General features: G+C 42.0%; 3 protein-coding genes across 4 annotated transcripts; 2 read left to right on the top strand and 1 right to left on the bottom strand.

Annotated features, from left to right (window-relative positions):
- The first annotated feature begins 1373 nt into the window (after positions 1–1373).
- Positions 1374–4752, top strand: LOC122309075 (D-3-phosphoglycerate dehydrogenase 1, chloroplastic-like). Its single transcript, XM_043122433.1, has 5 exons — positions 1374–2123; positions 2617–2993; positions 3093–3203; positions 3285–3380; positions 3796–4752. The coding sequence occupies exons 1-5, from the start codon at positions 1586–1588 to the stop codon at positions 4465–4467; spliced, it is 1794 nt and encodes a 597-aa protein (XP_042978367.1). The 5' UTR covers positions 1374–1585; the 3' UTR covers positions 4468–4752.
- Positions 4753–4911: 159 nt separating this feature from the next.
- On the bottom strand, positions 4912–12154 carry LOC122309076 (sodium/proton antiporter 2). Its single transcript, XM_043122434.1, has 10 exons — positions 11617–12154; positions 11026–11202; positions 10768–10896; positions 9803–9979; positions 9053–9159; positions 7401–7521; positions 6361–6422; positions 5949–6251; positions 5557–5851; positions 4912–5463 (listed from the first exon to the last, which is right to left on the bottom strand). Exons 1-10 carry the CDS (start codon positions 11896–11898, stop codon positions 5344–5346), a joined length of 1773 nt encoding a protein of 590 aa, XP_042978368.1. The 5' UTR covers positions 11899–12154; the 3' UTR covers positions 4912–5343.
- Positions 12155–13061: 907 nt separating this feature from the next.
- On the top strand, positions 13062–45597 carry LOC122309073 (stress enhanced protein 1, chloroplastic). 2 transcript variants are annotated; one of them, XM_043122431.1, is made up of 5 exons: positions 13062–13224; positions 13300–13410; positions 43352–43527; positions 45302–45417; positions 45504–45597. In XM_043122431.1, exons 1-4 carry the CDS (start codon positions 13176–13178, stop codon positions 45404–45406), a joined length of 441 nt encoding a protein of 146 aa, XP_042978365.1. In that variant the 5' UTR covers positions 13062–13175; the 3' UTR covers positions 45407–45417; positions 45504–45597. The 2 variants fall into 2 exon arrangements, with proteins under 2 accessions (XP_042978365.1, XP_042978364.1); XM_043122430.1 differs by having other exon boundaries at positions 45302–45597.
- Positions 45598–51854: the final 6257 nt, after the last annotated feature.

The following is a 51854-nucleotide window of genomic DNA, read 5'->3' as shown; positions in this document are numbered from 1 at the left end:
ATTTTTTTTTAAATTCTTTAAATATTTTTAAAAATATTTCACTATTTCTTAAAAAATACTTCATTAAGTTATTAAAAAATTAAAAAAAATAAATAAACAAAAAATCTTACCCACTCTCATAGACCATAGTGTTCTACGTAGGACTGACATTTTCCTTAAATAAAACAACTCCCAAAAAAGATGCGTTACCTAAAGTACCTACAATTGATTTAAGGCCCGATAGTCGATAGATAGAGTAAAGCAGAAAGAAAGGGAAATAACTATACTTTTCATCTATTCTTTTCGTTATTATAATATTTTTAAATTTTTATATAGAATATAATAAAAAATTTATTTTTTTAAAATATAAAACAATAATAATAATATTAAAAATATATTATTTTAAACTATTAGCTTTATCTAAAGGACGACTACCTCATTTTACATCATTATCCAAAGCCACGTAAGAAGGGTGCAAATCAATGAGTTACAAATGATTCTGTATCCTCTAAACCCGTAATCAGCACCTCCCTACGTTTCAAGGCACATAGTCTCCCAATCTCCCAACCTACAAAGATTTAGGTGGATAGAGAAAAAATTGAATTGACTCATAAGCTAAGCTAACTAGCTCAACTAACCAAATTTATTTATGACAACAACTATGTCCCTATTAGATTAAGTTTGTCTTAAATTTTTGTTTGAATTTTAAGACCATATTTATTATTAATTATGTAACTTTTTTCTATATTATGATCAATAAATATTATAATTTCTATTTTATATATTTATTTTTTCTCTAATTCAACTTTTCATATTTATTTTTTGAAAAATCCTAAATGTACTCAATAAAAAATTTACTTATCTATATATCATTGATTGATATATTAAAAATTATAAAATTTAAATTTTAAAAAAATAACAATATAATAAATAAAGTTATATGTAAAAATATAAATAGATATCGCGTCATGTCTCTGTTGGTGGCTTACCGTACCTATATCTGTAGAAAAATGGTAAAAAAGAAAAGAAAAGAAGAATTATGTTATTATGCTCACAAATAAGAAAATTCTATACGCTTACTTATCATCTCATTTTTATTTTATTAAATATAATATGAAATATTTATTATTATTAAATAATTATTTATTATTATTTAATAATAATAATAATCAATATATCATATTTTATTTAATAAAATAAAAATAAAATGAAAATATAGTATATGATATTACTGATTACTCTCATAAATATATACCATTCTCGTCCCTTTATGACTAAGTATGAGTGGTTTATTGAAAGGAATAGAACGAGTAATTATAACCTGGGAGATTTTTTAAAAAGAGGATATACCAAACCCGATCCCCACTCTCACCATCAGGAGCGCGTGTAAGAACTTCCATCTGGTACGTCTCCCTCGCTCTCTCCAGCATAAAACCCTGCCACTTGGGATCTCTTCGGGCTATAAACCACATTCACTGTACACTACCAAATCCATTCTCCTTTATCGGAACCCAGTGGATCTCCCCCGCTCCCACCCCACCCCACCCCCCGCGCAACTTTACCGACCTCGTTTACACTCCACGCCTTTACTTACACACCACCTTTCATGGCAACGTCCGCACCCCGAACCCTCCGGAGCCCATTTCTCATGACTCCGTCTCTTAATTCTAGGCTACCGCTTCCCTCGGCGTTTTCCATTGCGCTCCGTAAGAACGGTCGAGCAGTCAAGCCGCTAGTCGTGGTGGTATCTGCGGCGGCTCTGGATGCCAAGCCAACCGTACTTGTGGCGGAGAAACTGGGTGAGGCCGGGATTGAGTTGCTAAAGGAGTTTGCCAACGTGGATTGCGCCTATAACCTGAGCGCTGAAGAGCTGTGCACCAAGATCTCGCTATGCGACGCGCTGATCGTGAGGAGCGGGACCAAGGTCAGCCGCGAGGTGTTCGAATCCTCGGCCGGGCGGCTCAAGGTCGTCGGAAGGGCCGGCGTGGGCATCGACAACGTGGATCTGTCTGCGGCGACGGAGCACGGATGCTTGGTCGTCAACGCGCCCACCGCCAACACCATCGCCGCCGCCGAGCATGGTATCGCTCTCTTGACCTCCATGGCCAGGAACGTTGCTCAAGCCGATGCTTCTATTAAATCTGGTTAGTGAATATTACTTCTTCCTTTTTTACGTGGATATTTGAAATGAATTTCTCCGGGGCATTTCATCGAATGGTTGCTTTGGTGCAAAGTAGATGGGCTCGGGTTCCATTTTGAAGTGGCAATAGTGTTTGAATTGCATTTCTTCAAGTGCTTTTGCTTTGAAAAGCAGTTAAAATACTTTGGAAATGCCTTTCTTATGCAGATCTGCTTTCTTGCCTTTTACATTGTGGACTTTACGGGTTATTGATACATGGGTTTCCAAATTTAAGTGTTTTGGTCACCTTTTGTTTTTCACTTTGATAACATGGACAAAAAAGATGATTTTTAAGTAAAAGGAAGGGATTTCGCTAGTCTTTGGGGTTCGCAAACTTGCGATTGTTACTGGCTCCTCCCTGGCTCTATGGGTGTATGATATGTTTACTTGTTAAGTCAATTTGCTTTTACAAGCATCAAGACCTCTTAGTTTACAGTTTACACAATTTTCTATTTCAGGAAAGTGGCAGCGGAATAAATATGTTGGAGTCTCACTCGTTGGAAAATCGCTCGCAGTGATGGGGTTTGGAAAGGTAGGATCAGAAGTTGCACGGCGTGCGAAGGGGCTTGGTATGCATGTGATCGCACATGACCCATATGCCCCAGCAGACCGTGCCCGTGCAATAGGTGTGGACCTTGTGAGCTTTGATGAAGCCATAGCAACTGCAGATTTCATTTCTTTGCACATGCCTCTTACTCCGGCTACATCAAAGATTCTCAATGATGGAACTTTTGCAAAGATGAAGAAAGGAGTTCGGATTGTCAATGTTGCTCGTGGGGGAGTTATTGATGAAGAAGCTCTAGTGAGGGCACTAGATGCTGGAATTGTTGCTCAGGTTCTTACATTCTCATGCTCGAAGTAAAAAAACGTCTTTCTGCTGAGTTTCTGCTGAGAGAGGCCAATAACATGCTCTCTCTTTTTTTTTTTTTAACAGGCGGCACTTGATGTTTTCACACAGGAGCCACCACCAAAAGACAGCAAATTGGTTCAGCATGAGAGAGTTACTGCGACTCCTCATCTTGGTGCCAGTACAATGGAAGCTCAGGTGTGCTGAATGAACAGCACTTTTTTGTATGCTCAACTTTTTCTCCAACCAAGTTTTCTAATATTTGGATTTGATATGCAGGAAGGGGTGGCCATTGAAATAGCCGAAGCTGTTGTGGGAGCCCTCAAGGGTGAGCTTGCTGCTACTGCAGTCAATGCGCCAATGGTTCCTTCTGAGGTAATCTTTTTGCCATCTTTCTTTGCTTTCATTGACCAGATCCAGTATATTATTTAAATCTCACTTTTGTATTTAATGTGGCCCTCCTTCCCCCATTTATTTTGTTTTATTAAAAAATATCTAGGAAACGTCTCTGTTTTGGACGTGCAAATTAGCTGTATACCAAAATATGTGGACGTTTTAACTTTTGAAAGTGGTTCCATTTCACTCAACATTTCTGGTTCTTCATTAAATGCTTTAAGTTGTTTATTTAACCATGGCTCATGTCAAAATATAGTTCCAGATCGGTAATTTCTGTAATATAGTTACATACTGATCTAGAATTTTGATTCATTACTTGCGATGCATTCAACTAGATTTAATTAAATAAATTACTTAAAAAGTCTGCCAATTTGTCATTCATTTTTAAATGCAGGTGTTAACAGAGCTGAAACCATATGTTGAACTTGCTGAGAAACTTGGTAGGCTTGCTGTCCAATTGGTAGCTGGTGGAAGTGGTATGAAGACCGTTAAAGTGACATATGCTTCTGCTAGGGCTCCTGATGATCTTGACACGAGGCTTCTTCGTGCCATGATCACAAAGGGTCTCATTGAGCCCATATCCAGTGTCTTTGTGAATTTGGTTAATGCTGATTTCACTGCTAAGCAGAGAGGTCTGAGGATCACTGAAGAGAGAATTAGTCTAGATGGTTCGCCTGAGAGTCCACTCGATTTCATTCAAGTCCAGGTTGCCAATGTGGAATCCAGGTTTGCCAGTGCCATATCTGAGGCCGGGGAGATTAAGGTTGAGGGAAGGGTGAAGGATGGTATTCCTCATCTGACAAAGGTAGGATCTTTCGAAGTTGATGTTACTCTAGAAGGTAGTATCATACTCTGCAGGCAGGTTGATCAGCCTGGTATGATTGGAAAGGTTGGGAGCATTCTGGGTGAAGAGAATGTGAATGTTAGCTTTATGAGTGTCGGAAGGATTGCCCCCAGAAAGCAAGCTGTGATGGCAATTGGGGTGGATGATCAACCTAGCAAAGAAGCTTTGAAGAAAATTGGTGATGTTCCGGCCATTGAAGAGTTTGTTTTTCTCAAGTTGTAGCGTGGATGTGGCATCTTTACTTCATCTTTCTACCCTTAAGACCCCCTTTTCCCCATCGATGGGTATCATAGCCACGGCCTACGCCGAGTTTTTTTTTTTTTTGGGGTGTAGTGTAGCTCGCAGGGAAGAGAAGAGAATAACCTTACTATGCGATGAAAATTTTGTATTTTATAGAGTTGCTATTTCCCTTCATGCAAGTTTCTGTTTCAATCTGCCGAACTGTGATTGTATTACGTGGTCATCCAATAGCAATCCAATAAGACGGTGTACGAATAATTTGTGATATCACTTTCTTTCATCGGGGTTTCCAAATACCGGAGGGCATGAGAGAATTTAGGAAAGTTGGCCCAATATCAAACTCCACCACGTTGAGGATGCAAGGACGGCTCGCTCAGAATCACAAAGGTTAGCATTTTCAAATCAATGTAATTCACAACGCTCTGATTTACGGCAATCTATAATTTTGATTATGTTTTTCTTTACTGCTTAAAAAATGGATCTTACTGTGAATGGTCAAGACGCCATAACCAAGCTGTCCACTGCAAATGTTTCCTCGCCAAAGAATGTCTGCGGTCAAAGGAAATTTAAAAAAAGAAAAAAGAAAAAAGAAAACATGGACTTCATCCCTTAACATTCCAACCTGGAAAGAAAAACTTATTCCATTTCCCAGTGAAGTAATCAGAAAGTGAATTTTGCGGGCATGAGATCTAAATAATCTCAACTTATCAGATGTCACCCTCTTTTCCAACCTTTCTTCATTCGCCTTCCAAATTATCGAACTTCATCGATCGCCATTACGCGAGATTAGTGTGTACTGCCGTTTTCTTTACTGCCTAGCTTGAAGCCAGGGAGACATCCTAGCCAAAGCTCTATGATTTAAGAACCGGAGAGGAAAGGAACCTCCGCTAGAGTCGTAGGTAGGGAGATGGGGAGGTTATGTACCGCTAGGTAAGCGGCAATTCCAGCAGCGTAACCAGCAAAAGCAAAACCACTCACCTGCACAAAGGAGGATGGCTTCTTTTTAATTGAAAGAAAAAATAAATTCTAATTAAAAAAAAAAAAGAAGGTCATTAAAAAGCAAGCCCATACCTTCCGCAGGTACCAGAAGAAGTCCACCTTTTCCATCCCCATAAATGCAACTCCAGCTGCTGAGCCAATAACTAGCATGGATCCACCAGTGCCGGCACAATATGCAATCAACTGCCAAAACTCAGAATCTTGGGGATAAGAGGTGAGATCATACATTCCCATTGTTGCTGCAACCAGTGGAACATTGTCTATAATTGCTGATACGACTCCTATTGTACTGGCAATCAATTCAGCATTAGGAATATGAGCATCAAGGAAATTTGCCAGTTCCCGAAGAATCCCTGCAGCCTCAAGGCTAGAAATGCAAAATCAAATTTGTCACGTTGAAAGAGACAATAAAAAACCAGTACATGAAACTTAGACAGTAGTTCAAACGGTGTTACTGTACTCACCTGCTTACAGACAAAAGGATTCCAAGGAAGAAAAGTGCTCCTTGAGTGTCAATCCGTGATAAAGCTTGTGGTACTTTCAACTTCTGCCTTTCAGATTCACCATAGTGGATAGCATCAGTCAGAATCCAAAGAACTCCAAGTCCAAGTAGCATACCCATATAGGGAGGCAGACCAGTTAGGGCCTTGAACACCGGAACAAAAATCAAAGCTCCAATACCTACTGAGAAAATAAGCTGTCCTCGAGGAGCCATCTGTTCAGATGCCAACAGGTTCGGAGAATCCTGTCCCTTGCCATTAACTTCACTGGATGGAAGAAGAGAAACTCATAATTTCATCTGTAATCAAACAATTCAAATCTAACCTTTCAGAAATCAAATCCCCTGGCCTTGCTTTGACAATGCAAGAATAGTACCTGGTCAGGGACATAAGTGCTAGAGGGACAGCTAGAGAAACTGCTGCAGGTACAAACAATCCCTGTAAGAAAAGACAATGCTATTATGGCAACTCTTCAATTGGTCAGAACAGAGCTTTAGTTGTGAACCATAAGCCGTATAAGCTTTTCTTATCACAAACAAAAAGCATCTTCTCCTTACAGAAAAAGACAGAAAAACTGAAAATGGTTCACAATTACATCAGTCTCATATCTTTGGCTTCTCATCTTCCTAAAAAGGCCTTGGGCAAATATAGGATGGACTCCATGAGTCTACATGAACCGATTGCTTTCTTTGGTGTAGTTTTCTGTATAGTTATAAAATTTTAGTTTGTACATGTAGGATATACTTTTCTTACTACATTTTAAAGCTTAGTTTTGGGTTTTCTGTACCCCCAAGCTTTCTTTTATAACCAAGGTTTTCTTCCACCTTAAGTGAGGGGTATCAATAAAATTAGGGGTACTTTCCCTCTTCTTAAAAAAATTGGCATGATCAAAGCTCAACTTTAAGATTAAGCATAAAATCATCATCAATAAACTAATCTTTATACAAATAGTAGAGTTCCATATTTGCAAGAGAAATTTCAACTCCAAGAGTCAACGTACCATACTTAAAGTCCACAAACAAGACATATCCAGGTCGTTCAACCAAACACAAATACATGCCTCTTTATCAGGTCATAAAATTAGAAGTTCTATTATCTATTATGTTTTAGAGACATTAAGGGAAGGCAACTTTCTAATCCAAATGTTTTCTCTGGACATGTTGGACCACCCAATACCACTTTATCCATTTGCATAAACTGGGTAGGCAAAAGATGCTAAAAGAAGCATTGCATATATAACAAGCCAGTACAATGAATAATTTGGTGAGATTAAATCACACAGATCATGTATAAGTCTTCAAAAAACAGATATATAAACAATGCAAAATAAGAATTTAAGCATATTCTTATTATAAAAAAATGAATATAAGCATATTCTCTTTATGGGAGCAGTCTTTTAGGATGATGTCAAAGCACCTTCATCGTTGGCAGAGTGGATATTTGACCATGTATCCACAACATAGTAGTGGTAACATCACCAATGGGAGTCCATGCACCACCTGCATTTGCTGCTATCACTACAACAGCTCCTAGAAGCCTGTCAATAAACGTCCATATAAGAAAATGAATATTAACCAATACAAATTAGACAAACAGAGAGAGAGAGAGAGAGAGAGAGAGAGAGAGAGAGAGAGAGAGAGAGAGAGAGAGAGAGAGAGATTAGCAAGGACTTGACTGTTAGTTTTCTGGTAGACATAAGATAGCAAATGAGCATCCACATTTATTTTTTGGCGGGGAGGAGAGGGCTGTAAGGTATCAAATTTCAATGTAACAGGGACCTCCTTAAAGCCTTTAAGGCCACTCTATTTGAACACTGTAACAGATAGAGGTGTCTGAAAAACAGAAAAGTATCCTACAATGATATCATTATCTGCACTTCACATTGTCCCCTTAAAGATTCTTAGTAAAGATGAGGTTCATGACTATCATGTATGAAGGCATTAACTTCTCTAAAGTGCGCTTTCACGGCATGCTTGGGTAATAAGATGAGATGAGAATTTTGTAAATAACAATGAAATGGTTTGTGAATAGTAATGAAATGATTTGAGTTAAGATATTTTATTGGGTTTTGAGAAAGGAGAGAAAAAATTGAATAAAAATATTATAAAGTTCAAAAAATTTTTGGAATATTATTTTTGTTTTAAAATTTGAAAAAATAGTATTGTCTTTTGTGTTTTGTTTGGAAGTTTGAGAAAGTTGTAATGATTAGATGAAAATATTGAAGATTTGAAATTGAAAAGTGTTTTTTGTTTGAGTGATGTTTAGAAAGAAATTATGAGAAGTTTTGAGATGAGATGAGATGTTCTCAACTCAACTCACTTCCCAAACACAGCCTTATTGTCCTTGAAACCTGAGAGAAATTGAAAATTATACACATTTCAAAATATTTATAAGATAGTGGTTCAGATATGACAGAATAGCACACAAGTATCCTATAATGATATCATTAATCTGATAGATTATTGGTAAAGATGAGGTTCATGACTGTTATGTATGAAGGCGTTAACTTCTCTGATGTGTGCTTCTTATTGTCCTTGCTTCCTGAGATAAATCAAAAGCTGATATACATTTCTGAATTATTTACTTTCAATGGCCTTCTGAACAGTCATGGTCATTTTAAGATTGTGATTCAGATATGGCTAGCACACGTTTGGATGTGTAGTGACCATATCAAGAACTAGATCTTTATCTTTCATGCCAACAGTGACAGTGGACTTTGCAATTTTCGCATGCTTCAAGATCACCATGTTCTGCTTCAGTAAGTATGATAGCCTTGTAAAATGCCCATAAATAAATCAGACTGTCTTATTATCTTAAGATGTTTAAGTAATTAGTTACATAAGATGGTATCAAAGCCAACTATCTTGGGGTCGGCATCAAAAACTCTCTGGTCTCTCTGCTATTAAAAGTGAGATACAAGAACAATAAAATTGATCCTTGGATAGATACTGGATTGAAGAGATCCACTATTAATGTAAAATAAAAAATGCATTCCCAAGAATACATTTCAAGCAACCATAAATGTCAACTCTGGGGGATATATAAATAATTTAAACAGAAAAACATACTTGCGGAATTCTGATGGAGGTACTAGTTTCCGCAATAATGACACCATGACAATGGTAGATGTCAGGTTGTCTAGGATCGAACTAAGGAAAAAAGTCACAAAACCAACCTGCAATTTTCAGTACTATGGGTCAAATGCCATTAATTGATAAGAAACTGTAATTAGAAAGATAAGGATGATACAGCAGACTCATTCTCTGAAATATTTAGAATCAAATATCTCACTTTAAGATTCTCTGCGGTTAAAAACATAGCTAGAATGAGACAAATAAAACTAATTTCTAAAGAAACTTAAAGACTTCTGGGATCTCTGACTAAAGAGGGATGGCACATCACTATTACAATAGATGATTGACTGAATAATTTCTGTAGAATGTTTTTTTTTTTTTTTTAAGTAATTTCTGTAGAATGTTAAACCGTTATAACCTTGCCCAAAAATTTCTCTTTATGAAAACTAGTCCAAGTCCCATAGATTAAAAGAAACTGGAGTTTGGCTACGGTGGGCAGATAACTCCAACGTTGTTACCCTTATTTCCTTCCTCTTTGTAGTCTTCAAAGGTTTTGTTGATACCCATAAATAGAAGACTAATACCATGACTAGCTATAACCTTGGGCCAAAGGCAAAAGCTATTAATATAAATTCCAGTAATAAATATGTTATAATAAAACTCCCACATAAGTCAATATGGACACAATAATAATAATAATAATAATAATAATAATAATAATAATAATAATAAAGGAAAACTCACCACCCAGAGGAGAGTCCGTGGCTTTCGAGTGGTTATATTGTCAGTTACCAGCTTAAAACCTTGATGAGCATCAACTATTTCTACAATTGTCATTGCACCAAACAAGAAAAACACTATTTCACTGACTTCTGCAGATGCATGTGTTAACTCCGAAACAGCTATCTCGGTCGAAGGAGCCTAAACAAATAAAATACCCAAAGATGACGATACAAAGTAACTAAGATTGATAAAAAAAAAAAAAACTAACCAAAGAAATCTGTAGGGCAATATTAGATGATTAAAAATTGACAAGGAAGAACAGTTATGTTATTGCAGTTGAGTGCAGAAATAAGTACTTCTTATCCTAACCTCTATTCCTAAAAAGAAAAGGCCAGTTTAAACTCTCAAAAGAACAACACTTTCGACATCTTGTTACATCCAAATTATAGCTATAGGAAAAATAAGAATCATTTCAGCACCCTTCACATCTAAAGCTAAAGAATGACAATGTTTTTCAACGGCTCGATCTCATTTCACCCCATCTAAAGCTAAATGTAAACAATGTTTTTCTACAGTTTGATTTGATTTGAAACCATAAGCAGCCATGTTTTTTGTGAAAGTTTGGTATATGAATGTCAGTCCAAAGCAACTTTGATTTATCAATCCCAATATCAAATAGGCAGCAAACTCATCAATGATGACACCCAATAAACTATCTTGGGCACTATAATTTCTGCTGAAAACCTGGAACCCAAAAAAGGAAAAATGCCCACAAACATCATTTTGTTCTAAAACTTTCTTTACAATGCCCAAAATATTTGCAGAACATAGAATGTGATGCAAACTAAAGTCAAGCCCATACTAATGCCTATCAGGATATCAAAAACCTTATCGCCAGAAAAATTTTGATCACAGTAGAAGGAATGTCATGGTTAGTGGCCAGATAATTCGGTATTGGCAATTACAAGTAATGGAAAGAATATTACCCCAATGCTTCGCACTACCCATAAGCTCACGGCCATCAGTAATCCTACTCCACTTTTATTGAAGGCCAGAGATTCTTCAAAAATGATGCCTGCATACCCGATTCCAAATAACAGTGCCATGGCAACATCCTAAATCACAACATTTAATCAAATTAATCAAGGTTATAACTCAAGATAAATCAGTCCCCTTTTTCTTCAAAGGCATGTAATTATCATGGGAAACCCACCAAGAAACAAGGGAATAAGACAGAAATGGACCTGATTGGCAGCAACCCATGATTGATTAATCGCCACTGCCCCTGTCGTAATTGCTGCTATTATGGCAAGAGCTTTAAGAAAATCGGTCTTGGGCTGGTAAGCGGCTACAAAATCACGTGAACTGGTTTCATCTAGTGAACACAAAGGATCACATGATCCAGATTTTGGTGTCAGCTCCTGGTGACATGCTAAAGGGTCAGTCTTTAAGCGGAAGTATTAGCAGAAACGATAAGCTCCGCATTAATGATAACAACATTGAAACACAGTAAATTGAGATCTTTGCATATAATCAGGATACCCTTTTTTTTTTCTTTTCCAAGATTTTCATTACGGGCAATAGCGATAATGGTTTATTTTGGAAGCAAGATATCAACCTTTAACAAAACGAAACCTCATGGCGATGACGAAATTAAGTTCCCAGATTGAAAAAAAAAAATGCAGATACTACTAGCATTGAATTTAATCCTACAATCCCCGGTATTGACCAAAACTATTCACCAAAGTCCGTCATCGAAATTCATAATCTAGAAAAGTCATTACATGGATACTATAAAAGAGTAGTTTTTGGGAGCAAGGATGAGTAAGAATGACCTCTAGCTGATTCTCAGAGTTTGGTTGAGCACGCTGCTGCTGAGACGGAAAAGAAGATGATGATGATGATGTCGACCCCCTGGCCTTATCTTCAGCTCTAGCAAGAACACGATTGCGAAGCGATCTCGAACCCCTGATTTTACACAAAGACAAGTCAAAGCAAAGGATTAAGGGTTGCGTCTGAAGGAGAGGGGTGGGAACTGGAAGAGATGAAGAGCGAAGTAAGCTCTTCTTGAAATGGTGGTTTTTGTACAAGTGAGACAAACCCGAGAGGGAGGCCATTGGAGCTTCCGGTTTCAAGGTGAGGTACTCAGTTGGAGGAGGAGGAGGGGTCTTTCGGGCCTTTTGGCTCAGGGAACCGATTATTGATTCGTTGAAACAAGTTCCATGGGAGCGGAATGGGATTGGTAGTGTGCAGGGTAGACGAATGTGGAAGGAGTGGAAATGGGAGTGGAAGCAGCCCTTAACATTGCTTCGCTGGTAGAGTTTGTGAGATGGTCTAGTAACTCTAGTTAGCTGTTGGAAACCGGTTCTCGTATAGAATTTGTGCTCTGCTAACAAATGTTTGAATATAAAAACTAAAAAGTATTTTCTCAAAAGAAATTATTTTCCGATAACTTCTTACATCTACTGTTAAAAGTATATTTCAAAGTAAAAATTTTGTTTAGTTTTAAGAAATCTATTTTAAGAAATTAATAAATACAATATTTACATGAAAAAATATGTTTTTTAATAATAAATTTTATATTTTTCAAAAAATATGCATAAGTCATATATTTTAAGACCGTATTTAATATTATTTTTTATTAAAATTTAAACAAATTATGATACTATTGAAAATGCAAATGAAATAAAGCATTTTGAAGTATTTTTTTTATTTTTAATTATTTTATTTATTTATAAAAAATCTGAACTTTTGCTACTTATCATCTTACACCTCATATTTTTTTTTCATTTCTATTAAATTAATTGAATTATTTCACTCATTATTTCTACACCATATATTTATTAAGAGAAAAAGAATTAAAAATTAAAAAATTATATATGATATGTGATATAAGAATGATGATTAGAATTTTTGTATAAATCCAAATAAAATGTTTTGACTGTTAAGTTTCTTTTGAAAATTTTGGATCGAGGTAGACAAATTTTTGGGCGTCCTATTAGGTCAAATTTTTTAAATATTTAAAAAAATATATAAATGTACTAATAATTATTTATTTAATTATTAAGTAAAAAATTAAAAAAATAACATATATATATATATACTATCAAAATGAGAAGATAAAAAGATAAGTTAGCATTTTTCTAAAAATAAATAACATCATGACGTGTCTAATAAAAATAAAAATTCCGATTAATAAGTACAAAAATACTAAGGAACGATGGAAAAACACATTGGTAATTTGGCTTATTTGGCAGTAGCTTTATCCATATCGCGCGTACCAATACCAACCATCTCATGTTGGTATGGTACAGGTACACGTGTCACATTAGCCTTTCCCATTCCGAGTGGCCTTCTTCACAAAGTTCCAGTGCTCACTTCGATTGCAGCTCCAATGGCCTTAGCAGCTCCAACATCCGCCTCTCTCTCCCTTTCCTTCCTCGGTATCTCTCTCTTTCTACCCCTTCGAGGTTTAGGATTCCCATTTAGTGGGTAATGTTTTTATCTATCTGTGGCAGATTTTCGTGCTTTTAGGTCAGCCACGGCCAAAGCCCCTGCTGCAACTCCACGTCTTCGTCTTCGTAAATGTTCATCAACTAGATCTTCCTTCGCCACCGGCTCTCCTCTCTGTAAGCATCCTAATGCTTTTTTTTTTTTTTTTGACTTCCTCCATTTTTATTTTATTTTATTTTATTTTATTTTTTTAATTTTATTTTATTAAGATATGCCTATTAGTTAGAACCCAAAACTGCTTGTGAAAAAAATTAAAATAACTAGGTCGTTAGGCAAGCACCCGCGGGCCTCAAGTCCTCTTCTATGAAGGTATCCTTGGTAGTTGGTGGGAGGCCAATTAGAAAAGGCCTTTTAACGAAAGAAATTGCTGTATATACAATCTTCTTCTATGGGCTGAAACCTTTTATATATATATATATAAGTAAATTAAACTAATGAAATACTACCATGTATCAGTTCTGTATATGCGGGCTGTTGTTGGTACAATCTGTTCAAAAGAACAAAATTGCAAGCTCATTTGTTACTTCTCATCATGCAGAATCCCGTAATTGTACTCCCAATATCTTTGCTTACCCAGGCTAATGGCTGCCACGCTGTTAGCAACATGTGCATTGATTCAGTCACTCCATTAGTCCTCCTGTTTATGAGCCCATGAGCTTTGGTCTTGAATGTTTACTTGACAAGACCTTTCCAGATGTGATTTTGTTTGCTCCGTAAAGAAAAGAAATGTAATAGCAGATTATTGTAAACTCACCTCAACTAAGGCAGAGTGTTCGTGTACATTATATATATATTGACATTAAATGTACAAGGAAAGTATCATCAACAGATTACATTATACAAGGTAAGAAGACTAAGCTATGTATGGAAAGAAGACAACATTGAGAGCAAGTGCATGAATCACGGTGTCAGTCTGGAGGAGAATCTGTATTTTCCTTATTATCCCCCCTCAAGTTGAGCGGGAGGGAGCGGACGCGCAACTGGGCACGAAGAGCTTGGAATCTGGTGGTAGGCAGGGGCTTAGTCAGGACATCTGCAACTTGAGCTTCACTCGGCAAAAACAGAACAGATAAGGCACGACGTTTGACTTGCTCACGCATGAAATGATAATTGATCTCCACATGTTTAGTACGTGCATGAAGAACCGGATTCACTGATAAGTACGTAGCCCCAAGGTTGTCACACCAAAGATGCGGACAGGTAGGAGAGAAAATACCCAGTTCTTGCAATAGAGATTTTACCCACAAGAGTACTGAGGTTGCATTGGCGATAGATTTATACTCTGCCTTCGGTACTAGATCAAGCCACCGTGGGCTGTTTCTTTGAACTCCACGAGACCAAGGACTGAGCCAAAAATACACAATAGCCACCCGTTGATTTTCTGTCATTGGGACTGCCTGCCCAATCAACATTGGAATACACAGATAACACCAAATTTTTGTTTGGACGAAGTAGAAGCCCAAAGTCTGCAGTATCTTGCAAGTAACGCAAGATGCATTTTACGGCTGTCAAATGCTTATCAGTGGGCTTGTGCATAAATTGGCACACCTTGTTGACCGAGAACGCAATGTCTGGACGAGTAAGAGATAAGTATTGAAGTCACCAAACACATTGCGATAAAGGCTCGGATCCGAGAAACTAGCACCATCGTACAAAGAAAGTTAAGTACTTGAGGCCATAGGAAAGGGCATGGTTTTGGCATTGGAGATTTTGGTGCATTGAAGGAGGTCATGAATGTACCCTTTTTGACTAAGGAGTAGACCATTTGCTGTGGGGACAGCTTCAACACTGAGAAAAAAATGTAGCTCACCAAGATCTTTGACTGCAAACGCCACATTGAGGGACTTGATGAGTGAATGTACAGCTGAGAAGGATGAACTTGTGATGAGTATATCATCGACATACACAAGGACCAGAAGCCAAATGCCATTGGAGTGGAAAATAAATAATGAAGTGTCGGACTTGGAATTATGAAAACCCAAGTCAAGAAGTTTGGCACTCAAGGGAGCATACCACGCACGGGGAGCCTGCTTTAATCCATAAAGAGCCTTGGTAAGACGACATACATGATGAGGATGAGCTTTATCCACATAGCAAGTGGGTTGAGTCATGAACACTTCCTTGTCCGAAAAACCATGTAAGAAGGCATTGGAGATGTCAATCTGTCGGATTGGCCATTGCTGGGATATGGCATAAGTTAAGACTACTCGGATAATAGTGGGTTTAATCACCAAACTAAAAGTATCACCATAGTCTATACCAGGTTGTTGGTGGTACCCCTTGGCAACGAGGCGCGCTTTGTGACGAACTGGCTTACCCGTGGAGTCCCTATTCACACAATACACCCATTTATTCCCGACGATATTCATGCCTTTGTGAAAGGGGACTAGTTCCCATGTTGCATTCCTCAAAAGAGTAGAAATTCTGCATCCATAGCCCTCTTCCAAGTTTCATATTTGATAGCCCGTGAGTAGCAACCAGGGTCATCAGGGACAAGATTAATATTTGCCATAAGAGCCTGCGGTTTGGGATAAGGAATGGTTCCATCCAAAAAAATTTTTGGCTTAAAAATCTGGTTTTTGCCCTAGTACACATGGGATGAACATGTGCATGCGAAGCTGCTATTGCGGGAGGGGTGAGGGAGAGCAGGATTTTCGGTTGAGTGACTTACAGATGGACTGATAGTGGACTGAGTAGGAGAGGATGTGGAAGGTGGGTCTGTGTCATGATGAGGGAGAGAATTAATTATAGGATGGGAAGTAACAAGAGAGGGAGTTGCAGAAGGAGTGGAAAACTCGGAATTGGGGGAGAAGATGAGGAGGAGGAATGGACAGTCACACATGGGTGCGACACATTAGGAGTTGATTGAGAAGAGTTGGTGACCAGAAGTTACGCCGAAATGTGTGGGTCACCATGTGCAGAATTTTGATGAGTAATTATGGGAAATGGGTTACTTATGGGAGGTGACCGAATTAGTAGAAGGGATGGAGCGGTGGGAGTTTGGCACGACATGGGGGAAGAATTTTGGAATGTGGCTGAAGTATGGGACGTGGCCGACTCATGAACAGCTGGAAAACTTGCAAAAGGGAAGTGACTCAATGTGCCTGTGTTTACGTTTGACAGTCCCATTTTGTTGGGAACTTGGGAGGTATAAGGACAAATGATTGGATGGGTGATTCCTTGGCGGTCAAAGAAAGTATGGAGGGACCTAAATTCTCCACCCCAATCAGTTTGGACACATTTGATTTTCTGATTTAATAAGCGTTCAACATGTTTTTGGAAGGAAATAAAAACAGGATACACCGACGATTTTGTAGGAATTGGAAAAAGCCATGTAAAACGACTAAAGTGATCCACAAAAGAGACATAGTATTTATTTCCTTTTTCCAACATTACAGAAGATGGTCCCCATACATCAGAAAAAATTAAATCTAAGTGGCCAAGAGAAACATGATTAGATTTAAAAAAAGGAAGACAATGACTCTTGGCCTGTTGGCAAGAGTCACAAATGACTGGAGTTTTATTAGACGAGACTGAAAGAGATGCCTGGGAAGCTAGATGCTTGATAGTCTTGAAGGAGGTGTGATGACCCGCTTTTGAGTGTATTTTCGCTGAAATAATTGTTTTTATTTTAATTAATATATTAGTTATTTATTTTAATTTATTTGCGTTTTAAAATTGTTTTTAATTTAATTGATGTTGTGTTTTATTTCTTTTAGTTGTTTTGTGAGTTTTAATATCTTTTTGGCGGTTTAGTTTCGTTTCCCGGAATGAGGATCAGACCTCATCTTTTTCCCTACATCTCTTTTTCTTTTCCCTTTTCTTTTTCCTTTTTCTCTTTTTCCTTCTTCATTTTTCCTTTCTTTTTCTTTTTTTCTTTCTTTCTTTTTCCCTCTCTCCTCTCCCGCTCGAGCCCCCCCGGCCTCTCTCTCTCTCTCTTCTCTCTCCCTCACGCCGGAAGCTTCTCACCGTCGACCCATCGCCGTCCGGCCACCGTGGGCGACACCACCCCCACCGTTTGGTTCGTCTCCCTCCGGCGCACCACCCCACCGAACCTCAGCCCCATCCGGCCGGCCATTTGGCCGGAAAACGCCCAACAAAGCCGCACGGCTTTTGCCCAGATCCGCCGCCGTCGCTCCACCTCCGGCCACCATTTCTTCACCACTTCATCACCGGTCCCTTGCCGTTTTAACCCACCCATTTTCGGCCTCCAACGATCACCGGAACAGCTCATACGAGCTAGCTTTCCTTTTTGGGAAATCCGGCCTATTTCCGGCGATTTCGCCGCCACCCACGGCCAACCACCACTTCCAATAGCTTCACAACCATCCCTAGACCATTCCCTATCGATCCCAAGCCCTAGTTTGTCCCCGTTCAAAAGTGGGTTTTTCACAACCCACGGCCACAGTGAATTTTCACTGTGACGTTGCTTTTTCGCCGCCGTTTGCAACGCCTCGTGTTTTCTAAAATTGCCATATAGCGCTGTAAGTATTTTCCAAACCCTATTTTCAGATTTAAATATATATTGCTCTTTCAATTAATTAATCTGCTGGTTGGTTGATTCCGGACTGAGTCCGAGGAGTTCGGGGGTCGGATGGATGGAGGACGGAGTTGCTTGTTTTATTGTTTTATGTTGGATTATCTGACCCGTCGTCGCCGTAGGTACTCGCCGTCTCCCCTTTCGTGGCCTCTCGGTACATCAGACCGAGGCCTTACGATCTGACCCGTCGTCCATCTGACCCGCCGCGTCGTACGAGACCCAGCGTACATACCAGATTCCGTCATCCCGTCGTGAGTCCCGTCGTCGTCGTCGATAAACGAGAACCAGCGTCGTCCTGTCGTCCCGTCCAATCGGAACAGCGACCTGTCTGCTGTTTTCCGGCGAGGGGAGAGTGCTTGTTTTCCGGCGGGGTGACAGGCGGTGACTGGTCGGCAGGTTCTGGGTAGCCTGGGTCCTCGTCGGCTCTGTCTGAGCTGTTTTCCGGCGAGGGGAGAGATGCTGTTTTCCGGCGAGGGGAGGGTTGTTGGTTTTCCGGCGAGGTGACAGGCAGAGCCTGATCGGCAGGTTCTGGGCAGCCTGGGTCCTCGCCGGATCTGTCAGAGCTGTTTTTCCGGCGAGGTGTACTGTTCCGGCGAGGTGTACTGTTCCGGCGAGGTTTTTTTTGTTTTCCTGGTGTAGTCTTTACAGTTTCTGGAGAGTGCAATGGTATCACGTGAAGTTGTTGTTGAGTCTAAGTTGTTTATCCTCACAAAGGAGGGAGTTAATATTCGTTTTTCTGAACTTGGATGGAAGGAGAGGTACGACTTGTTGGTGGGCAGAAATACAACCCTGTGGATTGTAAAAATATTGGAGGATTGCCTTAAGGGGGGAAAAAAGGAGGTGTACTCGGTAATTAGAGAGGGTTATCGCAGTTTTGTTGCTCAACGGTGTTCGAATAGGCGTGGGCGTTATTTGTCCATTGCCGAATACGGGAAGAATGGAAGAACAAGGTTGCTCTGTTTTCCAGAAGGTGCAGATGGGTGGGGATGGAGGAAAATGAGAAACCTGGCTACCGAGATGGTTCAGATAAAAGGGATTGGGTCTGGAAAAGGGGGAGGGGGGCAGAGGTATCAAGTTGAGAGGGATTCAAACATGGTGGCCAGAACCTTCAAGGAGGTTCTCACGGCGGGAAGGGCGCAGAGGGGGCCTGTTGGAAGTGCAGGTCACGTTGGTGGGGGGGAACACCGAAGTGTAGAGGGTGGTAGGCTGGTTGGACAGGAGACGTGGGTGTCCAGCAAAAGACTGTTGGAGCTACAAGGGCAGTTGAGGAAGCTGCAGAAAGAGATGGAGGAAGTCAGAGTATTTGTCGGGCTAGTTGTGGAAAAAGGAGGGAGAAGGGAAGATGACAGAATGGGGACTGATTTGGTGGAGTCTCAGAGGGATGGGTTTATTGAAAGAATAGAGGCTGGGCCTCTCGTTGGGTTGGAAGCTGTGGGCCTGGAGATGGGCATGGGGCTCAGTAGCCCTTTAGCAGTAAACGGAAACAAGGCTTCCACGAGTGGAGGGCCTGGTTTCGGGCCTGGACCTCCTCAACCCAGGTCCTCTTCTGAAGACCCAAACCCGGGTAATCCGGATGTTTCCAACCCGGTTTTCCGCAATACATCTGAGGACCTGGTGTCTTCACCGCAGCAGCAATCGGCGGCAATGGTCCCGACGACGACACAGACCTCGCCGACGGTGGTGCTGGAGACTGTCGACGAGTTCCCGGCGGTTTTGTGTAATGATTTGACGCTACCGAGTGTAGCAACGGGCCCGAGACTACATCGGGATGGGTTCTCTCCGTCGGTGGAGGCCTCTATCACACCAACGGAGGCAGCGGTTGAAGAGGAGGGGAGTTTAGAGGAGGTAGAGCTTTCGGTGGAGGAAGAGGGGGAAGAACTCACCTTCCCTGACGTGTGTGGACAGTTGGGGTTGGATGATCTACCAGTAGAAGGAGATTTTACAGGTTTGCAGATCAGTAGGGTGGAGGAACCGATGCCGTTGAACTTCCACCTACCAACGCAACCAATTATTTCAGATTGGGTCTTCCATAAAGTGAAGGAAATTCAAAAATTAGTGGGGATTGAAAGTGAAGGATATGAGGAGCAATTCATGGCTTTATTTACAGCAATCGAGGAGGGTTACAATAAAAATACTAAAGGTGAATCGAAGAAGCATAGGGAACTTAAAAGATTAAATTGGTCGATGAACACTGAGAGCAGCGCTAGGAGGGGAAGGGTGAAAGGGAAGGGGCTGTCCATTCCTCAATGAAGCCTAAAATTGTGACTTGGAACGTCCGCGGGTTAAACGAGGTAAATAAGCGGCTACGGGTTAGGAATCTACTTCGGGCGTGGAAGGCGGATATTGTATGTTTACAAGAGACCAAGCTGAAAATGATTGATAGGAAAATTGTGAGGAGCCTGTGGAGGGGTAATCATGTGGATTGGTCATTCCTGGCATCAAAGGGGGCATCCGGAGGGATCGTGGTTATGTGGGATAGACGGGTGGTAGAGAAGGTGGAGGATTGCATTGGGCAGTATGTGGTAGCATGCTCTTTTAAGTGTGTTTCCGATAATTTCTCATGGGCTTTTGCAGGTGTTTATGGCCCCAATCTAGACCAGTCAAGAAAATTTTTGTGGGAGGAACTATCAGGGATTCATTCCTGGTGGGGACTTCCATGGTGTATAGGGGGAGACTTTAATGTGGTGAGATTCCCGAGTGAAGTTTCGGGTACCAGAAGATTGCGACCAGCCATGGAGGAATTCTCGAAGTTTATTTTTGATGTGAACTTAGTGGACTTGCCACTTGCGGTGGGAATTGCCACTTGGTCAAATAATCAGTCATGGTCCAGATTGGACAGGTTCTTAATTTCTCCAGAATGGGAAAGCCATTTCCCATGTGTCTGGCAAAAACGTTTGCCCCGTATTGGATCCGACCATTGGCCTATTCTGATTGATTGCGGAGGAGTTCATAATGGTCGTCGGCCGTTTAAATTTGAGAATATGTGGCTAAAATCGGAAGGGTTCGTGGAGAGGGTCAAACAGTGGTGGTCTTCTTATTATTTCCATGGTACTCCCAGTTTCATTTTTGCAAGTAAATTGAAAGCCCTAAAAAGAGATCTAAAAGAATGGAACTTAGAGTCTTTTGGCAACGTAGAAGTAAACAGGAAAGCCAAGATGTTGGAACTACAGGAGATTGAGAGGCTGCAAGAGGTACAACCACTCACTCAGGAAGAACAAGACAGGAGATCAGAGCTGGTCATTGAGATTGAGAGACTGATTCTGTTAGAAGAGATGTCTTGGCGGCAAAAGTCCAGGGCACTGTGGTTGAGGGAAGGAGATCGAAGCACAAGTTTCTTCCACAGAATTGCAAATTCACATAGGAGGAACAACAATATTGAGAAGCTGATAGTGGATGGTGCAGAGTGTAGAGATGAGCAGGTACTTCACAATCACGTAGTTGAATTTTATGAGAATCTACTGACAGAGCAGGAGGGTTGGCGGCCTCCCCTAAATGGGATGGAATTTGATACTATTGGGTCGACTGACGTCTCTCGGTTGGAAAGGGAGTTCGAGGAGTTAGAGGTCTTTAAGGTAGTGAGTAAGATGGCCAGGGATAAAGCACCAGGACCGGATGGTTTCTCCATGGGTTTCTTCCAAGATTGTTGGGATGTATTAAAGGAGGACCTTATGAAGGTTTTCCAGGAATTTTACATGGCTGGAAAATTTGAGAAAAGTCTAAACACCACTTTTATAGCACTGATTCCCAAGAAGGTGGGGGCTATGGATTTGAAGGAGTTTAGGCCTATTAGTCTAGTGAATGGATTGTATAAGATAATCTCGAAAGTACTTGCAAACAGAATGAGTGAGGTTATGGGACAGCTTATTACTAAACCCCAAAATGCCTTCGTGAAGGGCAGACAGATTTTGGATGCGGTACTAATTGCCAATGAATGCCTTGATAGCAAGTTGAAAGAGGGAAAGTCAGGAATCATGTGCAAGTTAGACATGGAAAAGGCCTATGATCATGTTAATTGGGATTTTCTTCTACATTTGCTAAGGAGATGTGGTTTTGGGGAACGGTGGAGGGCGTGGATTCACTGGTGTATATCTACGGTAAAGTATTCTGTGTTGTTAAATGGAGTTCCAGTAGGTTTCTTCCAGAGTTCTCGTGGATTGCGACAAGGGGATCCTTTGTCACCTTTTCTGTTCGTGATAGTTATGGAGGCTCTAAGTCGGATGCTCTTGGTTATGGTTGAAAACGGACTCTTAAACGGGATTCCGATTGGCAACTCGGACAGGGGAACTATTATCATTTCTCACCTCTTGTTTGCAGATGATACACTTATACTATGTGAAGCTGAGCAAAATCAGATGCAAGTGGTAAAGATTTTACTCCTTTGCTTCGAGGCCGTCTCCGGGTTAAGGGTGAATTGGGAAAAATCAGAGTTGGTGCCCATAGGGGAGGCTTCTAATATTCGACACCTAGCGAGAACGGTGGGGTGTAAGATATCTTCTTTCCCTATGACTTATTTGGGACTTCCTTTAGGGAGTGCTTCGAGAGCGTCTGCGGTGTGGGATTCAGTTATCGAAAAAATAGAGAGAAGATTGGCGGGGTGGAAGAGGTTGTACTTGTCGAAAGGGGGAAGGACTACATTGATAAAGAGTACACTCTCTAACTTACCTACCTACTTTTTATCTCTATTCCCAATACCAGCAAGCGTGGCGGTTCGTATTGAGAAGCTCCAACGAGATTTCTTATGGGGGGGCTTGGGGGAGGAGTTCAAATTCCACTTGGTTAAGTGGGAGCAAGTGTGTCGACCTATATCAGGGGGAGGCTTGGGGGTTCGAAACCTAAGGATGTTCAACCGAGCGCTATTAGGCAAATGGCTTTGGAGATTTGCCAACGAACATGATTCCCTTTGGAAGCTGGTGGTTGTGAAGAAGTATGGCGGTTTATGGGGGGAGTGGTGCACTAGAGAAGTAAGGGGAGCTTATGGTGTGGGGTTATGGAAACATATAAGAAGAGGATGGGGGTTCTTTAATCGACATGTAAAGCTTTGTGTGGGTACGGGTTTAAGAATCAAATTCTGGAGAGATGTATGGTGTGCTAGTAGGGCCTTGAAAGACTTGTACCCTCCTCTGTTCCAGTTGGCTAGAGATAAGGATGCTTCAGTGGCAGAAGTCAGGGAGTTGGAGGGGGGTCAGATTCTTTGGAATATTAATTTTAGTAGGGCTGCGCAAGACTGGGAACTAAGTATGTTTGAGGACTTCTACGGCCTTTTATACTCCATAAGACCCAATAGCCAGCAAGAGGATGTGTTGAGGTGGTCTCTAACAGACAAAGGTATTTTTTCTGTTCGCTCTTTTTATAAGATCCTCACACAGGAGCACTCCACTCCTTGTCCCTGGAGAAAAATCTGGAGAAATAAGGCTCCTCCCAAAGTATCTTTCTTTGTGTGGACTGCATCCTTGGGAAAGATACTTACTACAGATAATCTGAGGAAAAGAAGGATCATTATCGCGGACTGGTGTTGCATGTGTAGAAGAGGGGGAGAGTCGGTCGACCATCTCCTTCTACACTGTGATACGGTAAGGGCCCTTTGGAATGAAGTATTCTTACGACTAGATATAGCTTGGGTTATGCCTAAAACTGTGGAGGCGGCACTGGCTAGTTGGTCAAATATAAGGGGCAGAAAACCAATTAAAGCTATCTGGAAGATGATCCCTCTATGTATCATGTGGTGTGTATGGAAGGAGCGAAATGGGAGGACCTTTGAGGACCAAGAAAGATCAGTAGCGGAGCTTAAACTTTTATTTTTCAGAACACTTTGTAACTGGGCTGTTGCTGTGGATTTTGATGGCATGGCCATGCATGATTTTCTTGTCTCTAATGTACCTACCTAGCTAGGGCGTTAGAGTTGTAATACTGGCTTTGCCATTGATCAATAAAATTAGTTTAATTATCAAAAAAAAAAAAAAATATGGCATTACATGGTGCATGCACGTGTGTTTTTGTTTATGTGTGAAAAGCCTGTGTATTGGCATAAGTGGTCTTACGGGTGCGTGTGTATCACGACCCCAAGCCGGGATGGGGTATTATCCTGGTGGAGCTCCTTTGGTCACTCGGGAGCGGAATAAACTGAGTGATGTTCCCTGAGTTGTCGCTAGACGTCGGGAGCGGGGGTTAGGGGTTGCTTGGCTACGAACGCGCCGGGTGCGGAACCGGGCATCGCTCTACGCACCGACTCCGTGGCCCTTCGCTGGTGAGGGCTAGAGGATGCTTGGCTACGAACGTGCGGGGCACGGAACTGGGCATCGCTTGTTAGGTGTCACATGCGTGGTGGTACTCTGCGGTGTGGCACTGGAGCCAGGGTGTGCGGATGACCCCTAGGGGAGGTCATGGTGCATACGGTTAAAATGGATAATAATTTGAGTCGGATAAAGGCCAAATGTGACTTTTGGCGTGTTTTTCGGAAAGGGTGTGTTTTTGGGGCCAAATGGGTTTTTGGCGTGTGTGGAAAATTGTGTCTTTGGGTTTAGTGCATTGGGCATGTTTCACGCATATTGTTTGAGTTCTATGTGTTTTTATCTGGTAGTGTTTGGGTTTTACTTACCTGCGGTACCATTTTTGGTTCCGTAGCTTTTGGTGTAGAGTTAGAGGACGAAGAGGAGGAGGCTGAGCCCGAGGATGTGGCTCCGCTGGGTTGCTGATGCTATGTTTTATATTTGTTTAAAATTGTATTTGTGTTTTTTTGTAATATTTTATCTATGTACGTTTTAAACAACTTGTATTACGTTAAGAAAAATTCTGGTATTTAGTTATGACTTTCGTTATCCGCTGCGTGTTTCTTCGTGCACATTTGTTGCTTTTGCACACACTTGGCACCCGTCGATAGGGTGGTGACCCGGGTTGTCACCATCCGGACGTCTCGATTTCCCCATGTTCGGGCGTGGGGATTTGGGGGCGTCACAAGTGGTATCAGAGCGGTTTGGCTCTGGGTAAAACCACATGTCCTGTAGGCAGTATCAGAATGCTTTTTAAAGTTGTGTTTTAAAAATTATGTTAAGTACAGTTATTTTTTTTTTGTTTTATTTGTTTGAGCTTATTTGTTTGTTTGTATTTATTTAGTTATGTTTTTGCAAGCTGGTTTCTTTTGTTTCTTGCTGTGTGGGGTTGGTTTTGTTTTTGTTGGTTTTATGATGGTTTTATTTGTTTTCTTAAAGGAGGGTCAAGAGTGGTGTTGTGGCAGGAAAATGGGGAGACCAAGGAAATCTACCCAGGAACCACGGGACAATACCTCCAGGGATGACTCCCTAGCCGAAGCAATACGGCAGATGACAGAATTTATGCAGCAGAGTGCGAGGTCTCAACAGGCAGGGCCTTGGCCACAACAAGGACCTTGGCCACAACAAGGGGGTCCTTGGCCACCATCAGGAGGGCCTTGTCCACCATCAGGAGGGCCTTATCCACCGTCAGGAGAGCCTTTGTGACGCCCCCAAATCCCCACGCCCGAACACGGGGAAATCGAGACGTCCGGATGGTGACAACCCGGGTCACCATCCTATCGAAGGGTGCCAAGTGTGTGCAAAGGCAACAAATGTGCACGAAAGAACACGCAGCGGATAACGAAAGTCATAACTAAGTACCAGAATTTTTCTTAACGTAATACAAGCTGTTTAAAATGTACATAGATAAAATATTACAAAAACACAAATACAGTTTTAAAACAATTATAAAACATAGCATCAGCAACCCGGCGGAGCCGCATCCTCGGGCTCAGCCTCCTCCTCTTCGTCCTCTAACTCTGCACCAAAAGCTACGGAACCAAGAATGGTACCGCAGGTAAGTAAAACCCAAACACTACCAGATAAAAACACATAAAACTCAAACAAGATGCATGAAACATGCCCAATGCACAAAGCCCATAAAACACAAGTTTTCCACACACGCCAAAAACCTATTTGGCCCAAAAACACACAACCTTTCTAACTAACACGCCAAAAGTCACATTTGGCCCAATATCTCGCCAAAAGTCCATTTGGCCCAATACCACGCCAAAAGTCCCATTTGGCCTCTCAAACCATTATCCAATTTTAACCGCGTGAACCATGACCTCCCCTAGGGGTCATCCGCACACCCTGGCTCCAGTGCCACACCGCAGAGTACCACCACGCTTGTGACACCTAACAAGCGATGCCCAGTTCCGCACCTCGCGCGTGCGTAGCCAAGCATCCTCTAGCCCTTACCAGCGAAGGGCCATGGAGTCGGTGCGTAGGGCGATGCCCGGTTCTGCGCCCGGCGCGTTCGTAGCCAAGCAACCCCTAGCCCCCGCTCCCGTCGTCTAGCGACAACTCAGGGGACATCACTCAGTGTATTCCGCTCCCGAGTGACCAGAGGAGCTCCACCGGGATAATACCCCATCCCGGCTTGGGGTCGTGATACACACGCACCCGTAAAACCACTCACACCAATACACAGGCTTTTCACACAATTCTACAAACACACGTGCATGCACCATGCAATGCCATAACAATGCATAATAAAATAATCAAACAACATAAAACAATTAAACAGACAACTCCGTCCTCCATCCATCCGACCCCCGAAACTCCTCGGACTCAGTCCGAAATCAACAACCAACAACAATAAATAAATTGAATGAGCGATATATATTTAAATCTGAGAATAGGGTTTGGAAAATACTTACAGCGCTATACGGTAATTTTAGAAAACAAGCGGCGTTGCAAACGGCGGCGGAAAAGCAACGTCACAGTGAAAATTCACTGCGGCCGTGGGTTTGAAAAATTCACTTTTGAACGGGGACAAACTAGGACACGAAATTGATAGGAAATGGTCTAGGGATGGTTGTGAAGTTATTGGAAGTGATGAACGACCGTGGGTGGTGGCGGAATCGCTGGAAATGGCCGGAAAGTGCAAATCGGAAACTAAGCTTGTAGGAGCTGTTCCGGTGGTCGTTGGAGGCCGGAAATGGGTGGGTTAGGACGGCAAGGAGTCGGTGATGAAGTGGTGAAGAAATGGTGGCCGGAGGTGGAGCGACGGGGCCGGATCGGAGCAAAATCCGTGCGGCTTTGTTGGGTGTTTTCCGGCCAAACGGCCGGCCGGTTGGGGGTGGCCTTCGGAGGGGTGGTGCGCCGGAGGGAGGGGAAGAGTTTGGGACCGGTGCCGAGCCAAATGGTGGCCGGACGGCGGTGGGCCGGTAGAGAGAAGGCTTCGGCCGTGAGGGAGAGAGAAGAGAGAGAGAGAGCCGATCGGGGGGGGTTCGGACGCGGGGAGAGAGAAAAGAAAAAAGAAAAAGAAGAAAAAAAGAAAAAGAAAGGAAAAAGAAAAAAAGAAGGAAAAAGAAAAAAAGAAAAAAGGAAAAAGAGAAAAGGAAAAAGATGTGAAAAGAAATGAGGTCCAATCTTCACTCCGGGAAAACGAAACAAACCGCCGAAAAAGATAAAAAAAAAAACCACAAAACAACTAAAAGAAATAAAACAAAACCTCAAATAAATTTAAAACTAATTTTAAAACGCAAATAAATTTAAAATAAATAACTAATATATTAATTAAAATAAAACAACCATTTCAGCGAAAATACACTCAAAAACGGGTCATCACATCCTCCCCTCCTTAAAAACAATTTCGTCCTCAAAATTGCAAGTCAACCACCAACTTAAAACAAGCCACAAGAATGCACATAAACTAACTGTGATCAAGATTAAGATACATACCTTCTCTATTCGAACAAATACGGGTACTGCTCCCTCATGTCCGCTGCTCGCTCCCAAGAGAAGTCTTGTGCTAACGGATCTCCCCAAGCCACTTTAACCAAAGGTATCGTCTTGGACCTCAACTGTTGCTCATTCCAATCCATGATCTGCGACGGAATAACTTCATAAGTGAGATCCGGTTGCAACTGAATACCCGCTGGGTCGACGAAGCGTGGCTCTTGCTGTCCAAAGCTCTTCTTCAGGGATGATACGTGGAAGACATCATGAACATCCCCAAAATAATCTGGCAAAGCAACTCTATAGGCGACGGACCCTACTCTCTCCAGAATCTGAAAAGGGCTGACGTACCTCGGATCTAGCTTCCTTTTCTTACCAAAACGCTTAACACCTCTCATGGGAGAGACTTTAAGGTAAATCCAATCACCAACTTCAAACGACAACTCTCTCCTCCTGGTATCAGCGTAACTCTTCTAGCGACTCTGAGCTGCCGCCATTTTATCTCTGATGATCCGGACTTGGCTTTGCATCTCTTGAATTATTTCAGGTCCAATTACCCTACTCTCCCCAATTTCATCCCAACACAAGGGCGACCTACACTTTCTCCCATAAAGAGCTTCATAGGGAGCCATCTGAATGGTCGCATGGAAGCTGTTATTGTAGGCAAACTCAATGAGCGGCAAATGATTTTTCCAACTCCCTTGGAATTCCATGACACATGCACGCAACATGTCTTCCAGGGTCTGGATGGTGCGCTCTGACTGGCCGTCTGTCTGCGGGTGATAAGCAGTACTGAACTTCAACTTAGTACCCAAAGCTTCCTGCAAACTCTTCCAGAACTGCGACGTAAACCTCGGGTCTCGATCCGACACTATACTCTTTGGTACGCCGTGTAGCCGCACTATCTCTTTGACATACAGACGGGTCAACTTACCCAAAGAGTCGGTGTTATTAACAGGCAGAAAATGAGCACTCTTCGTTAATCGGTCCACAATCACCCAAACAGAATTTTTCCCACTAGGCGTTCTCGGCAAACCCACCACGAAGTCCATCGTGATATCATCCCATTTCCACTCAGGAATAGGGAGGGGTTGGAGCATACCTGCAGGTCTCTGATGCTCGGCCTTCACCTGACGGCATGTGTGGCATTTCTCCACATATAAGGCAACGTCCTTCTTCATTCCATCCCACCAGTAATTTTTCTTCAAGTCCCGATACATCTTTGTACTGCCGGGATGAACTGAATAAGGGGCCGCATGAGCTTCCGCCATGATCCGCTCTTTGAATTCAGAGTCCTTGGGGACCACTCTGCGATCTCGGAACCGAAGTATCCTATCGTTATCCATGCTATAATGCAACGGCCCTCGAGATTTTCTGACTCTATTCCTGATGTTCAGCAGCTTCGGATCCTTTCTCTGGAGAGTCTTCAATTCTTCAAAATCAGTTACCCGAATATCAAGAACTGAAGATAAGATCTCTACTTGCTGCGAACTCTCTATAAGGAGCCTTCTCATCCCACAAAGCAACGAATCCACTTCCGACGGCTCGGCTTCATCTTCCAAATGAGACTTCCGGCTCAAAGCATCAGCAACTATATTAGCCTTCCCCGGGTGGTACTTGATCTCACACTGATAGTCACTGATTAGCTCCAGCCAACGCCTTTGCCTCATATTCAGATTTTTCTGGGAAAACAAATGCTTCAAGCTCTTGTGATCGGTAAATACCTCACAAGCTTCCCCATACAAGAAGTGCCGCCAGATCTTAAGGGCAAAAACAATCGCAGCCAATTCTAGATCGTGCATCGGATAATTCTTTTCATGGTCCTTTAGCTGACGAGATGCATAGGCTACAACCCGTCCTTCCTGCATAAGGACACAACCCAAACCGAACTTAGACGCATCACTGAAGACTACGAATGGCTTATGCGGTTCTGGGAGTGCTAACACTGGTGCCGTTGTCAACCTGTTCTTCAATTCCTGGAAGCTTCTCTCACATTTCTCTGACCAAACAAATTCTGTATTCTTCCGAGTCAAAGCTGTGAGAGGTCCGGATAAGCAAAACCCTCTACAAATCTTCGGTAGTATCCGGCGAGCCCCAAGAAACTCCTGACCTCGCGCACTGTTGTCGGGCGCTGCCATGACAATATGGCTTCTACCTTACTAGGATCAACTGCCACTCCGCCCCAAGAAATTACATGCCCAAGAAATTTAACTTCTTCCAACCAGAATTCACACTTGCTGAGTTTGGCGTATAGCTGGTGTTCTCTCAATCTCTCTAGTACCAGACTAAGATGATATACATGCTCTTCAACATCTTGGGAATAAATCAGTATATCATCAATAAATACTACCACAAAGGAATCCAGATAAGGTCGAAACACTCGATTCATCAAATCCATGAACGCTGCAGGGGCATTAGCTAACCCAAACGGCATCACCTTAAATTCATAATGCCCATACCTCGACCTGAAAGCAGTTTTAGGCACATCCTGGTCTCTGATTCTCAGCTGGTAGTATCCCGACCTCAGATCAATCTTAGAGAACACGGCTGCTCCTTGAAGCTGGTCAAACAAATCATCAATCCGCGGGAGATGGTATTTATTTTTGATGGTCACCTTGTTCAATTCCCGATAGTCAATGCACATACGGAGGGTTCCATCTTTCTTCTTAACAAATAAAACTGGTGCACCCCACGGCGACGTACTAGGCTGAATAAATCTCTTCTCTACCAGTTCTTGCAACTGAGTCTTCAACTCTTTCAATTCAGCCGGTGCCATGCGATAAGGAGCTTTATGCACAGGAGCCGCTCCAGGTTCCAAATCTATAACAAACTCCATCTCCCGAACAGGGGGTAGTCCGGGCAAGTCATCCACAAACACATTGGGGAATTCTTCCACAACTGGGATGTCTGCCAAAGACTTCTTCTCAGACGGCGTGGACACCATCTGCACCAAGAATGCATCCGCTCCCCATGAAATCTCTCGTCTTGCCTGAATCGCCGATATAATCATTGGCTTTTCTTTTAATCTACTCCCCGCAAATTTCAGACAATCACCATCTGGAAGCTGAAAGTTAATTATCCGACTTCTGCAATTAATACTCGCAGAATATCGGTATAGCCAATCCATCCCGAGGATGATATCAAAACCCAACAGCTTGAACACCACCAAATCAGCATCCAAGAATCTTCCCTCAAAATTTAATGGGCATCCCAAAGCAACCTTGGAACACCACACCATCTCACCATCGGGTAGAGCCACTACCATAGCCTTCGGCAACGGTTCCGTGACCAAGTTACACACCCGAGTAAACGTGGAAGACACAAACGATCGTGAAGCACCGGAATCAAACAAAGTACAAGCATAAAACTCATACAAACGGATTCTTCCTGAACCAAACACACAACCCATGAAATAAAAAAAAAAAAACAACGAAGAAACCAAATGCACCAAAAATTAAATCTAACTTAAAAATTAAATTAATCCATACCTGTGATTACTCCAGCATCATGGGTCGCTGGTGCCTCTTCATCCACCTCTCCGGGTGTGACAGCATAAACCCGGGCTTGCACTGCTTGTCTCGGGTTGGTTTCTTCCACCGTGTCTACCTCCACGGCTTCCTTGAACTCTGACGGGGCAATCCCGAGCAATATGTCCCACTTGGCCGCACCGGTAACACTGGGGTCCGCTACTCGTCCGACACTCGCCCTCATGAGCTCTATTACAAGCTCCACAAACAGGCACACGTCCTCCCATGCGAACACTTGAGGATGCTTGAGGTCGAGTTCCGGTCCGCTGAACGAATTTCTGGGGCGAACCCGAGCTGCTTCCTTCACCAGAGAAACTCCGCCTCTTATGCCCTGGAGGGGAGCCCATACTCAGATTATTTTCCCGCTCTACAAGGGTGGCCACATCCACTAACTCCTGAAAAGTGGATATCCGATGGCTGACCACCATACGGCGTATGTCATGACGCAGCCCCTCCTGGAAACGATCTGCTCGCATCTCCTCAGTGGCGACAAGGTGAAGAGCAAACTGCTCAAGTTCTATGAACCTCCGGGCGTACTGTTCCACTGTCGCGCCCCCTTGGACCAGATTGGAGAACTCTCTTGCCTTTTGCTTCCTTACCGATGCGGGAAAGAAGCGGTCATTGAACTCCTTCTTGAAACGCTGCCAGGTCACCGCAGCGAAAGATCCCAGTTCAGATTCCAACAGCACCCTCTTGGTATCCCACCAATCAGAAGCGGTACCTTGCAAGAGATAGCTGGCGTAGAGTACTTGCTGTGCCTCAGTGCACCCACACACCTCAAAAGTTTTCTCCAGATCTTTGATCCATTTTCTAGCCTGAAGTGGATCCTCATTTCCAGTGAAGTGTGGAGTCCTATGCGCCAGGAAGCGCTCATAGGTGCATTCGGCTTGCACCATGCTACTGGACCCTCCTGGATACATCCAAGGCCCTCCCTGATATGGCCAGGGACCTCCTGGTTGTGGCCAAAACCCTCCTTGTTGCGGACAAGGCTCTCCTGACGGTGGATAAGGTCCTCCTGATGGTGGCCAAGGACCCCCTTGTGGTGGCCAAGGTTCTTGTGGTGGCCAAGGCCCTGCCTGTTGAGACCTCGCACTCTGTTGCATAAACTCCGTCATCTATCGAATTGCTTCGGCTATGGAGTCATCCTTGGAGGTATTGTCCCGTGGCTCCTGAGTATTTTTCCTTGGTCTCCCCATTTTCCTGTCACAACACCACTCTTGACCCTCCTTTAAAAAAACAAATAAAACCATCATAAAACCAACAAAAACAAAACCAACACCACACAGCAAGAAACAAAAGAAACCAGCTTGCAAAAACATAACCAAATAAATACAAACAAACAAACAAGCTCAAACAATTAAAACAAATAAAACAATTGTACTTAACATAAATTTTAAAACACAACTTAAAAAAAAAAAAAAAAAAAAACATTCTGGTACTACCTACGGGACACGTGGTTTTACCCAGAGCCCAACCGCTCTGATACCACCTATGACGCCCCCAAATCCCCACGCCCGAACACCGGGAAATCGAGACGTCCGGATGGTGACAACCCGGGTCACCATCCTATCGACGGGTGCCAAGTGTGTGCAAAGGCAACAAATGTGCACGAAAGAACACGCAGCGGATAACGAAAGTCATAACTAAGTACCAGAATTTTTCTTAACGTAATACAAGCTGTTTAAAACGTACATAGATAAAATACTACAAAAACACAAATACAGTTTTAAACAAATATAAAACATAGCATCAGCAACCCGGCGGAGCCGCATCCTCGGGCTCAGCCTCTTCCTCTTCGTCCTCTAACTCTGCACCAAAAGCTACGGAACCAAGAATGGTACCGCAGGTAAGTAAAACCCAAACACTACCAGATAAAAACACATAAAACTCAAACAAGATGCATGAAACATGTCCAATGCACAAAGCCCATAAAACACAAGTTTTCCACACACGCCAAAAACCCATTTGGCCCAAAAACACACAACCTTTCTAACTAACACGCCAAAAGTCACATTTGGCTCAATATCTCGCCAAAAGTCCATTTGGCCCAATACCACACCAAAAGTCCCATTTGGCCTCTCAAACCATTATCCAATTTTAACCGCGTGCACCATGACCTCCCATAGGGGTCATCCGCACACCCTGGCTCCAGTGCCACACCGCAGAGTACCACCACGCGTGTGACACCTAACAAGCGATGCCCAGTTCCGCGCCCCGCGCGTGCGTAGCCAAGCATCCTCTAGCCCTCACCAGCGAAGGGCCACGGAGTCGGTGCGTAGGGCGATGTCCGGTTCCGCGCCCAGCGCGTTCGTAGCCAAGCAACCCCTAGCCCCCGCTCCCGTCGTCTAGCGACAACTCAGGGAACATCACTCAGTGTATTCCGCTCCCGAGTGACCAGAGGAGCTCCACCGGGATAATACCCCATCCCGGCTTGGGGTCGTGATACACACGCACCCGTAAAACCACTCACGCCAATACACAGGCCTTTCACACAATTCCACAAACACACGTGCATGCACCATGCAATGCCATAACAATGCATAATAAAATAATCAAACAACATAAAACAATTAAACAGACAACTCCGTCCTCCATCCATCCGACCCCCGAAACTCCTCGGACTCAGTCCGGAATCAACAACCAACAACAATAAATAAATTGAATGAGCGATATATATTTAAATCTGAGAATAGGGTTTGGAAAATACTTACAGCGCTATACGGTAATTTTAGAAAACAAGCGGCGTTGCAAACGGCGGTGGAAAAGCAACGTCACAGTGAAAATTCACTGCGGCCGTGGGTTTGAAAAACCCACTTTTGAACGGGGAGAAACTAGGACACGAAATTGATAGGGAATGGTCTAGGGATGATTGTGAAGCTATTGGAAGTGATGAACGGCCGTGGGTGGCGGCGGAATCGCCGGAAATGACCGGAAAGTGCAAATCGGAAACTAAGCTCGTAGGAGCTGTTCCGGTGGTCGTTGGAGGCCGGAAATGGGTGGGTTAGGACGGCAAGGAGTCGGTGATGAAGTGGTGAAGAAATGGTGGCCGGAGGTGGAGCGACGGCGGCGGATCGGAGCAAAATCCGTGCGGCTTTGTTGGGTGTTTTCCGGCCAAACGGCCGGCCGGTTGGGGGTGGCCTTCGGAGGGGTGGTGCGCCGGAGGGAGGGGAAGAGTTTGGGACCGGTGCCGAGCCAAATGGTGGCCGGACGGCGGTGGGCTGGTAGAGAGAAGGCTTCGGCCGTGAGGGAGAGAGAAGAGAGAGAGAGAGCCGATCGGGGGGGGTTCGGACGCGGGGAGAGAGAAAAGAAAAAAGAAAAAGAAGAAAAAAAGAAAAAGAAAGGAAAAAGAAAAGAAGAAGGAAAAAGAAAAAAAGAAAAAAGGAAAAAGAGAAAAGGAAAAAGATGTGAAAAGAAATGAGGTCCAATCCTCACTCCGGGAAAACGAAACAAACCGCCGAAAAAGATAAAAAAAAACCACAAAACAATTAAAAGAAATAAAACAAAACCTCAAATAAATTAAAAACTAATTTTAAAACGTAAATAAATTTAAAATAAATAACTAATATATTAATTAAAATAAAACAACCATTTCAGCGAAAATACACTCAAAAAGGGGTCATCACAGCCTTGTCCGCAACAAGGAGGGTATTGGCCACAACCAGGAGGTCCCTGACCATATCAGGGAGGGCCTTGGATGTATCCAGGAGGGTCCAGTAGCATGGTGCAAGCCGGATGTACCTATGAGCGCTTCCTGGCGCATAGGACTCCACACTTCACCGGAAATGAGGATCCACTTCAGGCTGGAAAATGGATCAAAGATCTGGAGAAAACTTTTGAGGTGTGTGGATGCACTGAGGCACAGCAAGTACTCTACGCCAGCTATCTCTTGCAAGGTACCGCTTCTGATTGGTGGGATACCAAGAGGGTGTTGTTGGAAGCTGAACTGGGATCTTTCGCTGTGGTGACCTGGCAGCGTTTCAAGAAGGAGTTCAATGACCGCTTCTTTCCCGCATCGGTAAGGAAGCAAAAGGCAAGAGAGTTCTCAAATCTGGTCCAAGGGGGCGTGACAGTGGAACAGTACGCCCGGAGGTTCATAGAACTTGAGCGCTTTGCTCCTCACCTTGTCGCCACTGAGGAGATGCGAGCAGATCGTTTCCAGGAGGGGCTACGTCTTGACATACGCCGTATGGTGGTCAGCCATCGGATATCCACTTTTTAGGAATTAGTGGATGTGGCCACCCTTGTGGAGCGGGAAAATAATCTGAGTGTGGGCTCCCCTCCAGGGCATAAGAGGCGGAGTTTTTCTGGTGAAGGAAGCAGCTCGGGTTCGCCCTAGAAGTTTGTTCAGCGGACCGGAACTCGACCTCAAATGTCCTCAGGTGTTCGTATGGGAGGACGGGTGCCTATTTGTGGAGCTTGCAATAGAGCTCATGAGGGCGAGTGCCGGATGAGTAGCGGACCCCAGTGTTACCGGTGCGGCCAAGTAGGACATATCGCTTGGGATTGCTCTGTCAGAGTTCAAGGAAGCCGTGGAGGTAGACACGGTGAAAGAACCAACCCGAGACAAGCAGTGCAAGCCCGGGTTTATGCTGTCACAACCGGAGAGGTGGATGATGAGGCACCAGCGACCCATGATGCTGGAGTAATTACAGGTATGGTTTAATTTAATCTTAAGTTGGATTTAATTTTTGGTATTTGTGGTTTATTCTTTGCTTCTTGGATTTCATGGGTTGATGTGTTTGGTTCAGGAAGAGTTCGTTTGTATGAGTTTTATGCTTGTACTTTGTTTGATTCCGGTGCTTCACGGTCGTTTGTATCTTCCACGTTTGCTCGGGTGTGTAATTTGGTCACGGAGTCGTTGCCGAAGTCTATGGTAGTGGCTCTACCCGATGGTGAGATGGTGTGGTGTTCCAAGATTGCTTTGAGATGCCCGTTAAATTTTGAGGGAAGGTTCTTGGATGCGGATTTGGTGGTGTTCAAGCTGTTGGGCTTCGATATCATCCTCGGGATGGATTGGCTATACCGATATTCTGCGAGTATTAATTGCAGAAGTCGGATAATTAGCTTTCAGCTTCCAGATGGTGATTGTCTGGAATTTGTGGGGAGTAGATTAAAAGAAAAATCGATAATTATATCGGCGATTCAGGCAAGACGAGAGATTGCATGGGGAGCGGATGCATTCTTGGTGCAGATGGTGTCCACGCCGTCTGAGAAGAAGTCTTTGGTAGACATTCCAGTTGTGGAAGAATTTCCCGATGTGTTTGTGGATGACTTGCCCGGACTACCTCCTGTTCGGGAGATGGAGTTTGTTATAGACTTGGAACCTGGAGCGGCTCCTGTGCATAAAGCTCCTTATCGCATGGCACCGGCTGAATTGAAAGAGTTGAAGACTCAGTTGCAAGAACTGGTAGAGAAGGGATTTATTTAGCCTAGTACGTCGCCGTGGGGTGCACCAGTTTTATTTGTTAAGAAGAAAGATGGAACCCTCCGTATGTGCATTGATTATCGGGAATTGAACAAGGTGACCATCAAAAATAAATATCCTCTCCCGCGGATAGATGATTTGTTTGATCAGCTTCAAGGAGCAGCCGTGTTTTCTAAGATTGATCTGAGGTCGGGATACTACCAGCTGAGAATCAGAGACCAGGATGTGCCTAAAACTGCTTTCAGGTCGAGGTATGAGCATTATGAATTTAAGGTGATGCCGTTTGGGTTAGCTAATGCCCCTGCAGCGTTCATGGATTTAATGAATCGAGTGTTTCGACTTTATCTGGATTCCTTTGTGGTAGTATTTATTGATGATATACTGATTTATTCCCGAGATGTGGAAGAGCATGTGTATCATCTTAGTCTGGTACTTGAGAGATTGAGAGAACACCAGCTATACGCCAAGCTCAGTAAGTGTGAATTCTGGTTGGAAGAAGTTAAATTTTTTGGGCATGTAATTTCCCGAGGCGGAGTGGCTGTTGATCCTAGTAAGGTAGAAGCCATTTTGTCATGGCAGCGCCCGACAACAGTTCGCGAGGTCAAGAGTTTCTTGGGGCTCGCCGGTTACTACCGAAGATTTGTAGAGGGTTTTGCTCGCCTATCCGGACCTCTCACAGCTTTGACTCGGAAGAATACAGAATTTGTTTGGTCAGAGAAATGTGAGAGAAGCTTCCAAGAATTAAAGAACAGGTTGACGACGGCACCAGTGTTAGCGCTCCCAGAACCGCATAAGCCATTCGTAGTCTTCAGTGATGCGTCTAAATTTGGTTTGGGTTGTGTCCTTATGCAGGAAGGACGGGTTGTAGCCTATGCATCTCGTCAGCTAAAGGACCATGAGAAGAATTATCCGACGCACGATCTAGAATTGGCTGCGATTGTTTTTGCCCTCAAAATCTGGCGGCACTTCTTGTATGGGGAAGCTTGCGAGGTTTTTACCGATCACAAGAGTTTGAAGCATTTGTTTTCCCTGAAAAATCTGAATATGAGGCAGAGGCGATGGCTGGAGCTAATCAGTGACTATCAGTGTGAGATCAAGTACCATCCGGGGAAGGCTAATATAGTTGCTGATGCTTTGAGCCGGAAGTCACATTTGGAAGATGAAGCCGCGCCGTCAGAATTGGAGTCGTTGCTTTGTGGGATGAGAAGGCTCCTTATAGAGAGTTCGCAGCAATTAGAGATTTTGTCTTCGGTTCTTGATATTCGGATAACTGATTTTGAAGAATTGAAAACTCTCCAAAGAAAGGATCCGAAGCTGCTGAACATCAGGAAAAGAGTCCGAAAATCTCGAGGGCCGTTGCATTATAGCATGGATAATGATGGGATACTTCGGTTTCGAGATCGCAGAGTGGTCCCAAAGGACTCAGATTTCAAAGAACGGATCATGGCGGAAGCTCATGTGGCCCCGTATTCAGTTCATCCCGGCAGTACAAAGATGTATCGAGACTTGAAGAAAAATTACTGGTGGGATGGAATGAAGAAGGACGTTGCCTTATATGTGGAGAAATGCCACACATGCCGTCAGGTGAAAGCCGAGCATCAGAGACCTGCAGGTATGCTTCAACCCCTCCCTATTCCTGAGTGGAAGTGAGATGACATCACGATGGACTTCGTAGTGGGTTTGCCGAGAACGCCTAGTGGGAAGAATTCTGTTTGGGTGATTGTGGACCTGTTAACGAAGAGTGCTCATTTTCTGCCTGTTAATAACACCGACTCTTTGGGTAAGTTGACCCGTTTGTATGTCAAAGAGATAGTACGGCTACACGGCGTACCAAAGAGTATAGTGTCGGATCGAGATCCGAGGTTTACGTCGCAGTTCTGGAAGAGTTTGCAGGCAGCTTTGGGTACTAAGTTGAAGTTCAGTACTGCTTATCACCCGCAGACAGACGGCCAGTCAGAGCGCACCATTCAGACCCTGGAAGACATGTTGCGGGCATGCGTCATGGAATTCCAAGGAAGTTGGGAAAACCATTTGCCGCTCATCGAGTTTGCATACAATAACAGCTTCCATGCGACCATTCAGATGGCTCCCTATGAAGCTCTTTATGGGAGAAAGTGCAGGTCGCCGTTGTGTTGGGATGAAGTTGGGGAGAATAGGATAATTGGACCCGAAATAATTCAAGAGATGCAAAGCCAAGTCCGGATCATCAGAGATAAAATGGCGGCAGCTCAGAGTCGCTAGAAGAGTTACGCTGATATCAGGAGGAGAGAGTTGTCGTTTGAAGTTGGTGATTGAGTTTACCTTAAAGTCTCTCCCATGAGAGGTGTTAAGCGTTTTGGTAAGAAGAGGAAGCTAGATCCGAGGTACGTCGGCCCTTTTCAGATTCTGGAGAGAGTAGGGTCCGTCGCCTATAGAGCTGCTTTGCCAGATTATTTTGGGGATGTTCATGATGTCTTCCACGTATCATCCCTGAAGAAGAGCTTTGGACAGCAAGAACCACGCTTCGTCGACCCAGCGGGTATTCAGTTGCAACCGGGTCTCACTTATGAAGTTGTTCCGTCGCAGATCTTGGATTGGAGGGAGCAACAGTTGAGGTTCAAGACGATACCTTTGGTTAAAGTGGCTTGGGAAGATCCGTTAGCTCAAGACTTCTCTTGGGAGCGAGCAGCGGACATGAGGGAGCAGTACCCGTACTTGTTCGAATAGAGAAGGTATGTGTCTTAATCTTGATCACAGTTGGTTTTTGGGCTTTCTTGTGGCTTGTTTTAAGTTGGTGGTTGATTTGCAAATTTCGAGGACGAAATTTGTTTTCAAGGAGGGGAGGATGTGATGACCCGCTTTTGAGTGTATTTTCGCTGAAATAATTGTTTTTATTTTAATTAATATATTAGTTATTTATTTTAATTTATTTGCGTTTTAAAATTGTTTTTAATTTAATTGATGTTGTGTTTTATTTCTTTTAGTTGTTTTGTGAGTTTTAATCTCTTTTTGGCGGTTTAGTTTCGTTTCTCGGAATGAGGATCAGACCTCATCTTTTTCCCTACATCTCTTTTTCTTTTCCCTTTTCTTTTTCCTTTTTCTCTTTTTCCTTCTTCCTTTTTCATTTCTTTTTCTTTTTTTCTTTCTTTCTTTTTCCCTCTCTCCTCTCCCGCTCGAGCCCCCCCCGGCCTCTCTCTCTCTCTTCTCTCTCCCTCACGCCGGAAGCTTCTCACCGTCGACCCATCGCTGTCCGACCACCGTGGGCGACACCATCCCCACCGTTCGGTTCGTCTCCCTTCGGCGCACCACCCCACCGAACCTCAGCCCCATCCGGCCGGCCGTTTGGCCGGAAAACGCCCAACAAAGCCGCACGGCTTTTGCCTCGATCCGCCGCCGTCGCTCCACCTCCGGCCACCATTTCTTCACCACTTCATCACCGGTCCCTTGCCGTCCTAACCCACCCATTTTCGGCCTCCAACGACCACCGGAATAGCTCCTACGAGCTAGCTTTCCTTTTTGGAAAATCCGGCCTATTTCCTGCGATTCCGCCGCCACCCACGGCCAACCACCACTTCCAATAGTTTCACAACCATCCCTAGACCATTCCCTATCGATCCCAAGCCCTAGTTTGTCCCCATTCAAAAGTGGGTTTTTCACAACCCACGACCACAGTGAATTTTCACTGTGACGTTGCTTTTTCGCCGCCGTTTGCAACGCCTCGTGTTTTCTAAAATTGCTATATAGCGCTGTAAGTATTTTCCAAACCCTATTTTCAGATTTAAATATATATTGCTCTTTCAATTAATTAATCTGCTGGTTGGTTGATTCCGGACTGAGTCCGAGGAGTTCGGGGGTCAGATGGATGGAGGACGGAGTTGCTTGTTTTATTGTTTTATGTTGTTGGATTATTTTATTATGCATTGATATGGCATTACATGGTGCATGCACGTGTGTTTTTGTTTATGTGTGAAAAGCCTGTGTATTGGCGTAAGTGGTCTTACGGGTGCGTGTGTATCACGACCCCAAGCCGGGATGGGGTATTATCCTGGTGGAGCTCCTCTGGTCACTCGGGAGCGGAATAAACTGAGTGATGTCCCCTGAGTTGTCTCTAGACGTCGGGAGCGGGGGCTAGGGGTTGCTTGGCTACGAACGTTCCGGGCGCGGAACCGGGCATCGCTCTACGCACCGACTCCGTGGCCCTTCGCTGGTGAGGGCTAGAGGATGCTTGGCTACGAACGTGCGGGGCACGGAACTGGGCATCGCTCGTTAGGTGTCACATGCGTGGTGGTACTCTGCGGTGTGGCACTGGAGCCAGGGTGTGCGGATGACCCCTAGGGGAGGTCATGGTGCATACGGTTAAAATGGATAATGGTTTGAGTCGGATAAAGGCCAAATGTGACTTTTGGCGTGTTTTTCGGAAAGGGTGTGTTTTTGGGGCCAAATGGGTTTTTGGCGTGTGTGGAAAACTGTGTCTTTGGGTTTAGTGCATTGGGCATGTTTCACGCATATTGTTTGAGTTCTATGTGTTTTTATCTGGTAGTGTTTGGGTTTTACTTACCTGCGGTACCATTTTTGGTCCCGTAGCTTTTAGTGCAGAGTTAGAGGACGAAGAGGAGGAGGCTGAGCCCGAGGATGCGGCTCCGCCGGGTTGCTGATGCTATGTTTTATATTTGTTTAAAACTGTATTTGTGTTTTTTTGTAATATTTTATCTATGTACGTTTTAAACAGCTTGTATTACGTTAAGAAAAATTTTAGTACTTAGTTATGACTTTCGTTATCCGCTGCGTGTTTCTTCGTGCACATTTGTTGCTTTTGCACACACTTGGCACCCGTCGATAGGGTGGTGACCCGGGTTGTCACCATCCGGACGTCTCGATTTCCCTGTGTTCGGACGTGGGGATTTGGGGGCGTCACAGGAGGCATGACCAAGACGAGAATGCCAAACATCTAATGGAACACGCTGACATGAAAGAGCTTGAGACGATTTGATAGGTTGGAAAGGATAAAGACCACCCTCAGTTTTGCTGCTGAACAGGAGCTTTTGTGTGCACTCATCCTTCACAGAAAAATACCCATCATGAAATTCAATAAACACGTTATTATCAGTAGTAAATTGACTGACTGAAATCAAATTCTTTTTAATCTGAGGAACACGTAAAACTGAATGAAGTTTAAAGGTCAAATTTGGAAGAGAGAGATTGGATGAACCAATGTGGCGAATAGGCAAACCTGTTCCATCCCCAACCTGGATGGTATTGAATGGTTCTGCACCCAGATGTAAGTTTTGGAAATCATTGGTAAGATGATGTGTGGAACCCGTGTCAGTGCACCAACTGAGGTCATTTGGTGCCTGAGAGTGAGCCATAAAGGCTTGCATATTTGGTTGCATACCCTGATATGTAAGGTCCAGCTGATGATAACATTGCACGGCATTGTGGCCATGCTTGCCACATACTTGACATACAAGGCATGAGCCTCCAGAATGTTGTTCTTGGAAACTTCAACCACTGCTACGGCTGCCTCTTCCTCGATTGTTTGAGGAAGAGCGTTGAGGGAATCTGCCTCCTCGACCATGGGGTTGCTCACTGCGAGTTGCTACATTAGCTGAGCCAATGGACAAGTCGATAGCAGTATTCTGCTGCTCTAGCCGCAGTTCAAAGCTGAGTAAATGAACAAAGACATCCTCAAGAGAAAACTAATCAACTTGAGTTGCAATAGAGGTGACTATAGAGTTGTAGGAGGAGTCTAAACCCGCAAGTAAGTACGTCAGTCACGAAGAGGTTCACCTACCGCTGCCAAGGTATCGGCTGAGGACTTCACTTTCTGATAGTATTCAGAAATTGACATACTACCTTTCTTGAGGGTCAATAACTCAAGACATATCCCAACCACACAAGGTCAAGCATGGTTGGAGAACATACGTTCAAGTGCATTCCACACATCTCGAGAGGTTTCTAGTCCCACCATGTGAGTAATAATAGTCTCAGAGAGAGATGACATTAAGGCACCAAGAATTACTTGGTCCTGATTGTACCAGTGGGATTATGCAGGATTTGGGATGGTGTGGATCTTTTCATCATCTGTGGAGGTGACATGAAGGATCGGAGGAGGGCATGAGATTGAGCCATCCACATACCCGATCAGTTGTTGCCCTCAAAGATATGGCAAGATTGGTGCTCGCCATAGGAGAAAGTCGTCTTTGGTGAGTTTTATGGTAAGGAGACTAAGAGGAGCAGACAGGGAGAGAGTATGCGTAGCAGAGGAGGAAGTGGAATTAGAGGAGATAGTAGGTGTAGTAGAGGCCATGAGGGTAAGAAAAAGAAAGAAAAGAAAGGACCCAGACGTTTGTCTTTGTCTGGCTCTGTGATACCATAAAGAAAATGTAATAGCAGATTATTGTAAACTCACCTCAACTAAGGCAGAGTGTTCGTGTACATTATATATATATTGATATTACATGTAAAAGGAAAGTATCATCAACAGATTACATTATACAAGGTAAGAAGACTAAGCTATGTATGGAAAGAAGACAACATGGAGAGCAAGTGCATGAATCATGGTGTCAGTCTGGAGGAGAATCTGTATTTTCCTTATTACTCCGGAAGTTCAGACTGCATTTATGTCATCAAAAGTCCATTCTAAACTTCGTCATTCTTTCTTTTTCTCATCTTTTCTTTCTCTCAGATGGTATGGCTTTTCTATTCGCCCTTCCCCCTTATTTTCTGTATGGATGCAAAGAAAACACACGAGAGAGAGTGAGAGAGTATCCATAAATTTAGTTCCAAATCTTCCTCACTATTTTTGGTGACTAAATGATCACTTTCTAAATTATAAGTTCAGCAGTGGGAGCTGATGCTTGCTTCCATTTGTAGTGATACGCAGAACTTATTGTCGGAAGCCTGCACTCAAAGCTATGTCATTTTCCATAAGATGTGAACAAAGTACCAAGGATGGCAACAGTGTGGATGTATGGCTAGGCCGGCTTGCAATGGTTGGCTTTGCAGTGGCTATTAGTGTGGAGATAGCAACAGGCAAGGGACTTCTGGAGGTATGTTGCATGCAATGGTTGGCTTTGCAGTGTCTATTAGTTTAGTTTCAAACATGGTTTTTATTATCAGCATCTGTCAGTGTGTTAACAAGGTGGGCTACAACTTGCAGTTTTAGTAAAAAGCCCAATAAAAGAAATGTCAGAGTAATAAACTCAGTAAGAAATTAGAATGATCAAAATGTTCTATAATAGTGCAGCATATGTTGGAAAAGTTTCGTATATGTAGTATGCTGTTGCATATCACGTCTCATAAAAAATTCATGCTTGCTTTTTAGCCATTGTTTTGAGGAGAAGGAGCCTTCACCGGAAGGGTTTAGGGACTTTTGTTATCATACCTTATTACTTTGGGCTTCTTCTATTGAACCGAATGGCACTTCTTTCAATGATTTCTACGCTGCTTTTCGCAGCTCTTAGCTTGTATCTAGGCTCTTTCATGATTTCATATACTTCTTATTTATCAAAAAAAAAAAAAGTATCAACCGCTCATTTGAGACGCAATGACTATATTTCCCTCTGTTAGAAGCATCATTTTTAAATTGTTTTTTTAGATTTAAAACCGAAGAAGAACCTTTTGGTTTAATCGTTTGAGTGAAAACTCAATCAAACAAACCCACCCCCTATTCCCTCCCCTCTTTTGCCCCTCCATCCTTATTGTTTGCACACACATACATAATCCTTCTCTAAAGAAATATATGTTCGACATCTCTGATTGAAATCTTATTAAAGAGGATTGCCTTAGACACTAGATGATGTCTGAACCATTATCGTCGTGTAGTCTGGTTTTCTCCAGTGTCGCATCACAATAACTGTTCAATATGAGAGAACTTTGGGGGATTATTATTACTTTATTGTTTCCTGATGAAGATTTGAGGCCCGTTTCTAATGGTGTAAAGTCAAAAGTATATCCCCACAAATACTGATTATTATTAGGCCCGTTACTGATGACCATTTGAAGCATGTTTGCAATGGAAATGATACATATAAAAATATATGTAAACCATGCCATTTGGCACAAATATGGGATATATACATCAAGGGATTGCGGGTATTATTTGGAACCCCGTGCGATGAAAAACATGCAAATTCATTTGGTAGAAAAGGGAATGGTATCTCTAATTTGCAACCCACCAAAAGAAGAGGAGCAAAGGGCTCCTAGGTCTGGTCCTGGACAAGAGGTCAATGTATAGGTAGTTTGTAACCACAATACTAGCTACTAGGAATTGAGAGTGGTCTATCTCTCTTATCCAAATCTTCAGTTCCTCACTCTTATTGGGATGAAGCATTTTCGATGGCCACATTTGTTATCATTAGGCTGCCTACATCTCCCTTGCATGCCATGTCTCCCTTTGAAAAATTGTTCAAATAGAAACCTGTTTACTCTATCCTTCGCATTTTTGGATGTGCATGCTGGCCATACCTTCATCCTTTCAATAAACACAAGCTTGATTTTAGCTCAAAAAAATGTGTCTTTCTTGGCTTCAGCAATAATCATCGTGGCTATCAGTGCTTAGATATGGACTCTGGAAAAATCTACCTCTCCCGCCATGTTCTGTTTGATTTTAATCTGTATCCTGTAGCTTGGAAGTTGGGGTATGTCAAATAGTTTTGGTTTCAATACTTCTTTTGCTGAAATTGAAAGCTTCCACCCATCCCTTCCTCTCTCTTTCTCCACAGATAAACTTGTACACACAAGCAAATATGAACAGAAGAACAACACATAATAATTATTCCATAAAATGCATGCTTGATTTATTTTTTCCCTTTTGTTTTGCAGAATTTTGGGCTCACGTCTCCCCTACCTACAGTAGCCTTGGCAATTACCGGATTGGTGGGTGTTTTGACGGCAATTTTCATCTTCCAGTCTGCTTCAAAAGATTGATCGCAATTTAGGTTGCTTCATTTTGTAAATCTTTCGTAATTCTGAATATTTTACAATATCACGTTCTTATTCATTGGTTATTGTAATTTTGTTGCAGTGCCAACAATGAAATTAAGAGTGGAGAATGTATTAGATATGGAAACTGTATGTAAAAGCTTTTCTCAGTGACAATTACTTCTACTTATTTCTCAGTGGAGTATTTTGTCCAACTTTTCTTTTCTTTTCTTTTCTTTTTTCAGACAAGCATCATATCTATATATAGCATTTAAAAGGTTCACAGAATACCTTTTAGTCTATCATATTACAGAAAAAGAAGGGGGGGGGGGGGGGGGTTGGCGTGGGTGATGTTGTGTGGTGGGTTTCCTTTCCACTATGGATAGAAATAAGTGGGATGCTTCCAAAAATGCTGCTGAGGCTGCCTATTGCACAATTCCATGCATGCATCGACTGTATTCTCGATGTATTTTGATGAGATTCTTGCTTTCGACTGATTTCATAAAAGAGTTTTGCTAGGTATAAGGAGATTTTGTACACCAATTTGCGCATTGATGATTTTTTTTCTTATCTAAAAAAATATTAAAAAATTTTTGAGAGAAGAAGAAAATCTTCTATCTCATAAAAATTATTTCCGTTTTCAATTCATATCATTTCGTTAAACATATATTTTATATATCAATATCGGTGCGTGAATTAGTACATAAAATATGCTTGCAAGAAGATTTTTTTGTCTTCAATTCACATAATTTCATTAATCATATCCCTTGAAAGTAGGACTGTACATGTAATCTAAAAACCTGACCCGGCCCGAATACTCGACTATTTTGACTCGAAAATACCTGATCCGAACTAAAATGGATAGGAAGGGTGAAATTCTAAACCGGTTTTATTCGGGTACAATGGGTCCTGTTATTACTCGATATCCGATTTATTTACTTTTACGGTTTAGTTTTCAAGTTTTAACCTAGCTTCATCTTTTAGCTGACTTACAGCTCCAGTGCTGCCCAATACCCCTGCCTCCATTTCAGTCTTTACCCTTCAGCCATCATACAAGGTAATACGAACGAATCAGCTTCTTGAATAGATTGTTTATTCCTAAAGGTTTAGATAATAAATTTTTTTATTTTGTGAATTTGATCTCTGTTTGGATCTTTATGATGTTGGGATTTTGGATTTTTTTGTTCGTCAAATTTCTGCATTGTTTATTCAATAGAATGTTTTGCTCACCCAGAAAATGTAGAAAAATTCACTTGGACTGGGAGCGTTCGGACCGTGAGTACTGAATCTTCTATATATCAAAGTCTCACCGTTTAGTGCCGTGACACCCAGTTCTAGTAATAGGGCCAAAATTCTCCAATTACATCTCCCCTTCCAACAAATGACATTCACCACTACGTGAGGCCCAGCCTGCAATAAATTTGTCATATTATCAGGCGAGGTGCCCGAGACCTTTCCATAACTCAACTTCGCACGCCTACATTATATAGGAAGATAGGAGGGACCGACCATTTTAGAACCATGCTAGACAACGCCCCTCCCCAAACAAATGTTGAAAAAAAAACCAAAATCTAGTGCTCTATGTTATAGGTTTGTCGGTCACAGATTTCAAATTAAATGAAATTTCTTCCAGTTCAGATTTTAAGTTTCTAGGCAGTGTAAAAATGTCACCCTCTTATTGTTTAAAAGAACAGTAATTACCCTTATAGACTTGTTACAAATACGCTCTTTAATGTCACAATGGTTGAGTTTGGTTGCTGGTTTAATGTTAATTTGGAACCAACTATCAATGAAAGAAAAAGCATATTAAAGTAGTCATATCAGATGGGCCCTCCTTTCTTTCACTTGTTTCTATCCTCTCCTTGTCGTGTGCAAATTTGTATGGGCATGCATTGTTTAACGTTTATGGGTGGTGACAAAATAATAGGATAAAAGTGAAAATTGGAAATTTAAAAAGCAAAAGTATTCAAAGACATGATGTATACAAGAACAGATTAAACAGCGCAAGTAATGAACTATATCATTTGAATAAGACCGATCATGAGCATGGTTGTCAAATTCAGTGTTGCTTGTCTTCTATTTTTAGGAATATTTGGCGTAAATGTTTCGTTTACATGTTCATTAAAAAATCCAATTTATATTTCCTTTGGCTGAAAATGCAATAATTCAAGTCTCTATTGTGGTCACTATGCATGTTAATCATAAAATGCTAAATTTGTTCCCGAGAGAGGACAAGCTATTGCAAAGTTGCTTTATTACAATCCAGTCAAATTTTCTTGGATATCATGCATCTAGTTTGATCTGCTTCAATAATTTTTCCTTCTTAAATACATGGGAAAAAATGAATATAACTATTGGGTAATGTTTGTGGATGCTGTAGCAGTTACAAGAATATTAATCAGTGGCAGCATGGCCTCTTTTCAGCGTTGGGAACTCTTTGGACTAAAAAGCATTAAATGCTTTTTCTCATTATTAAACAAAAAAGAATATATGTTTTTTTGTTTTGTTTTTGGCTAGTCTTTTGAACTTGATCAATTTGGAGCTCAAAGGTTTGAAACTTGGCTAATTTGGCTTGTTTACTAGTGACTACTGGAAGAAGGCATCTTGTGCTTAGGAGTGATCTTGATGTTACCAACTTGATGTGTAGGTGCTCTCATGGTGTGCAGAAATGACAATTTTTGTTTGTGGGCTTCTTCTCTAACCATTTGTTTTATCAGTTTTGCTAGGAACAATCGGTCTGTGCAAACGGGAAGCAGTCGGCATGCCACTTCATCTTTTACATTAAAATAATAATAATAAAAAAAAGAATCGAGCATACTGGTTCAGCTTTTTTCCTTTTTCTTCTTTCTCGTTCTTCTTTTTTCCATTTCCCTCCCTCTTTCTTTTTCTCTCAATTTTATTTTCTTAATTTCTATGTTTTTGGTTTTGGTATCTCGATTCAGCTTTTCAATTTAGAACCCATGCAGTGTTGCTTTCTTCTTCTCCCAGTTTTTTTTCTTAATCATCTCGAACATGGCAGTCCAACAAAAGTTAAGTTATAAGAAAGAAATGTTCAAAAACAATGAAATGTTATTGTCGCTATAATCCCACCTAGGGAGAGTTACAGAAAAGTAATAGAAACAAAATATTATTCATACGAAATCCATTTCGTTTTCTCGCCCAACCAAGTATAAAGAAAGAACACTACTTTTGTTTTGAATTTTGCACACACTTCATTGCTATACACATACTCGGATTATATACAAAAACAGAGTAAGCTAAGGAAAGTTATAACATATAATACTATGAGATTTACAAAACTGTTCCTTGATTCAAGCTTGCACAAAATCTGCCCAGAGTTATTCTTGCAGAACAGGTTCTCCCGCTTTGGTTTGGTGCTCTGGTTTTTTAGATAGCTTTCATTGAGCTTGCTTGGTGCTCTGATCAGAAGTTGTCGTCGTGTTGTTCACTCAGATTATCAAAGAGTTCCAAGAGGTTATATTTAACTCCTCCATTGTCAAAAACACACCAAAAGCATAGTCAATATCCGAACAGTAACACAACGAGACACCAAATCCAGAGCTAATTGAGGTGAAATTGCATGTGCAAAATTAAAATATAAAACTATATAAGTTCTCAAATTAATATATATATTGCATGAGTTCTTAGAAATGCTTGCCTTCAAGTTAAAGGGGAAGGGACGTGCTGTCTTCGATGGAGGCACTTCAAGGGATGGAATCCCAAAGGGAGGAAATGAGGAAGAAAAAAACTCAGAGGGAGGGACACGATAGTAAACGGTCCGTTTCGATTTGGAATAGATTTCACATGCAGGGAAGGAGAAGGAGAACCAAATTTTGTAGACTTGAGAAAGAGAAATTGAGGAGGGAAACAAATTTCGCATGCAGGGAAGGAGAACCACCATAGAGAAAGGGAAACAATTCGCACGAAGGAGGGAGAACCACCATAAAATAAAAGAGGAGGAAGAAGATGAAGGAAGTAATGTTAGGGTTATGGTTTGGAAGGAAGAAGATGGAGAAGATGAGAGGGGAAACGAAAGGAGGAAGAAGATTTCACATGATACGCACCGTTTCATTAAAGACACGTAGGACCCGACTGCTTGGCGACTACCCCTCCCACTTGCGGTTAGCATTTTTCTTGTTTTATATATATTTGAATATGCACAAGAATGTTATATATATATATATATAACATGTCTCCTCATTCAATTTACGACTCACTCTTCTACTGTTTTGATCAATGCGTGCATGAGCCATACATTATTTTTTATTTTTAATGATGCTTTCTTTATGTCAAATTTCAGTTATGGAATCTAGTGATGCTATGCCTTTGTCAGTCTGAATCAATCCCTTATGTAATTCATTTGGATAGTTCTTTCCCTACAACTACTCATTCTCATGTTCGCCCTCCCATCAAAAGATCTCGAGGTAGATCGGATGCATGGCTTCATTTTTCTAGAATTGAGGATGGGGACCCCAATGTTCACAAAGCTACATTTAATTATTGTGGTAATGTTTTATTATGTCATTCTAAAAAACAAGGTACTTCATCCTTGAGCTACCATAATGACAATTATAAGGCCTTTTATTGAGATTGGAAAAGTTAACCCCCAATAAAAAACGACCGAACCTAGGAGGGATGAAGTGGATAGTACAACTAGCAGTCCTAGTTTTGGACCTGCCAAGTATAATGAGCAGAAAATAAGGTTGGTGGTAGTTAAGATGATAATTGTGGATGAGCTGCCATTTAGATTTGTAGAGAAACAGAGATTTAAAGACTTTATGGCTATAGTTGAGCCTAGATTTCCAATGTCATTTCACATTACTGTTATGCGAGATTGTATGAAAATGTACTTGTTAGAAAAAGACAAGTTAAAGGACATATTTATGGCATCTGATTATAAGATTTGCATCACTACTAACATGTGGCATCAGTGCAAAATCTTAACTATATGTGTATAATATCCCATTTTATTGATGATGATTGAGTCTTGCATAGAAGAATGATAAGTTTTATGAAAGCTCCTAATCATAAAGGGACAACAATAGGAAGAGAGATCGAGTCATCTATAATTAGATGGCCCCTGCAACAGTTAAAGCTCTTATTGTACACAAAATTGGTTGATGGCTTCCTCTGTTAATTATGAATCCCAAAATGTAATGGAAAATACGGAAGCTATAAATTAGAAAATGGTAAGATTCATATTTCAAGAATATTTTCATATAGTCATTTCAATTAATTATATTTTTAACGTAATTTTTTTTTCATGTAGAGATGACTTTGATGAATATTTTAAATGAGGCCGATTAAAGATTACTTGAATTTTCCTAACTTGAACTCACAGTGATGATTGAAATTTCTTATTTAATCGTTTCCCATATATGCTAGCTGTTGTGAATCCTCATTTCAAACTCATAACTAACTAATGGTCATTAACTCATTTATGCTATTATGAATTGCCCATGTAGGTTTATGATGAGATGAACTTACCAAATGGTGTTATGAGGCCATCACACTTGGAAGTTTGCAACAGAAGTAGGAATATGATGATGTTAAAGAGAAAAAATTAGAAATTTTTGTTTGAAAGTCAGGCATAATGCAAGATTTTGTTCTCTCTTGAATTTTAAGACTGATTGTTAAATAGAATAATGTACTTTAGCTTTTTTAGCTATTTTTAGTTTATTAGATTGTAGTGCATCATGTTATTTTTTTTTTCTATAATTGATAAAACTGTTATGTTTCTTTCAATGAAGCTTTCAAATATTCCAATTGAACTATGAACTTTGTAACCAATTGAACCATGAATGAAATGATAACATGAGGTATATTTCAAAAAAAAAAAAAAAAAAAAAGCCTTCAAGTATAACATGTATTCTAGCTTTATATTGTACTATTCTTTAATTGATTTGCAATGGTATCCTTAATCCAATAAACCAACATATATAAAACAAAACTTAAGGGCCAAAACCAAAACCTTAAAAGAGCAAGCTTAACATAAAAATGAACCATGTTAGAGTCTCTAACATCAACAAAAAATGATAAAAATATATTGATTTAATGCATTAACAATGAACAATATGTGGCCCTATGGGCAATCCTTTAATTAAATAAAAAAAATCGGATAATCGGTTAATTTTTAAAAAAATCAGATTCGAGTAATTAGGTATTTTGGTCGGTTCAGAAGTTTCTGTTTCGGAATCCTACGTAACCAAGTCAGGTCGGAACCTTGCTTTTCAGGTTGGTTCGGTCGGCTGTTCTGCCCTACTTGAAAGGTACAATTGTTTTTTGGCCACTGCCGAACATGCGCTCTTCTCAAGTTTGTGCGGAAAGCACAGAAACAAAATTCCCATAGCAAAGCAGCTATAGCATACGCAAAATAGGGTTTTCTAACATTATATTTGGAGAAGAATTAGAACGGCATTATTTTAAGAAAAATTTGCTACAAATAATAATTTAT

This window comes from Carya illinoinensis, chromosome 5, assembly GCF_018687715.1.
Source record: "Carya illinoinensis cultivar Pawnee chromosome 5, C.illinoinensisPawnee_v1, whole genome shotgun sequence".
Classification (NCBI taxonomy): domain Eukaryota; kingdom Viridiplantae; phylum Streptophyta; class Magnoliopsida; order Fagales; family Juglandaceae; genus Carya; species Carya illinoinensis.
The sequence above is the reverse complement of the archived record's forward strand: the minus strand, read 5'-3'. Positions and strand labels throughout refer to the sequence as shown.

Excerpts from the sequence above, each read along its gene's own strand:
- LOC122309076 (XM_043122434.1), bottom strand. The coding sequence starts at position 11,898 with ATGGCCTCCCTCTCGGGTTTGTCTCACTTGTACAAAAACCACCATTTC. Across the intron at positions 11,203-11,616 it reads ACTCTGAGAATCAGCTAGAG|GAGCTGACACCAAAATCTGG; the intron begins GTCATTCTTACT and ends GCATGTCACCAG. Across the intron at positions 6,423-7,400 it reads CCACTCTGCCAACGATGAAG|GGATTGTTTGTACCTGCAGC; the intron begins GTGCTTTGACAT and ends CTTTTCTTACAG.
- LOC122309075 (XM_043122433.1), top strand. The coding sequence starts at position 1,586 with ATGGCAACGTCCGCACCCCGAACCCTCCGGAGCCCATTTCTCATGACT. Across the intron at positions 2,124-2,616 it reads CGATGCTTCTATTAAATCTG|GAAAGTGGCAGCGGAATAAA; the intron begins GTTAGTGAATAT and ends TTTCTATTTCAG. Across the intron at positions 2,994-3,092 it reads ATGCTGGAATTGTTGCTCAG|GCGGCACTTGATGTTTTCAC; the intron begins GTTCTTACATTC and ends TTTTTTTAACAG.
- LOC122309073 (XM_043122431.1), top strand. The coding sequence starts at position 13,176 with ATGGCCTTAGCAGCTCCAACATCCGCCTCTCTCTCCCTTTCCTTCCTC. Across the intron at positions 13,225-13,299 it reads TCTCTCCCTTTCCTTCCTCG|ATTTTCGTGCTTTTAGGTCA; the intron begins GTATCTCTCTCT and ends TATCTGTGGCAG. Across the intron at positions 13,411-43,351 it reads CGCCACCGGCTCTCCTCTCT|TGATACGCAGAACTTATTGT; the intron begins GTAAGCATCCTA and ends TTCCATTTGTAG.